Genomic DNA, 69,170 nt, shown 5'->3' with positions numbered 1-69,170 from the left:
CGGGACTTCTGGACTTAAATCGGCAAGCGATGTTTTACCAGCCGCATTCGGAGAGTCCGCGGGCCTGTACAAGATCTTACATGGATTCCATGGCTATCCGTGAGGTACGGGAAAAGCCGGACATCTTCTAGTTACTATGACGTGCAACCCTACGTGGGAGGATCAGAAAAGATACGAAGCCAAACCAAAGCGCTAGCCGCCGACATCGTAGCCCGGTTTGGCAGCAGAACTCGCGGCGATGCTGATCTAAAGTGGGTAGCAATACCCATTTTAAGATGATGGAAAAGACTGCAGCTGGCACCCGCCGCCGACGTAGGAATTCGCGTGCCCTTGCCGCAGCGACCGCTCTTGGGAGCCGCGACCACAGTGCCCACGTCCGCCCGCCAGCGGCGTGGGAAATCTCATACCAATCCGGGGTAAATGGGGCAGATCTCGGCGAAGCCGGGGTGACCTGCCTCATCTCCGGGCCAGTGGTCGTGTATGGGACCGGCGCTTTAGGTGGACGCACCTATTTGCGCTTCTGTGTCCGCGGCAGGGGCGCGTGTATAGGACCCAGGAAATGGCGACGGTAGTTTTGTGACTTTATACAACGTCATGTGACTCTGTTGCGTGTACGCAGGCCAAAATGGCTCGAACGAAAAGGAAATGGACGCGCGAGGAGATCAGGCAGGCCATGCGGGATAATGAGCGTATCAACGCAACGGCTGCCCAGAGAAGCCTGCCGCTAAAAGCGCCACCAAGCGCGTCGGAGGGCTAAACGATTACAACTTGAACAAGGAATTGTGCGCGGCGTAACGTGGCGGGCCTGGCGGCAGCAGTGCGGCAGTCGAGAGTCGCACCACGCTGATGCTGGGCTGAGCCTGCTGCGCCTCACGAGTCCTCCAACAACAGCCTGTTGTCCCGGAAGTGGCCACATTGTTCCTACAGTTGCAGCAGCGGTTGCCACCACAAGGAGAACAGGATTCCCACCCTTACCTCAGCGGAGGCAGCGTTCCAGGAGGCGCGCGGCAATGTCGGCTTCTCAAAAGGAACGCACTCGAGCACGCAACAGAGAGAGCTCGAATTAGAAGAACTAACATGACGGGATCCCAGCGCGAGCGTCAACGACGCAGAGATGCAGAACGCCAACAGGCACGTCGAGCGTCAGTCCCCGAAGCTGAACGGAGCACAGCACGCGAACAAAATCGTTTACTACAGGCCGATGAAGAGCTAATCAAACCGAGCAACAACGAGATCGTGCAGGAGACCAACCGTATTCAACATACTGGCGCCCGTCAACGAAGCTCTGATGAACGTCGAGGAACGGCAGAACGCGAACGTGTTCGCCAAGAAGAACGTCGAGCTGCGCTAAGTCAGGAAGTGGTCGAAGTGGAGCGGGTCGCCCGTCAGAAGCATCAAACGCACGGTTCGCGACGCTCGAAGACGAAGATGAGGAGAAACGAAGCGGCAACAAGAGCGTATACGACGCAGCACGCTTCGCAGAGGTCATGCACTCGCGAACCAGGAGGATTTCAGAGTCTCCATGCTTAGCGGCGACCAACATCGTCAATGGGCGCCACGGGCTACCTCATTACGGTTGTCCTCATTGCAACGCGTGGAAATGGCCTGCAGAATCCAAGAAGAGCTGTTGTTTGGAGGGAGCGGTGCAACTACCCCCACTACCTGCTGCGCCACCGCGACTGCACCAGTTGTATACGGATGCCGATTTTCGTCGCCGCATTCGTGCCTACAACCAAGTGTTTGCCTTCACATCGATTGGGGCTTCCTGTAGCAACCGGTACAACTTCAGGGACGTGAGCCAAGACGAGAGCGTTGCTGGACAACGAGGCGTATACACGTATCGCATTCAAGGAGCCATGGGGCACTACCTGGGCTCTCTACTTCCGCGTATCGATACGTTCACAAACGAACCCATGCCTCCCAAGTTTGCCCAGATCTACATCGTCGATCCAGACATGCAACAGCGAGCGGAGCGTCGCCGAGGTATCTTCGCTGACCTCGATTCTGGAACGCTGCTGGAGATCGAGCAAATGATGGAGGAGTGCAATCCGTTCGCGCAACAATTTCTCAACTTCGCGGAGAAGCTGCGCGCCGACCAGGCGGCGGGAAAGGAGGTGGTTGATATGGTGTTCCGGCTACATGAAAAGAGGTCGAACCCGCGAACCCACAACCTACCAACGGTCTCGGAAGTTGGGGCGACTCTTATCGAGGATGGCAACTTGGACAGCCCGCGCGACATCCTTCTGTGTGCAAAGAGTCATACTCTGCGCGCCTTTTCGAGACACACTCTGTGTATGACCCGTTGCAGTATCCCCTACTTCTTCCGCATGGAGAACTGGGTTGGACCTACACAGACGTGTATGCGAACAACGTGGTGCGCAGAAAGAAGCGTGAAATGTCCCTCCGCGAGCATGTATCCTACCGGTTATTCCAGAAAGTCGGTGACGAGTCGGTACTGCACCAAGGTGAACGATTATTTCAGCAGTACTGCGTAGATCAACGAGCCAAGTGCGAGAAAGAACAACTGCGTTGGGTGGCATCCCATCAAGCGAACTACGGGCCGATCAGTACAGCGGGGTTCGAGACGCGCTTCTAAGTGAAAACACGGCGGTTCTGCGCGAGGGCGAAGCTCTGCTGACGGAGTACAACCGCGAAACGGGGGCGTTACAGCACCCAGACGAACCGCAACGCCGCTCGGGACACTTCCTGGACCAAATCGGCAAGCGCATCGTTTTACCAGCTACGCATTCGGAGAGTCCGCGGGCCATGCACAAGTCTTACCAAGATTCCATGGCTATCGTGCGGAGAGTACGGAAACCGGACATCTTCGTTACTATGACGTGCAACCCTACGTGGGAGGAGATCCAAGAAAAGATACAGGAGCCAAACCAAAGCGCTCAAGACCGCCCCGACATCGTAGCCCGCGTTTGGCAGCAGAAACTCGCGGCGATGCTGAAAGACTTGGATGAAGGCGTACTGGGACGTGTTCTGGCGAGGATCTACGTGGTGGAGTTCAGGGGCGGGGCCTCCCACACGCACATTCTGATTATTCTTGCGGGCCAGACCGACCGCGTACGAGACCGTCATCGACAAGTTGTGCTCTTCGGAGCTCCCGGACGCCGCGATCAAACCCCAGCTGTACGAGACCATCCTCACGTGCATGATGCATGGTCCACGTGGCGCAGCTAACCCCTCCAGCCCCTGCATGAAGGACGGAAAGTGCACGAAGGGATACCCGAAGCCGTTGGTAGAGGTTACCCAAGGAAACGTGAACGGATTTCCTGTCTGCGGGCGACGTCGCCGCCGGCCTCCAGGAGTACTCAAGTTCAAGGGAAGGGGAGGTACGACAACGCCGCAACCAACCGGTGGTGGTCCCATTTAGCCTACCTTTCACAGAAGTTACAACTGCCATATCAATGTGGAGGTCTGTACAGCCTCACAGCAGTCAAATACCTGTACAAGTACGTCTACAAGGGGTCCGACAAGGCTGTAACTGTAGAGCTGTGGGCGGGGAGTCAGACGGTGCAAGGATGGAGCCCAGCGAGATTCTCCGGTACCTGAACGCAAGGTATATACCTCCGATAGAGGCATGCATGCGGCTTCTCGACTTCTCCGTTCAAGGCAAGACGCACTCCATCGTACAGCTGACTATCCACCTGGAGAACGAGCAATTTGTGACCTTCCGTTCGAGCGACAACCCGGATCGAGTTCTCACGCGCGGTCGCCACTCGATGTTGACCCGCTTCTTCGAATTAATATGCGAGGGCGAGGCCCCGGAGAACCAAGTGGCAAAGACCATGGTGTACCAAGACATTCCGAAGCTATTCCGCTGGGATGACAAGGCAAAGAGATGGGTTCGTCGCAAACAATACCAAGCGGCGCTTGGGCGGATGGTTCATGTGACCCCTCGGGACATGGAGCGATTCTACATGCGTGTACTGCTGTGCGCCGCAAGGGACCTCAGTCCTTTGCCAAGCTTCGGACAGTGGATGGTGTTACGTATGCGTCGTACCGCCAGGCCGCACTCAAACTGGGCTACCTTGAAGACGACGCAGAATGGATTGCGTGTATGGAAGAAGCCGCTGCCTTCAAGATGCCGTACCAACTCCGCCAGCTCTTCGCGACGATCATTGTTTATTCTCAAGTTTCGGAGGTTCGCGTACTGTGGAATCGATTCTACGACGTTCTTTCACAGAAGACTTCGCGTACACATACCGGGGCTTGGAAGGACAGGAGAAGGAAGACATGTTATGTTTCCACGCAAAGGACCTTAACTGACCTGATCCAGATCAATGGCTACGTAGTGGCGGACATTGACCTCCTCAGCTGGATGTATACCCGCGGCTGGTGCTGGATTCGCTGTTGCGGAACAACCTCATTCGACGCGAACTGGAGGGGTACCAGCACTCTACCCTTCAAGCCGTTGTGGACCAAGAAAGCCAGCTGAACGACGGCCAACGAGCTATTTGCGACGAAATCATCCAGGCGGCCGAAGCGCCAGTTCAAGGCAAGAAGCTGTTCTTTATTGACGGCCCGGGAGGTACAGGAAAGTCAACTCTGCTGCGGCATATCCTGGCGAAGGTGCGACTGTCCGGGAAGATCGCGATTGCTGTGGCTTCGAGTGGAATTGCTTCGCTGTTGCTCATGGGTGGGCGCACAGCGCATTCAACGTTCAAGATACCTCTCAAGCTGAACGACAAGTCGACGTGTGCGATTTACAAACAATCGCGCCTCAAGATGTTGATCGAGCGGGCCAGTTTGGTTATTTGGGACGAAGCTCCGATGACTCACAGGCACGCCTTCGAAGCAGTCGACAGGTCTTTGCGTGACATCATGGGTAACGACCAGGAGCCTTTTGGAGGAAAAGTATTTGTACTTTCGGGTGACTTCCGACAGATTTTGCCGGTGGTAGTACGCGGCACACCAGCGGAGACCATCGACGCGTGTCTGAAGTCATCTACGCTATGGCGACACTTCAAGCAGCTGCATCTCACGGAAAACATGCGTGTACAATCGGCAAGTAACGACAGCAGCGCCGCAGAGCTCGCGGCTTTCTCGGAGTTTCTCCTACAAGTGGGAGAGGGTAGGCACGAGGTCAACAGGTCCCTGGGCAGGGACTTTGTGAAGATTCCGCGCGATATGCTGATCGACAACATCTACGAAGAGGGTGACGACATTGAAGACGAAGAAATCACACCTGGAGCTGCCCCGAGGGGTTTGAAGAACATTATCGATAAGATGTACGCCGCCATCAACGATCCCGAGGTTGCTACGGACGAGTACTTCGCCAACAGGACCATCTTGACGACTACCAACGCCGTGGTGCACCGCATCAACCAAGCCGTCTCTGAACGACTCTCCGGGGAGGCCCGCGAGTATCTATCGGTGGATTCAGTGGATGATGACAACGAAGGCAACTTCTTTGAGCCGGAGGTGTTGCATTCGGTTACTATCAACGGTATTCCTCCACACAAGCTTACCTTGAAGGAAGGTGCCCCAATTATGATGATGAGAAACCTGAACCCCGACTTGGGCCTCTGCAACGGAACGCGACTACGGGTTGTCCAGCTCAAGCCTCACGTTATTCATGCTACCATCATGACTGGCGAGCGCCTAGGCCAAAACGTTCTAATTCCAAGGATCGTCTTCGTCAGCGATGGAGACGCGCGCGAGTTCCCCTTCCGCTTGCGACGCAAGCAGTTTCCAGTTGTACCAGCGTTCGCCATGACCATCAACAAAGCCCAAGGCCAAACTGTCCAGAACCTGGGTTTGTATCTGGCGACGCCCTGCTTCTCCCACGGACAGCTCTATGTGGCGCTGTCGCGGGTTACATCCAGGTCCAAGTTCAAGGCTTTGATCGAGTATCCGGAGCTGGAGGAAGACGACGGTGCATACACTGACAACGTCGTGTACAGGCAGATATTCGAAGATGCTTAGGCGGAGTAGGCATTCAGCAGTACACACTTCATAATTACGTAAATCTATGTCCTTTTTCAAGTGCGTTTCTGTTTAGCAGTATATCCCTTTGACGAAACCATCGTCCGCCGGAGCGAAGCGGAGGCGGGCATACCCATACCCCAACGTCAAAGCCGTGCTTAAGCGAACCAACCAGCCCGCCGGAGCGAAGCGGAGGCGGGCGGCCCACACTACTGTGGCCAAACCCACACCCACCGCCGCGAAGCGGCGGCGCTCGGCTAGTCTACTACAACTAACAGAGTATCCTGTAAGTTTGTCCACTGTTCGTTTGTCCCCGCCCTTGGGGCATCAGCCTACCGTCGAGCATCGTCGGGGGAGCGCCCTTCCCGCCTGGCGACAGTGTATTAGTAACCTACCCTATGGCATCCCACCATCCTTTTGACTTGCTAATCTATGCCCGATATTACAAAAATAGCCTTGCGTTATATTTATTCGTGCGGTGATAGGCTGAAATTGCCTCCCCGGTAAAATTTCCGTTTTTGAATTCGAATTCGGGCGCGGCGGAGCGACGCAGCGCGCGGACGGCGGGCGCCGCTGCGAGCCCCACAGGACGCGAGCGCCGCACAGCGACGACGGTGCGCTGCGTGTCCGACATAGCAACCTGCATATGTGCTCTACAGTTAATAGACGACGACCTTCTGGGCCTGAGCGTTGACTTGATAAATACATAATATATTATTACTGCTCTGTGATTGGCCGAAACCCTCTCTGTTAGAATACATTGTTATTCGGGGGTGCCACACACATTTCGCGATACAGCGCGCGAAATACAAGACGTGCGCTGGACAGGGGTGAGTCCGGACCTTCAAACGCGACTTGCAGGACCTTCAAGCACATCCCGCCCGACGTTCAAGCATACTGGACATTCAAGCACCGAACGCGATCGCGTAGTAGTGGAGCGAGCTGGCACAGCGAGCGTAACGGGTTGTGACGAACGGTAGGCCGAGTAGTGGAGTGAGCTGGCACAGCGAGCGGAACGGGTTGGGACGAACGGTATGTTCAGTAGTGGAGCGAGCTGGCACAGCGAGCGTAACGGGTTATGATGAATGGTCCTACACGCGCGGCCTGCCGGACCTTCAAGCACGGTGGGCCTTCAAGCACACCGGACCTTCAAGCACCGTGCGCGATCGCGTAGTAGTGGAGCGAGCAGGCACAGTGAGCGTAACGGGGTAAGCCGAACTGTACACCCTCCGGAGCGAAGCGGAGGGGGGCTATGGCAAATAGTGGAGCGAGCTGGAACAGCGAGCGTAACCGCCTATGACTAACCACAAACACACCGCCGCGAAGCGGCGGCGATCGGCTAGTCTACTACAACTAACAGAGTATCCTGTAAGTTTGTCCACTGTTCGTTTGTTCCCGCCCTTGGGGCATCAGCCTACCGTCGAGCATCGTCGGGGGAGCGCCCTTCCCGCCTGGCGACAGTGTATTAGTAACCTACCCTATGGCATCCCACCATCCTTTTGACTGGCTAATCTATGCCCGATATTACAAGAATAGCTTTGCGTTATATTTATAACGCCCTGTGATTGGCTGAAATTGCCTCCGCGCTAAATTTTACGTTTTTGAATTCGAATTCGGGCGCGGCGGAGCGAGGAAGCGCTCGGACGTCGGGCGCTACAGCGGACCCCACCGTCCGCGAGCGCCGCACAGCGACGACGGTGCGCTGCGTGCGCGACATAGCAACCTGTACATGTGCGCGATAGCGCTATAAAGTAAATAGAGGACGACCTTCTGGGCGTGAGCTAAATACATAATATATTATTACTGCTCTGTGATTGGCCGAAACCCTCTCTGTTAGAATACATTGTTATTCGGGGGTGCCACACACATTTCGCGATACAGCGCGCGAAATACAAGACGTGCGGTGGCCAGGGGTGAATCCGGAACTTTAAGCACCTCCCACAGGACATTCAAGCACGGTGGACCTTCATACACGGCGGACCCTCACGCAGGGCGGACCTTCAAGCACCGTGCGCGATCGCGCAGTAGTGGAGCGAGCTGGAACAGCGAGCGGAACGGGTTGCGATGCACTGTAGGCCAAATAGGGGAGCGAGCTGGAACAGCGACCGTAACGGATTGCAACGAACGGTATATTCAGTGGTGGAGCGAGCTGACACAGCGAGCGTGACGGGGTAGGACGAACGGTAGGTCAAGAAGTGGAGCGAGCTGGCACAGCGAGCGTAACGGGTCACGATGAATGGTCCTTCAAGCGCGACCTGCAGGACCTTCAAGCAAGCCGGAACTTCAAGAACGCTGGACCTACAAGCCTCCACGACCTTCAAGCACCGAACGCGATCGCGTAGTAGTGGAGCGAGCTGGCATTGCGAGCGTAACGGGTTGGGTCGAACGGTACGTCGAGTAGTGGAGCGAGCTGACACAGCGAGCGGAACGGGTTGCAACGAACGGTATATTCAGTAGTGGAGCGAGCTGGCACAGCGAGCGTAACGGGTTGCGACGAAAGGTATGTATAGTAGTGGAGCGAGTCGGCACAGCGAGTGTAACGGGTTGAGACGAACAGTAGGCCAAGTAGTGGAGTGAGCTGGAACAGCGAGCGTAACGGGTTAGGACGAGCGGTATGGCAAGTAGTAAAGTGAGCTGGAAAGCGAGCGGTACGGGTTGCAACGAACGGTATACTAAATAGTTGAGCGAGCTGACCCAAGCGAGCGTAATACGTTGCGAGAGGAAGTTAAGTAGTGGAGCGAGCTGGAACAGCGAGTGTAACGGGCTGGGATGAACGGTATGGCAAGTAGTGGATCTAGGTGGTACAGCGAGTGGAACGGGTTGCAACGAATGGTATGTCAAGTAGTGGAGCGAGCTGGAACAGCAAGCGGAACGGGTTGCGACCAACAGTAGGCTAAGTAGTAAAGCGAGCTGGCACAGCGAGCGTAACGGGTTTCAACGAACGGTATGGCAAGTAGTGGAGCGAGCTGGCACAGCGAGCGGAACGGGTTGAACGAACGGTAGGCCAAGTAGTGACGAGAGCTGGAACAGCGAGCGGAACGGGTAGAGACGAACGGTATGTTCAGTAGTAGAGGAAGTTGTCTTAGCGAGCGGAACGGGTTGCGCGGAACGGTAGACCCGCTGGAACGATGCGGAGGGGGCTATGACAAATAGTGGAGCGAGCTGGAACAGCGAGCGTAACCGCCTATGACTAACCACACACACACCGCCGCGAAGCGGCGGCGATCGGCTAGTCTACTACAACTAACAGAGTATCCTGTAAGTTTGTCCACTGTTCGTTTGTTCCCGCCCTTGGGGCATCAGCCTACCGTCGAGCATCGTCGGGGGAGCGCCCTTCCCGCCTGGCGACAGTGTATTAGTAACCTACCCTATGGCATCCCACCATCCTTTTGACTTGCTAATCTATGCCCGATATTACAAAAATAGCTGTGCGTTATATTTATAACGCCCTGTGATTGGCTGAAATTGCCTCCGCGCTAAATTTTACGTTTTTGAATTCGAATTCGGGCGCGGCGGAGCGAGGAAGCGCTCGGACGTCGGGCGCCGCTGCGAGCCCCACCGTCCGCGAGCGCCGCACAGCGACGACGGTGCGCTGCGTGCGCGACATAGCAACCTGTACATGTGCGCGATAGCGCTATAAAGTAAATAGAGGACGACCTTCTGGGCGTGAGCTAAATACATAACTGCTCTGTGATTGGCCGAAACCCTCTCTGTTAGAATATATTGCTATTCGTGGTGCCACACACATGTCGTGATACAGCGCGCGAAATACAAGACGTGTGCTGGACAACGGTAAACCCAGACTTTCAACCACGTCGGACCTTCAAGCCCGACCTTCAAGCACCGAGCGCGATCGCGTAGTAGTGGAGCGAGCTGGAACAGCGAGCGGAACGGGTTGGGACGAACGGTATGGCAAGTAGTGAAGCGAGCTGGCACAGCGAGCGCAACGGGTTGTGCCAAATGGTAGGCAAAGTAGAGGAGCGAGCTGGCACAGCGAGCGTAACGGGTTGTGACAAACGGTATGTCGAGTAGTGGAGCGAGCTGGCACAGCGAGCGTAACGGGGTAGGACGAACAGTAGGTCAAGTAGTGGAGCGAGCTGGCACAGCGAGTGTAACAGGTTGTGACGAACAGTAGGCCAAGTAGTGGAGCGAGCAGGCACAGCGAGTGTAACGGGTTGTGAGCAACGGTATGGCAAGCAGTGGAGCGAGCTGGCACACCGAGCGTAACGGGTTGCGAGCAACGGTATGGCAAGTAGTGGAGCGAACTGGAACAGCGAGCGTAACGGGTTGGGACGAAAGGCATGTAACGTGTTGCAACGAACTGTACACCCGCCGGAGCGAAGCGGAGGGGGGATATGGCAAGTAGTGGAGCGAGCTGGAACAGCGAGCGTAACCGGCTATGACTAACCACACATCCACCGCCGCGAAGCGGCGGCGATCGGCTAGTCTACTACAACTAACCGAGTCTCCGGTGTGTTTGCATGTCCGAAGGTCCGTTCTCTGTCTTCGGGCCTTAGCCTACCATAGAGCATCGTCCTACCGCCCTGCATTAACGCATTAGTAACCTGCCCTATGGCATCCCACCATCTTCCGGACTGGCTTATTTTTGCGTGATTTCTATTCGTGCTGTGATTGGCCGGTTGATTTGCCTCAGCTTTCACATTTCCTTTTTTGAATTCCGCGCGCGGCGGAGCGAGGAAGCGCTCGAACGTCGGGCGCTACAGCGAGCCCCACAGGACGCGAGCGCCGCACAGGGACTGAGGTACGCTTAGCTACATAGTTTCCTAACTGTAATAGAAGTGTCGGTTTCGGGAGTTCCGCCTGTTGGGATAACTGGTACCTTCAGGGCAGTCGAGGTATTATAGTGTGGGATTAAGGGCGGCCTGGTGCCTACTCCGGTGGGGCCACGGGGGAGTTGCAGTGGGTTCCACGTCACGGCCATGTAGTCGAGACTCCCCCGTTGGTGCACAGATGCCAGGCAGGCCGTCCCGAATCTGCAACATTGCTCACTTACCTGCACCCCGGGTTTAATTACCTTGGGGAATGGCATTTGGGTACTGCAGCTCTCCACTATACTGACCGTTAATATCTCTAAAGTGGGTAGCAATACCCATTTTAAGATGATAAGAAAGACTGCAGCTGGCACCCGCCGCCGACGTAGGAATTCGCGTGCCCTTGCCGCAGCGACCGCTCTTGGGAGCCGCGACCCTGAGGTGCCCACGTCCGCCCGCCAGCGGCGTGGGAAATCTCATACCAATCCGGGGTAAATGGGGCAGATCTCGGCGAAGCCGGGTGACCTGCCTCATCTCCGGGCCAGTGGTCGTGTATGGGACCGGCGCTTTAGGTGGACGCACCTATTTGCGCTTCTGTGTCCGCGGCGGGGCGCGTGTATAGGACCCAGGAAATGGCGACGGTGTTCTTAGACTTTATGTCTAACGCGTCATGTGACTCTGTTGCGTGTACGCAGGCCAAAATGGCTCGAACGAAAAGGAAAAGGACGCGCGAGGAGATCGAGCAGGCCATGCGGGACAATGAGCGTATCAACGCAACCCCGGCTGCCCCAGAGGAGCCTGCCGCTAAAAAGCGCCGCCAAGCGCGTCGGAGGGCTAAACGATACAACTTGAACAAGGAATTGCAAGCGCTTAACGTGGCAGACACAGCGGCAACGGTCACGGCAGTCGAGAGTCGCACCACGGTCGCGAACAGGCCTGCTGCGCCTCCACGAGTCCTCCAACAACAGCCTGTTGTCCCGGAAGTGGCGCCTGTTGTTCCTACAGTTGCAGCAGCGGTTGCCACCACAAGGGAGCAAGTTCCCACCCTTACCTCGGCGGAGGCAGCACGTAGGAGGCGCGCAGCAATGTCGGCTTCTCAAAAGGAACGCACTCGAGCACGCAACAGAGAGAGAGCCCGAGTTAGAAGGGCTAACATGACGGGATCCCAGCGCGAGCGTCAGAGACGTAGAGCTGCAGAACTCCAGCGTGCACGTCGAGCGTCAGTCCCCGAGGCCGAACGGAGCTCAGTGCGCGAACAAAACCGTTTAGGACGGGCCAATAGAAGATCTAACCAAACCGAGCAACAACGGGAGATCGTGCAGGAGACCGACCGTCTCCAACATGCAGAACAGCGACAGCAAGAAGGCCCTGGTGAACGTCAAGAACGGCAGGAACGCGAGCGCGTTCGCCAGGAAGAACGTCGACTTGCGCTCAGCCAGGAAGTCGTCGAAGCGGAGCGAGCCGCCCGCCGGGAGCATCAAGCAATGGTTCGCGATGCTCAGGAGGAGGAGGAGAGAGAGGAGCGGCGACAACAGGAGCGTATACGGCGCAGTACGCTTCGCAGAGGTCATGCACTCGCAAACCAAGAGGATTTCAGAGTCTCTATGCTCAGCGGTTCCAATATCGTCGATGGGCGCCACAGATTGCCTCCGACTACGGTCTGCCCTCATTGCAACGCGTGGAAATGGCCTGCAGAATCCAAGAAAGGCTGTTGTTTGGAGGGAGCGGTGCAACTACCCCCACTACCTGCTGCGCCTCCGCGATTGCACCAGTTGTATACGGATGCCGATTTTCGTCGCCGCATTCGTGCCTACAACCAAGTGTTTGCCTTCACATCGATTGGGGCTTCCTGTAGCAACCGGTACAACTTCAGGGACGTGAACCAAGACGAGTGCGTTGCTGGACAACGTGGTGTATACACGTATCGTATTCAAGGAGCCATGGGGCACTACCTGGGATCTCTACTTCCGCGTATCGATACGTTCACAAACGAGCCCATGCCTCCCAAGTTTGCCCAGATCTACATCGTCGATCCAGACATGCAACAGCGAGCGGAGCGTCGCCGAGGTATCTTCGCTGACCTCGATTCTGGAACGCTGCTGGAGATCGAGCAGATGATGGAGGAGTGCAATCCGTTCGCGCAACAATTTCTCAATTTCGCGGAGAAGCTGCGCGCCGACCAGGCTGCGGGAAAGGAGGTGGTTGATATGGTGTTCCGGCTACACGAGAAGAGGTCGAACCCGCGAACCCACAACCTACCAACGGTCTCGGAAATTGGGGCGACTCTTATCGAGGATGGCAACTTGGACAGCCCGCGCGACATCCTTCTGTGTGCAAAAGATCACTCTCTGTTGCGCCTTTTCGAGACACACTCTGTGTATGACCCGTTGCAGTATCCCCTACTTCTTCCGCATGGAGAACTGGGTTGGACCTACACAGACGTGTATGCGAACAACGTGGTGCGCAGAAAGAAGCGTGAAATGTCCCTCCGCGAGCATGTAGCCTACCGGTTATTCCAGAAAGTCGGTGACGAGTCGGTACTGCACCAAGGTGAACGATTATTTCAGCAGTACTGCGTAGATCAACGGGCCAAGTGCGAGCAAGAGCAACTGCGTTGGGTAGCATCTCATCAAGCCGAACTACGGGCCGATCAGTACAGCGGGGTTCGAGACGCGCTTCTAAGTGAATACACAGCGGTTCTGCGCGAGGGAGAAGCCCTTTTGACGGAGTACAACCGCGAAACGGGGGCGCTCCAGCACCCCGATGAACCGCAGCGTCGCTCGGGACACTTCCTGGACCAAATCGGCAAGCGCATCGTTTTACCAGCTACGCATTCGGGGAGTCCGCGGGCCATGTACAAGTCTTACCAAGATTCCATGGCTATCGTGCGCGAGTACGGGAAACCGGACGTCTTCGTCACTATGACGTGCAATCCTACGTGGGAGGAGATCCAGGAGAAGATACGGGAGCCAAACCAAAGCGCACAAGACCGCCCGGACATCGTAGCCCGCGTTTGGCAGCAGAAACTCGCGGCGATGCTGAAAGACTTGGATGAAGGCGTACTGGGACGTGTTCTGGCGAGGATCTACGTGGTGGAGTTCCAGGAGCGGGGCCTCCCACACGCACACATTCTTATCATTCTCGCAGACGAAGACAAGCCGCGTACAAGACAAATCATCGACAAGTTGTGCTCTTCGGAGCTCCCGGACGCCGCGATCAAACCCCAGCTGTACGAGACTATCCTCACTTGCATGATGCATGGTCCATGTGGCGCAGCTAACCCCTCCAGCCCCTGCATGAAGGACGGAAAGTGCACGAAGGGATACCCGAAGCCGTTGGTAGAGGTTACCCAAGGAAACGTGAACGGATTTCCTGTCTGCAGACGTCGCCGCCGGCCTCCAGGAGTACTCAAGTTCAAGGGAAGGGAGTACGACAACGCCACCATTAACCAGTGGGTGGTCCCGTACAACCCCTACCTTTCACAGAAGTACAACTGCCATATCAATGTGGAGGTCTGTACAGCCCTCACAGCAGTCAAATACCTGTACAAGTACGTCTACAAGGGGTCCGACAAGGCTGTAATAACTGTGGAAACGGTGGGCGGGGAGTCGAACGGTGCAAGGATGGAGCCCAGCGAGATTCTCCGGTACCTGAACGCAAGGTATATACCTCCGATAGAGGCATGCATGCGGCTTCTCGACTTCTCCGTTCAAGGCAAGACGCACTCCATCGTACAGCTGACTATCCACCTGGAGAACGAGCAATTTGTGACCTTCCGTTCGAGCGACAACCCGGATCGAGTTCTCACGCGCGGTCGCCACTCGATGTTGACCCGCTTCTTCGAATTATGTGCGAGCGAGGCCCCGGAGAACCAAGTGGCAAAGACCATGGTGTACCAAGACATTCCGAAGCTATTCCGCTGGGATGACAAGGCAAAGAAATGGGTTCGTCGCAAACAATACCAAGCGGCGCTTGGGCGGATGGTTCATGTGACCCCTCGGGACATGGAGCGATTCTACATGCGTGTAATGCTGTGTCACCGCAAGGGACCTCAGTCCTTTGCCAAGCTTCGGACAGTGGATGGTGTTACGTATGCGTCGTACCGCCAGGCCGCACTCAAACTGGGCTACCTTGAAGACGACGCAGAATGGATTGCGTGTATGGAAGAAGCCGCTGCCTTCAAGATGCCGTACCAACTCCGCCAGCTCTTGGCGACGATCATTGTTTATTCTCAAGTTTCGGAGGTTCGCGTACTGTGGAATCGATTCTACGACGTTCTTTCACAAGACTTCGCGCACACATACCGGGGCTTGGAAGGACAGGAGAAGGAAGACATGATCAGGTTCCACACACTCAAGGACCTTAACGACCTGTTCCAGATCAATGGCTACGTAGTGGCGGACTTTGACCTCCCTCAGCTGGATGAATACCCGCGGCTGGTGCTGGATTCGCTGCTGCGGAACAACCTCATTCGACGCGAACTGGAGGGGTACCAGCACTCTACCCTTCAAGCCATTGTGGACCAAGAAAGCCAGCTGAACGACGGCCAACGAGCTATTTACGACGAAATCATCCAGGCGGCCGAAGTACCAGTTCAAGGCAACAAGCTGTTATTTATTGACGGCCCGGGAGGTACAGGAAAATCAACTCTGCTGCGGCATATCCTGGCGAAGGTGCGACTGTCCGGGAAGATCGCGATTGCTGTGGCTTCGAGTGGAATTGCTTCGCTGTTGCTCATGGGTGGGCGCACAGCGCATTCAACGTTCAAGATACCTCTCAAGCTGAACGACAAGTCGACGTGTGCGATTTATAAACAATCGCGCCTCAAGATGTTGATCGAGCGGGCCAGTTTGGTTATCTGGGACGAAGCTCCAATGACTCACAGGCACGCCTTCGAAGCGGTTGACCGGTCTTTGCGTGACATCATGGGTAACGACCAGGAACCTTTTGGAGGGAAAGTATTTGTACTTTCCGGTGACTTCCGCCAGATTTTGCCGGTGGTAGTGCGCGGTACACCTGCAGAGACCATCGACGCGTGTCTGAAGTCATCTACGCTATGGCGACACTTCAAGCAGCTGCATCTCACGGAAAACATGCGTGTACAATCGGCAAGTAACGACAGCAGCGCCGCAGAGCTCGCGGCTTTCTCGGAGTTTCTCCTACAAGTGGGAGAGGGTAGGCACGAGGTCAACAGGTCCCTGGGCAGGGACTTTGTGAAGATTCCGCGCGATATGCTGATCGACAACATCTACGAAGAGGGTGACGACATTGAAGACGAAGAAATCACACCTGGAGCTGCCCCGAGGGGTTTGAAGAACATTATCGATAAGATGTACGCCGCCATCAACGATCCCGAGGTTGCTACGGACGAGTACTTCGCCAACAGGACCATCTTGACGACTACCAACGCCGTGGTGCACCGCATCAACCAAGCCGTCTCTGAACGACTCTCCGGGGAGGCCCGCGAGTATCTATCGGTGGATTCAGTGGATGACGACAACGAAGGAAACTTCTTCGAGCCGGAGGTGTTGCATTCGGTTACTATCAACGGTATTCCTCCACACAAGCTTACATTGAAGGAAGGCGCCCCAATTATGATGGTGAGAAACCTGAACCCCGACTTGGGCCTCTGCAACGGAACACGACTACGAGTTGTCCAGCTCAAGCCTCACGTTATTCATGCTACCATCATGACTGGCGAGCGCATAGACCAAAACGTTCTAATTCCAAGGATCGTCTTCGTCAGCGATGGGGACGCGCGCGAGTTCCCCTTCCGCTTGCGACGCAAGCAGTTTCCAGTTGTACCAGCGTTCGCCATGACCATCAACAAAGTCCAAGGCCAAACCGTCCAGAACCTAGGTTTGTATCTGGCGACACCCTGCTTCTCCCACGGACAGCTCTACGTGGCGCTGTCGAGAGTTACATCCAGGTCCAAGTTCAAGGCTTTGATCGAGTATCCGGAGCTGGAGGAAGACGACGGTGCATACACTGACAACATTGTGTACAGGCAGATATTCGAAGATGCTTAGGCGGAGTAGGCGATCAGCATTACACACTTCATAAGTACATAAATACATGTCTTTTTTGGAAGTGCGTTTCACATTAGCAATGCATCCCTTTGACGAAACCATCGCCCGCCGGAGCGAAGCGGAGGCGGGCATACCCATCCCCCAACGACAAAGCGGTGCTTAAGCGAACCAACCAGCCCGCCGGAGCGAAGCGGAGGCGGGCGGTCCACACTACTGTGACCAAACCCATAACCACCGCCGCGAAGCGGCGGCGCTCGGCTAGTCTACTACAACTAACAGAGTATCCTGTGTGTTTGTCTGTCCGTAAGTCCGTTCTCTGTCTTCGGGCCTTAGCCTACCGTAGAGCATCGTCCTACCGCCCTGCATTAACGCATTAGTAACCTGCCCTATGGCATCCCACCATCTTCCGGACTGGCTTATTTTTTGCGTGATATCTATTCGTCCTTTGATTGGCTGATATTGCGTCTCCTTCACATTGGCGTTTTCAACTTCGAATTCGGGTGCGGCGGAGCGAGGAAGCGGTCGGACGTCGGGCGCTGCAGCGAGCCCCACCGGACGCAAGCGCCGCACAGCGACGACGGTGCGCTGCGTGCGCGACATAGCAACCCGTATATGCGCCCTAAAATCAATAAAGTGAATAGACGACGACCTTCTGGGCCTGAGCGTTGACTGGATAAATACATAATATATTATTACTGCTCTGTGATTGGCCGAAACCCTCTCCGTTAGAATATATTGCTATTCGGGGCGGCACACACATTTCGCGATAAAGCGCGCGAAATACAAGACGTGCGCTGGACAGGGGTGAACCCGGATCTTCAAACGCGACTAGCAGGAACTTTAAGCACACAGGACCTTCATACACGGCGGACCTTCATGCAGGGCGGACCTTCAAGCACCGTGCGCGATCGCGCAGTACTGGAGCGAGCTGGAACAGCGAGCGTAACGGGTTGGGACGAACGGTATATCCAATGGTGAAGCGAGCTGGCACAGCGAGCGTAACGGGTTGCGACCAACAGGAAGTCAAATGGTGGAGCGAGCTGGCACAGCGAGCGTAACAGGTTGGGACGAACGGTATATTCACTAGTGGAGCAAGCTGGCACAGCGAGCGGAACGGGTTGGGACGAATAGTAGGCAACGGGTTGCAACGAACGGTATGTTCAGTAGTAGAGCGAGCTGGTACAGCGAGCGTAACGGGTTGTGACTAACGGTATGGCAAGTAGTGGAGCTTGCTGGCACAGCGAGCGTAACGGGTTGAGACGAACAGTAGGCAACGCGTTGCAAGGAACGGTATGTTCAGTAGTAGAGCGAGCTGGCACAGCGAGCGTAACGGGTTGTGACTAACGGTATGGCAAGTAGTGGAGCTTGCTGGCACATCGAGCGTAACGGGTTGAGACGAACAGTAGGCAACGCGTTGCAACGAACGGTAAGACGAGTAGTGGATCGAGCTAGCACAGCGAGCGTAACGGGTTGGGACGAACGGTATATTCAGTAGTGGAGCGAGCTGGCACAGCGAGCGTAACGGGTTATGACGAACAGTAGGCCAAATAGTGGAGTGAGCTGGCACAGGGAGCGTAACGGGTTGGGACGAACAGTAGACCAAGTCGTGAATCGAGCTGGAACAGCGAGCGGAACGGGTTGCGACCATCAGGAAGTCCATTAGTGGAGCGAGGTGGCACAGCGAGCGTAACGGGTTGGGACGAACAGGAAGTGAAGTAGTGAAGCGAGCTGGAACAGCGAGCGGAACGGGTTGGGACATACGGTAGACCAAGTAGTAGAGCGAGATAGCACAGCGAGCGTAACGGGTTGGGACGAAAGGTATGTATAGTGGTGGAGCGAGCTGGCACAGCGAGCGGAACGGGTTGAGACGAAAGGTTTGCCAAGTAGCGTAACGGGTTGCGCCGAACTGTAGACCCGCCGGAGCGATGCGGAGGGGGCTATGACAAATAGTGGAGCGAGCTGGAACAGCGAGCGTAACCGCCTATGACTAACCACACACACACCGCCGCGAAGCGGCGGCGATCGGCTAGTCTACTACAACTAACCGAGTCTCCGGTGTGTTTGTCCGTCAGTCCGTCCGTTCTCTGCCTTTGGGCCTTAGCCTACCGTAGAGCATCGTCCTACCGCCCTGCATTAACGCATCAGTAACCTGCCCTATGGCATCCCACCATCTTCCGGACTGGCTTATTTTTGCGTGATTTCTATTCGTGCTGTGATTGGCCGGTTGATTTGCCTCAGCTTTCACATTTCCTTTTTTGAATTCCGCGCGCGGCGGAGCGAGGAAGCGCTCGAACGTCGGGCGCTACAGCGAGCCCCACAGGACGCGAGCGCCGCACAGGGACTGAGGTACGCTTAGCTACATAGTTTCCTAACTGTAATAGAAGTGTCGGTTTCGGGAGTTCCGCCTGTTGGGATAACTGGTACCTTCAGGGCAGTCGAGGTATTATAGTGTGGGATTAAGGGCGGCCTGGTGCCTACTCCGGTGGGGCCACGGGGGAGTTGCAGTGGGTTCCACGTCACCGCCATGTAGTCGAGACTCCCCCGTTGGTGCACAGATGCCAGGCAGGCCGTCCCGAATCTGCAACATTGCTCACTTACCTGCACCCCGGGTTTAATTACCTTGGGGAATGGCATTTGGGTACTGCAGCTCTCCACTATACTGACCGTTACTTTCTCTAAAGTGGGTAGCAATACCCATTTTAAGATGATAAGAAAGACTGCAGCTGGCACCCGCCGCCGACGTAGGAATTCGCGTGCCCTTGCCGCAGCGACCGCTCTTGGGAGCCGCGACCCTGAGGTGCCCACGTCCGCCCGCCAGCGGCGTGGGAAATCTCATACCAATCCGGGGTAAATGGGGCAGATCTCGGCGAAGCCGGGTGACCTGCCTCATCTCCGGGCCAGTGGTCGTGTATGGGACCGGCGCTCTAGGTGGACACACCTATTTGCGCTTCTGTGTCCGCGGCGGGGCGCGTGTATAGGACCCAGGAAATGTCGACGGTGTTCTTAGACTTTATGTCTAACGCGTCATGTGACTCTGTTGCGTGTACGCAGGCCAAAATGGCTCGAACGAAAAGGAAATGGACGCGCGAGGAGATCGAGCAGGCCATGCGGGACAATGAGCGTATCAACGCAACCCCGGCTGCCCCAGAGGAGCCTGCCACTAAAAAGCGCCGCCAAGCGCGTCGGAGGGCTAAACGATACAACTTGAACAAGGAATTTCAAGCGCTTAACGTGACAGTCACAGCCACTACTGTCACGGCGGGCGAGAGTTACGTTGCGGCCGGGAATACGTCTGTTGAGCCTCCACCAGCCCGCAGAGAACAGCCTTCGGTCCCGGCGGCGGCATCTGTTGCTTCAACAGTCGTAGCGGCGGATACGAGCACAACGGAGCAAGTTCGTGGCCCGACCCCGGCGGAGGCAGCACGTAGGAGGCGCGCAGCAATGTCGGCTTCTCAAAAGGAACGCACTCGAGCACGCAACAGAGAGAGAGCTCGAATTAGAAGGGCTAACATGACGGGATCCCAGCGCGAGCGTCAACGACGCAGAGATGCAGAACGCCAACAGGCACGTCGAGCGTCAGTCCCCGAAGCTGAACGGAGCACAGCACGCGAACAAAATCGTTTACTACAGGCCGATAGAAGAGCTAATCAAACCGAGCAACAACGAGAGATCGTGCAGGAGACCAACCGTATTCAACATGCACAACGCCGTCAGCAAGAAGCTCCTGATGAACACGAGGAACGGCAGGAACGTGAACGTGTTCGCCAAGAAGAACGTCGAGCTGCGCTAAGTCAGGAAGTGGTCGAAGTGGAGCGGGTCGCCCGTCGGGAGCATCAAGCCACGGTTCGCGACGCTCAAGACGAAGATGAGAGAGAGAAACGGCGGCAACAAGAGCGTATACGACGCAGCACGCTTCGCAGAGGTCATGCACTCGCGAACCAGGAGGATTTCAGAGTCTCCATGCTTAGCGGCGACAACATCGTCGATGGGCGCCACAGACTGCCTCCGACTACGGTTGTCCTCATTGCAACGCGTGGAAATGGCCTGCAGAATCCAAGAAAGGCTGTTGTTTGGAGGGAGCGGTGCAACTACCCCCACTACCTGCTGCGCCTCCGCGACTGCACCAGTTGTATACGGATGCCGATTTTCGTCGCCGCATTCGTGCCTACAACCAAGTGTTTGCCTTCACATCGATTGGGGCTTCCTGTAGCAACCGGTACAACTTCAGGGACGTGAACCAAGACGAGAGCGTTGCTGGACAACGAGGCGTATACACGTATCGCATTCAAGGAGCCATGGGGCACTACCTGGGATCTCTACTTCCGCGTATCGATACGTTCACAAACGAGCCCATGCCTCCCAAGTTTGCCCAGATCTACATCGTCGATCCAGACATGCAACAGCGAGCGGAGCGTCGCCGAGGTATCTTCGCTGACCTCGATTCTGGAACGCTGCTGGAGATCGAGCAGATGATGGAGGAGTGCAATCCGTTCGCGCAACAATTTCTCAACTTCGCGGAGAAGCTGCGCGCCGACCAGGCTGCGGGAAAGGAGGTGGTTGATATGGTGTTCCGGCTACATGAAAAGAGGTCGAACCCGCGAACCCTCAACCTACCAACGGTCTCGGAAATTGGGGCGACTCTTATCGAGGATGGCAACTTGGACAGCCCGCGCGACATCCTTCTGTGTGCAAAAGATCACTCTCTGTTGCGCCTTTTCGAGACACACTCTGTGTATGACCCGTTGCAGTATCCCCTACTTCTTCCGCATGGAGAACTGGGTTGGACCTACACAGACGTGTATGCGAACAACGTGGTGCGCAGAAAGAAGCGTGAAATGTCCCTCCGCGAGCATGTAGCCTACCGGTTATTCCAGAAAGTCGGTGACGAGTCGGTACTGCACCAAGGTGAACGATTATTTCAGCAGTACTGCGTAGATCAACGAGCCAAGTGCGAGAAAGAACAACTGCGTTGGGTGGCATCCCATCAAGCTGAACTACGGGCCGATCAGTACAGCGGGGTTCGAGACGCGCTTCTAAGTGAAAACACGGCGGTTCTGCGCGAGGGCGAAGCTCTGCTGACGGAGTACAACCGCGAAACGGGGGCGTTACAGCACTCAGACGAACCGCAACGCCGCTCGGGACACTTCCTGGACCAAATCGGCAAGCGCATCGTTTTACCAGCTACGCATTCGGAGAGTCCGCGGGCCATGTACAAGTCTTACCAAGATTCCATGGCTATCGTGAGAGAGTACGGAAAACCGGACATCTTCGTTACTATGACGTGCAACCCTACGTGGGAGGAGATCCAAGAAAAGATACAGGAGCCAAACCAAAGCGCTCAAGACCGCCCCGACATCGTAGCCCGCGTTTGGCAGCAGAAACTCGCGGCGATGCTGAAAGACTTGGATGAAGGCGTACTGGGACGTGTTCTGGCGAGGATCTACGTGGTGGAGTTCCAGAAGCGGGGCCTCCCACACGCACACATTCTGATTATTCTTGCAGACGAAGACAAACCGCGTGCAAGACAAATCATCGACAAGTTGTGCTCTTCGGAGCTCCCGGACGCCGCGATCAACCCCCAGCTGTACGAGACCATCCTCACGTGCATGATGCATGGTCCATGTGGCGCAGCTAACCCCTCCAGCCCCTGCATGAAGGACGGAAAGTGCACGAAGGGATACCCGAAGCCGTTGGTAGAGGTTACCCAAGGAAACGTGAACGGATTTCCTGTCTGCAGACGTCGCCGCCGGCCTCCAGGAGTACTCAAGTTCAAGGGAAGGGAGTACGACAACGCCACCATTAACCAGTGGGTGGTCCCGTACAACCCCTACCTTTCACAGAAGTACAACTGCCATATCAATGTGGAGGTCTGTACAGCCCTCACAGCAGTCAAATACCTGTACAAGTACGTCTACAAGGGGTCCGACAAGGCTGTAATAACTGTGGAAACGGTGGGCGGGGAGTCGAACGGTGCAAGGATGGAGCCCAGCGAGATTCTCCGGTACCTGAACGCAAGGTATATACCTCCGATAGAGGCATGCATGCGGCTTCTCGACTTCTCCGTTCAAGGCAAGACGCACTCCATCGTACAGCTGACTATCCACCTGGAGAACGAGCAATTTGTGACCTTCCGTTCGAGCGACAACCCGGATCGAGTTCTCACGCGCGGTCGCCACTCGATGTTGACCCGCTTCTTCGAATTATGTGCGAGCGAGGCCCCGGAGAACCAAGTGGCAAAGACCATGGTGTACCAAGACATTCCGAAGCTATTCCGATGGGATGACAAGGCAAAGAGATGGGTTCGTCGCAAACAATACCAAGCGGCGCTTGGGCGGATGGTTCATGTGACCCCTCGGGACATGGAGCGATTCTACATGCGTGTACTGCTGTGCGCCGCAAGGGACCACAGCCCTTTGCCAAGCTTCGGACAGTGGATGGTGTTACGTATGCGTCGTACCGCCAGGCCGCACTCAAACAGGGCTACCTTGAAGACGACGCAGATTGGATTGCGTGTATGGAAGAAGCCGCAGCCTTCAAGATGCCGTACCAACTCCGCCAGCTCTTGGCGACGATCATTGTTTATTCTCAAGTTTCGGAGGTTCGCGTACTGTGGAATCGATTCTACGACGTTCTTTCTGAAGACTTCGCGTACACATACCGGGGCTTGGAAGGACAGGAGAAGGAAGACATGATTATGTTCCACACACACGCAAGGACCTTAACGACCTGATCCAGATCAATGGCTACGTAGTGGCGGACATTGACCTCCCTCAGCTGGATGTATACCCGCGGCTGGTGCTGGATTCGCTGTTGCGGAACAACCTCATTCGACGCGAACTGGAGGGGTACCAGCACTCTACCCTTCAAGCCGTTGTGGACCAAGAAAGCCAGCTGAACGACGGCCAACGAGCTATTTGCGACGAAATCATCCAGGCGGCCGAAGCGCCAGTTCAAGGCAAGAAGCTGTTCTTTATTGACGGCCCGGGAGGTACAGGAAAGTCAACTCTGCTGCGGCATATCCTGGCGAAGGTGCGACTGTCCGGGAAGATCGCGATTGCTGTGGCTTCGAGTGGAATTGCTTCGCTGTTGCTCATGGGTGGGCGCACAGCGCATTCAACGTTCAAGATACCTCTCAAGCTGAACGACAAGTCGACGTGTGCGATTTACAAACAATCGCGCCTCAAGATGTTGATCGAGCGGGCCAGTTTGGTTATCTGGGACGAAGCTCCGATGACTCACAGGCACGCCTTCGAAGCGGTCGACAGGTCTTTGCGTGACATCATGGGTAACGACCAGGAGCCTTTTGGAGGAAAAGTATTTGTACTTTCCGGTGACTTCCGCCAGATTTTGCCGGTGGTAGTGCGCGGTACACCTGCAGAGACCATCGACGCGTGTCTGAAGTCATCTACGCTATGGCGACACTTCAAGCAGCTGCATCTCACGGAAAACATGCGTGTACAATCGGCAAGTAACGACAGCAGCGCCGCAGAGCTCGCGGCTTTCTCGGAGTTTCTCCTACAAGTGGGAGAGGGTAGGCACGAGGTCAACAGGTCCCTGGGCAGGGACTTTGTGAAGATTCCGCGCGATATGCTGATCGACAACATCTACGAAGAGGGTGACGACATTGAAGACGAAGAAATCACACCTGGAGCTGCCCCGAGGGGTTTGAAGAACATTATCGATAAGATGTACGCCGCCATCAACGATCCCGAGGTTGCTACGGACGAGTACTTCGCCAACAGGACCATCTTGACGACTACCAACGCCGTGGTGCACCGCATCAACCAAGCCGTCTCTGAACGACTCTCCGGGGAGGCCCGCGAGTATCTATCGGTGGATTCAGTGGATGATGACAACGAAGGCAACTTCTTTGAGCCGGAGGTGTTGCATTCGGTTACTATCAACGGTATTCCTCCACACAAGCTTACCTTGAAGGAAGGTGCCCCAATTATGATGATGAGAAACCTGAACCCCGACTTGGGCCTCTGCAACGGAACGCGACTACGGGTTGTCCAGCTCAAGCCTCACGTTATTCATGCTACCATCATGACTGGCGAGCGCCTAGGCCAAAACGTTCTAATTCCAAGGATCGTCTTCGTCAGCGATGGAGACGCGCGCGAGTTCCCCTTCCGCTTGCGACGCAAGCAGTTTCCAGTTGTACCAGCGTTCGCCATGACCATCAACAAAGCCCAAGGCCAAACTGTCCAGAACCTGGGTTTGTATCTGGCGACGCCCTGCTTCTCCCACGGACAGCTCTATGTGGCGCTGTCGCGGGTTACATCCAGGTCCAAGTTCAAGGCTTTGATCGAGTATCCGGAGCTGGAGGAAGACGACGGTGCATACACTGACAACGTCGTGTACAGGCAGATATTCGAAGATGCTTAGGCGGAGTAGGCATTCAGCAGTACACACTTCATAATTACGTAAATCTATGTCCTTTTTCAAGTGCGTTTCTGTTTAGCAGTATATCCCTTTGACGAAACCATCGTCCGCCGGAGCGAAGCGGAGGCGGGCATACCCATACCCCAACGTCAAACGTTGTCTAAGCGAACCAACCAGCCCGCCGGAGCGAAGCGGAGGCGGGCGGCCCACACTACTGTGATCAGACCCACACCCACCGCCGCGAAGCGGCGGCGCTCGGCTAGTCCCCTACAACTAACAGAGTCTTCGGTGTGTTTGTCCGTCAGTCCGTCCGTTCTCTGTCTTCGGGCCTTAGCCTACCGTAGAGCATCGTCCTACCGCCCTGCATTAACGCATTAGTAACCTGCCCTATGGCATCCCACCATCTTCCGGACTGGCTTATTTTTTTGCGTTATATTTATAACGCCCTGTGATTGGCTGAAATTGCCTCCGCGCTAAAATTTCCGTTTTCGAATTCGAATTTGGGCGCGGCGGAGCGAGGAAGCGCTCGGACGTCGGGCGCTACAGCAAGCCCCACAGGACGCGAGCGCCGCACAGCGACGACGGTGCGCTGTATGTGCGGCATAGCAACCAGTACATGCGCCCTTAAGTGAATAGTGGACGACCTTCTGGGCGTAAGCGTTGACTGGATAAATACATAATATATTATTACTGCTCTGTGATTGGCCGAAACCCTCTCTGTTAGAATACATTGTTATTCGGGGGTGTCACACACATTTCGCGATACAGCGCGCGAAATACAAGACGTGCGCTGGACAGGGGTGAGTCAGGACCTTCAAGCACCCCCCACAGGACCTTCAAGCACGACCAACCTTCAAGTACACCGGACCTTCAAGCACCGAGCGCGATCGTGTAGTAGTGGAGCGAGCTGGAACAGCGAGCGTAACGGGTTGGGACAAACGGTATATTCAGTAGTGGAGCGAGCTGGCACAGCGAGCGTAACGGGGTAGGACGAACGGTATATTCAGTAGTGTAGCGAGCTGGAACAGCGAGCGTAACGGGTTAAGACGAATGGTATGGCAAGTAGAGAAGTGAGCTGGAGAGCGAGGGGTACGGGTTGCAACGAACGGTATACTAAATAGTCGTGTGAGCTGATCCAGCGAGCGTAATACGTTGCGAGAGGAAGTTAAGTAGTGGAGCGAGCTGGAACAGCGAGCGTAACGGGTTGGGACAAACGGTATATTCAGTAGTGAAGCGAGCTGGAACAGCGAGCGTAACGGGTTGCAACGAACGGTGTGCTCAGTAGTGGAGCGAGCTGGCACAGCGAGCGTAACGGGTTGAGACGAACTGTAGCCCAAGTCGTGAAGCGAGCTGACACAGCAAACGTAACGGGTCGAGACGAACGGTATGTTCAGTAGCGTAACGGTTTGAGACGAACTGTAGACCAAGTTGTGGAGCGATCTGTAACGGCGAGCGTAACGGGTTGCAAGGAACGGTATATCGAGTAGTGAAGCGAGCTGGAACAGCGAGCGTAACGGGTTGTGGCCAACAGGAAGTCAAGTAGTGGAGCGAGCTGGCACAGCGAGCGGTACGGTTTGGGACGAGCAGTAGGCAACGTAGTGAAGCGAGCTGTCACAGCGAAAGGTACGGGTTGTAACAAACGGTAGGTAACGGGTTGAGACGAACGGTATGTTCAGTAGTGGAGCGAGCTGGCACAGCGAGCGTAACGGGTTGGGACGAACGGTATATTCAGTAGTGGAGCGAGCTGGCACAGCGAGCGTAACGGGGTAGGACGAACGGTATATTCAGTAGTGGAGCGAGCTGGAACAGCGAGCGGAACGGGTTGAGACGAACGGTATGGCAAGTAGTAAAGTGAACTGGAAAGCGAGCGTATCGGGTTGCAACGAACGGTATGGCAAGTAGTGAAGAAAGCTGGCACAGTGAGCGGAACGGGTTGGGACGAACGCTATGGTAAGTAGTGGAGCGAGCTGGCACAGCGAGCGTAACGGGTTAAGACGAACTGTACACCCGCCGGAGCGTAGCGGAGGGGGCTATGACAAATAGTGGAGCGAGCTGGAACAGCGAGCGTAACCGCCTATGACTAACCACACACACACCGCCGCGAAGCGGCGGCGATCGGCTAGTCTACTACAACTAACAGAGTATCCGGTGTGTCTGTCTGTAAGTCCGTCCGTCCATTCTCTATCTTGGGGCCTTAGCCTGCCCTAGAGCATCGTCGGGGGAGCGCCCTTCCCGCCTGGCGACAGTGTATTAGTAACCTACCCTATGGCATCCCACCATCCTTTTGACTTGCTAATCTATGCCCGATATTACAAAAATAGCCTTGCGTTATATTTATTCGTGCTGTGATTGGCCGATTTTGCCTCTGCGCTCACATTTCCTTTTTTGGATTTCGCGGGCCGCGGAGCGAGGAAGCGCTCGGACGTCGGGCGCCGCTGCGAGCCCCACCGTCCGCGAGCGCCGCACAGCGACGACGGTGCGCTGCGTGCGTGACATAGCAACCCGTACATGTGCACGATAGCGCTATAAAGTAAATAGACGACGATCTTCTGGGCGTGAGCTAAATACATAATATATTATTACTGCTCTGTGATTGGCCGAAACCCTCTCTGTTAGAATATATTGCTATTCGGGGCGCCACACACATTTCACGATACAGCGCGCGAAATACAAGACGTGCGCTGGACAGGGGTGAACCCGGACCTTCAAGCACCTCCCACAGGACCTTCAAGCACCTCTTCATACTATACCTCCAAGCACGTCATACAGGAACTTCAAGCAACTCCCCTCGACCGTCAAATCCATCCGACCTTCAAGCGCGACCTGCCGGACCTCCAAGAACGCTGGGCCTTCAAGCATTTCGGACCTTCAAGCACGTCGGACCTTCAAGCCCGCAGGACCTTCAAGCACCTCGCGCGATCGCATAGTAGTGGAGCGAGCTGGAACAGCGAGCGGAACGGGTTGGGACATACGGTAGACCAAGTAGTGAAGCGAGCTGGAACAGCGAGCGTAACGGGTTGCGACCAACAGGAAGTCAAGTAGTGGAGCGAGCTGGCACAGCGAGCGTAACGGGTTGGGACGAACGGTATATTCAGTAGTGGAGCGAGCTGGCACAGCGAGCGGAACGGGTTGGGACGAATAGTAGGCAACGGGTTGCAACGAATGGTATGTTCAGTAGTGGAGCGAGCCAGAACAGCGAGCGTAACGGGTTGAGACAAACGGTATGTTCAGTAGTGAAGCGAGCTGGCACAGCGAGCGTAACGGGTTGCGACCAACAGTAGGCCAAGTAGTGGAGCGAGCTGGAACAGCGAGCGTAACGGGCTGCGACGAACGGTATCGCAAGTAGAGGAGCGAGCTGGGACAGCGAGCGTAACGGGTTGTGACGAACGGTATGTCGAGTAGTGGAGCGAGCTGGCACAGCGAGCGTAACGGGTTGCGACCAACAGGAAGTGAAGTAGTGGAGCGAGCTGGCACAGCGAGTGTAACAGGTTGGGACGAACAGTATATTCAGTAGTGAAGTAAGCTGGAACAGCGAGCGGAACGGGTTACAACGAACGGTGTGCCAAGTAGCGTAACGGGTTGCGCCGAACTGTAGACCCGCCGGAACGATGCGGAGGGGGTTATGACAAATAGTGGAGCGAGCTGGAACAGCGAGCGTAACCGCCTATGACTAACCACACACACACCGCCGCGAAGCGGCGGCGATCGGCTAGTCTACTACAACTAACCGAGTCTCCGGTGTGTTTGTCCGTCAGTCCGTCCGTTCTCTGCCTTTGGGCCTTAGCCTACCGTAGAGCATCGTCCTACCGCCCTGCATTAACGCATCAGTAACCTGCCCTATGGCATCCCACCATCTTCCGGACTGGCTTATTTTTGCGTGATTTCTATTCGTGCTGTGATTGGCCGGTTGATTTGCCTCAGCTTTCACATTTCCTTTTTTGAATTCCGCGCGCGGCGGAGCGAGGAAGCGCTCGAACGTCGGGCGCTACAGCGAGCCCCACAGGACGCGAGCGCCGCACAGGGACTGAGGTACGCTTAGCTACATAGTTTCCTAACTGTAATAGAAGTGTCGGTTTCGGGAGTTCCGCCTGTTGGGATAACTGGTACCTTCAGGGCAGTCGAGGTATTATAGTGTGGGATTAAGGGCGGCCTGGTGCCTACTCCGGTGGGGCCACGGGGGAGTTGCAGTGGGTTCCACGTCACGGCCATGTAGTCGAGACTCCCCGTTGGTGCACAGATGCCAGGCAGGCCGTCCCGAATCTGCAACATTGCTCACTTACCTGCACCCCGGGTTTAATTACCTTGGGGAATGGCATTTGGGTACTGCAGCTCTCCACTATACTGACCGTTACTTTCTCTAAAGTGGGTAGCAATACCCATTTTAAGATGATAAGAAAGACTGCAGCTGGCACCCGCCGCCGACGTAGGAATTCGCGTGCCCTTGCCGCAGCGACCGCTCTTGGGAGCCGCGACCCTGAGGTGCCCACGTCCGCCCGCCAGCGGCGTGGGAAATCTCATACCAATCCGGGGTAAATGGGGCAGATCTCGGCGAAGCCGGGTGACCTGCCTCATCTCCGGGCCAGTGGTCGTGTATGGGACCGGCGCTCTAGGTGGACACACCTATTTGCGCTTCTGTGTCCGCGGCGGGGCGCGTGTATAGGACCCAGGAAATGTCGACGGTGTTCTTAGACTTTATGTCTAACCCGCCATGTGACTCTGTTGCGTGTGCGTAGGCAACAATGGCTCGAACGAAAAGGAAATGGACGCGCGAGGAGATCGAGCAGGCCATGCGGGACAATGAGCGTATCAACGCAACCCCGGCTGCCCCAGAGGAGCCTGCCACTAAAAAGCGCCGCCAAGCGCGTCGGAGGGCTAAACGATACAACTTAAACAAGGAATTTCAAGCGCTTAACGTGACAGTCACAGCCACTACTGTCACGGCGGGCGAGAGTTACGTTGCGGCCGGGAATACGTCTGTTGAGCCTCCACCAGCCCGCAGAGAACAGCCTTCGGTCCCGGCGGCGGCATCTGTTGCTTCAACAGTCGTAGCGGCGGATACGAGCACAACGGAGCAAGTTCGTGGCCCGACCCCGGCGGAGGCAGCACGTAGGAGGCGCGCAGCAATGTCGGCTTCTCAAAAGGAACGCACTCGAGCACGCAACAGAGAGAGAGCTCGAATTAGAAGGGCTAACATGACGGGATCCCAGCGCGAGCGTCAACGACGCAGAGATGCAGAACGCCAACAGGCACGTCGAGCGTCAGTCCCCGAAGCTGAACGGAGCACAGCACGCGAACAAAATCGTTTACTACAGGCCGATAGAAGAGCTAATCAAACCGAGCAACAACGAGAGATCGTGCAGGAGACCAACCGTATTCAACATGCACAACGCCGTCAGCAAGAAGCTCCTGATGAACACGAGGAACGGCAGGAACGTGAACGTGTTCGCCAAGAAGAACGTCGAGCTGCGCTAAGTCAGGAAGTGGTCGAAGCGGAGCGGGTCGCCCGTCGGGAGCATCAAGCCACGGTTCGCGACGCTCAAGACGAAGATGAGAGAGAGAAACGGCGGCAACAAGAGCGTATACGACGCAGCACGCTTCGCAGAGGTCATGCACTCGCGAACCAGGAGGATTTCAGAGTCTCCATGCTTAGCGGCGACAACATCGTCAATGGGCGCCACAGACTGCCTCCGACTACGGTTGTCCTCATTGCAACGCGTGGAAATGGCCTGCGGAGTCCAAGAAAGGCTGCTGTTTAGAGGGAGCGGTGCAGCTACCTTCACTACCTGCTGCGCCTCCGCGACTGCACCAGTTGTATACGGATGCCGAGTTTCGTCGCCGCATCCGTGCCTACAACCAAGTGTTTGCCTTCACGTCGATTGGGGCTTCCTGTAGCAACCGGTACAACTTCAGGGACGTGAACCAAGACGAGAGCGTTGCTGGACAACGAGGCGTATACACGTATCGCATTCAAGGAGCCATGGGGCACTACCTGGGCTCTCTACTTCCGCGTATCGATACGTTCACAAACGAACCCATGCCTCCCAAGTTTGCCCAGATCTACATCGTCGATCCAGACATGCAACAGCGAGCGGAGCGTCGCCGAGGTATCTTCGCTGACCTCGATTCTGGAACGCTGCTGGAGATCGAGCAAATGATGGAGGAGTGCAATCCGTTCGCGCAACAATTTCTCAACTTCGCGGAGAAGCTGCGCGCCGACCAGGCTGCGGGAAAGGAGGTGGTTGATATGGTGTTCCGGCTACATGAAAAGAGGTCGAACCCGCGAACCCACAACCTACCAACGGTCTCGGAAGTTGGGGCGACTCTTATCGAGGATGGCAACTTGGACAGCCCGCGCGACATCCTTCTGTGTGCAAAAGATCACTCTCTGTTGCGCCTTTTCGAGACACACTCTGTGTATGACCCGTGGCAGTATCCCCTACTTCTTCCGCATGGAGAACTGGGTTGGACCTACACAGACGTGTATGCGAACAACGTGGTGCGCAGAAAGAAGCGTGAAATGTCCCTCCGCGAGCATGTAGCCTACCGGTTATTCCAGAAAGTCGGTGACGAGTCGGTACTGCACCAAGGTGAACGATTATTCCAGCAGTACTGCGTAGATCAACGAGCCAAGTGCGAGAAAGAACAACTGCGTTGGGTGGCATCCCATCAAGCTGAACTACGGGCCGATCAGTACAGCGGGGTTCGAGACGCGCTTCTAAGTGAAAACACGGCGGTTCTGCGCGAGGGCGAAGCTCTGCTGACGGAGTACAACCGCGAAACGGGGGCGTTACAGCACCCAGACGAACCGCAACGCCGCTCGGGACACTTCCTGGACCAAATCGGCAAGCGCATCGTTTTACCAGCTACGCATTCGGAGAGTCCGCGGGCCATGTACAAGTCTTACCAAGATTCCATGGCTATCGTGAGAGAGTACGGAAAACCGGACATCTTCGTTACTATGACGTGCAACCCTACGTGGGAGGAGATCCAAGAAAAGATACAGGAGCCAAACCAAAGCGCTCAAGACCGCCCCGACATCGTAGCCCGCGTTTGGCAGCAGAAACTCGCGGCGATGCTGAAAGACTTGGATGAAGGCGTACTGGGACGTGTTCTGGCGAGGATCTACGTGGTGGAGTTCCAGAAGCGGGGCCTCCCACACGCACACATTCTGATTATTCTTGCAGACGAAGACAAACCGCGTGCAAGACAAATCATCGACAAGTTGTGCTCTTCGGAGCTCCCGGACGCCGAGATCAACCCCCAGCTGTACGAGACCATCCTCACGTGCATGATGCATGGTCCATGTGGCGCAGCTAACCCCTCCAGCCCCTGCATGAAGGACGGAAAGTGCACGAAGGGATACCCGAAGCCGTTGGTAGAGGTTACCCAAGGAAACGTGAACGGATTTCCTGTCTGCAGACGTCGCCGCCGGCCTCCAGGAGTACTCAAGTTCAAGGGAAGGGAGTACGACAACGCCACCATTAACCAGTGGGTGGTTCCATACAACCCCTACCTTTCACAGAAGTACAACTGCCATATCAATGTGGAGGTCTGTACAGCCCTCACAGCAGTCAAATACCTGTACAAGTACGTCTACAAGGGGTCCGACAAGGCTGTAATAACTGTGGAAACGGTGGGCGGGGAGTCGAACGGTGCAAGGATGGAGCCCAACGAGATTCTCCGGTTTCTGAACGCAAGGTATATATTTCCGATAGAGGCATGTATGCGGCTTCTCGACTTATCCGTTCAAGGCAAGACGCACTCCATCGTACAGCTGACTATCCACCTGGAGAACGAGCAATTTGTGACCTTCCGTTCGAGCGACAACCCGGATCGAGTTCTCACGCGCGGTCGCCACTCGATGTTGACCCGCTTCTTCGAATTATGTGCGAGCGAGGCCCCGGAGAACCAAGTGGCAAAGACCATGGTGTACCAAGACATTCCGAAGCTATTCCGATGGGATGACAAGGCAAAGAGATGGGTTCGTCGCAAACAATACCAAGCGGCGCTTGGGCGGATGGTTCATGTGACCCCTCGGGACATGGAGCGATTCTACATGCGTGTACTGCTGTGCGCCGCAAGGGACCACAGTCCTTTGCCAAGCTTCGGACAGTGGATGGTGTTACGTATGCGTCGTACCGCCAGGCCGCACTCAAACTGGGCTACCTTGAAGACGACGCAGATTGGATTGCGTGTATGGAAGAAGCCGCAGCCTTCAAGATGCCGTACCAACTCCGCCAGCTCTTGGCGACGATCATTGTTTATTCTCAAGTTTCGGAGGTTCGCGTACTGTGGAATCGATTCTACGACGTTCTTTCTGAAGACTTCGCGTACACATACCGGGGCTTGGAAGGACAGGAGAAGGAAGACATGATTATGTTCCACACACACGCAAGGACCTTAACGACCTGATCCAGATCAATGGCTACGTAGTGGCGGACATTGACCTCCCTCAGCTGGATGTATACCCGCGGCTGGTGCTGGATTCGCTGTTGCGGAACAACCTCATTCGACGCGAACTGGAGGGGTACCAGCACTCTACCCTTCAAGCCGTTGTGGACCAAGAAAGCCAGCTGAACGACGGCCAACGAGCTATTTGCGACGAAATCATCCAGGCGGCCGAAGCGCCAGTTCAAGGCAAGAAGCTGTTCTTTATTGACGGCCCGGGAGGTACAGGAAAGTCAACTCTGCTGCGGCATATCCTGGCGAAGGTGCGACTGTCCGGGAAGATCGCGATTGCTGTGGCTTCGAGTGGAATTGCTTCGCTGTTGCTCATGGGTGGGCGCACAGCGCATTCAACGTTCAAGATACCTCTCAAGCTGAACGACAAGTCGACGTGTGCGATTTACAAACAATCGCGCCTCAAGATGTTGATCGAGCGGGCCAGTTTGGTTATCTGGGACGAAGCTCCGATGACTCACAGGCACGCCTTCGAAGCGGTCGACAGGTCTTTGCGTGACATCATGGGTAACGACCAGGAGCCTTTTGGAGGAAAAGTATTTGTACTTTCGGGTGACTTCCGCCAGATTTTGCCGGTGGTAGTGCGCGGTACACCTGCAGAGACCATCGACGCGTGTCTGAAGTCATCTACGCTATGGCGACACTTCAAGCAGCTGCATCTCACGGAAAACATGCGTGTACAATCGGCAAGTAACGACAGCAGCGCCGCAGAGCTCGCGGCTTTCTCGGAGTTTCTCCTACAAGTGGGAGAGGGTAGGCACGAGGTCAACAGGTCACTGGGCAGGGACTTTGTGAAGATTCCGCGCGATATGCTGATCGACAACATCTGCGAAGAAGGGGACGACATGGAAGACGAAGAAATCACACCTGGAGCTGCCCCGAGGGGTTTGAAGAACATTATCGATAAGATGTACGCCGCCATCAACGATCCCGAGGTTGCTACGGACGAGTACTTCGCCAACAGGACCATCTTGACGACTACCAACGCCGTGGTGCACCGCATCAACCAAGCCGTCTCTGAACGACTCTCCGGGGAGGCCCGCGAGTATCTATCGGTGGATTCAGTGGATGACGACAACGAAGGAAACTTCTTCGAGCCGGAGGTGTTGCATTCGGTTACTATCAACGGTATTCCTCCACACAAGCTTACATTGAAGGAAGGCGCCCCAATTATGATGGTGAGAAACCTGAACCCCGACTTGGGCCTCTGCAACGGAACACGACTGCGGGTTGTCCAGCTCAAGCCTCACGTTATTCATGCTACCATCATGACTGGCGAGCGCCTAGGCCAAAACGTTCTAATTCCAAGGATCGTCTTCGTCAGCGATGGAGACGCGCGCGAGTTCCCCTTCCGCTTGCGACGCAAGCAGTTTCCAGTTGTACCAGCGTTCGCCATGACCATCAACAAAGCCCAAGACCAAACTGTCCAGAACCTGGGTTTGTATCTGGCGACGCCCTGCTTCTCCCACGGACAGCTCTATGTGGCGCTGTCGCGGGTTACATCCAGGTCCAAGTTCAAGGCTTTGATCGAGTATCCGGAGCTGGAGGAAGACGACGGTGCATACACTGACAACATTGTGTACAGGCAGATATTCGAAGATGCTTAGGCGGAGTAGGCATTCAGCAGTACACACTTCATAATTACGTAAATCTATGTCCTTTTTCAAGTGCGTTTCTGTTTAGCAGTATATCCCTTTGACGAAACCATCGTCCGCCGGAGCGAAGCGGAGGCGGGCATACCCATACCCCAACGTCAAACGTTGTCTAAGCAAACCAATCAGCCCGCCGGAGCGAAGCGGAGGCGGGCGGTCCACACTACTGTGATCAAACCCACACCCACCGCCGCGAAGCGGCGGCGCTCGGCTAGTGACTCATATAAAATGGACTCTGTAAAAAATATTATGTGGTGCACGTAAAGAAATCGAGCATAATTCGCTGCCGCTTTGCCTTCACCGTAGTCTCCCGAACCAAAGCGGTCACGGTCTGTAAAGCTCTTCGTTCTCTATCAGTTTGCTCTCCGCATTGAAGCAGAAATGCAGACAGCTCCATGTAGTGTCTCAGAGCGATGGCAGGTTGAATTGTGGGTTCCTGGTCCTCCTCCTCCTCCTGCTCGTCCTGCGAAACCGCATCACTTCCTGCTGCTTCGTCCACTATCACATCTGGCTCGTGCGCAGGCACGTCCTCGTCCACTGCCAGATACTCACTAGCGCTCACAGCGCCCTCCCACTTCGATAAAATTGCTGTCAACTCCTCCATCTCATTGCCGGATACCGCCTCAATGTAATTCGTGTCAGCGCGGACCCTTCCTAGCATCGTTCCTCCCAAAATGCGAGTTTTAACCCAGCAATTTGTAATCGTCGTTGGCGTCACACCAGCCCAAGCATCTATAGAGAATTGGACAGCTTCAAGTATGTTGAGCTTGCGTGTAATGTTAGCTTCAAGCGCATCCAAACACCACCGGAAGGAAGAAGGAAGGTTGCGCAGTCGGGCAAGTGTGGCACGGCTGACCCGGGCCTTGAACGTCGCATAGATCCACTCAGCGAGCATGGGGTTGTTCATGCCAGGATTCTGCTCGAGCTTTAGTTGCACTTGGAGCTTTTGTTCTAGTGTCAGACAGGTGCGAGGAGACATTGCGAGGGAAGGGGGCTTGCGTTGGGCGTTGGGCGTTGAGCAGTGGGGACTTTGAAGAGTGTGTGGTCGTGAACAGTGTGAATCAAAAGAGACCCCGCCAAACAAATTGACGCTTATTTACATTTTGACGTTTTCGAGATATCGGCGTTTAACCCCCCCCCGCACTCACGGGGTTTTTGACCTCCTATCGGGTCCTGTCTGTGTATCGCCATGTAGTATATACAACTTGTTATAGATAGGGCTACACTATACGTTTGTATTGGCTGTAAAAAGTACGCTGCAAATTTATGTCATGCGGGAAGATTGTTTGATATCAATGCAAATCGCGCGCACTGCTACAACCAAGCATGTAGTCAAAGCCACCATGGCTGAGCAGCTTGTTTATTGCATGCTGTATATAGTGCACGTCAAATTGTCCCTTTTATCGGGAAGTTGGGGCTATGAACCAGGGTGGCTCCTCTATTAGCAAAGGCGTACGACGAAGCAAACACACATCATTGAATGCAAACCAAACTACCTTCCGTTCCATTGAATTCACTGGCTTAGATCTCCTCCTCCTCAGACTCACTTTCCTCCACGTGGTCGTCATCCTCCGCGTCCTCCTCCGCGGCCTCTTCCGCGGCCTCCCCCTCTGCGTCCTCCTCCGCAGTCGCAGCTTCCTCGGCCGCCCCGTCTTCTTTCTCTTCCTCTGCGTCCCCGGAGCTGCGGCGGCGGCGTTTCTTGCCCAGGCCGCGCATCTGGATGTCGCGGCCGACGCGGGGGCGCGGGCGCTCGTCGCCGTTCTTCCACTTGATGTGCCAGATCTGGTGGCACGTCATGGTGTTGCCGGGGTAGTGGGAGGGGCGTACACGATCGCACAGGTAGACACTGCATGTACATAGAGAGTTAGTGGAAGTAGTACACGTCACTCGACCGCATTCACATCTTACCGTTTCTTGCCGTCACTGCACGCCTCGCAATAGAACCTGGTAGCACTGCGCTGGCCCACCTTCTCCTTTCGGATCGAGCACACCTTGCACTGTTGCTGGGGCCGCTTGCGGATGCCCACGCGGACTTGCGTCCACTCCGGGAACTCGGTGAGCTTGTGCTCACCAGAAACAGCAACCGAGCTTGGTGTCGAAGGACTAGGCGAAAATATCTGCATACAACACAGCAAAATCGACAAGTACCACAAGTTAGATATACAGCATGTACCAGAGAAGACATGTAAGATATACCTCGTCGAGGAAATCATCGCTGGAGACTTGGAGCAGCTGCATTTGCAACTGCTCCAAGAACTTGGTGTGGTCTGCTGGCGCATCTCCACGTCGTTGCCGAGCCCAGCGGTACAAGATGAAGGCGTTGACGATGCCCATGTCAATCAGCCCGAGGAAGATCGTCTTGTAGTGCTTGCGGCACCGCACTGAGAGCTGCAGCGAGTAGCGCTGCAGTCTCAGCTGGTCGTGGATATCCACCCCGCCCATCCAACGATGGTAGTCACGCATAGCGGACGGGCAGGGAATCGTAGACCGCCGGCCACCAGGAATACGGCGCCCTTTATAGCAACAGACACAGCATAGATACACTAAAGTTAGTACATTGAATAAAATTACACCGCCGTCTAGTACGTACCGCAGGTCTCCACCGCGGAGCTGCTTCCTGTAGACAGCAGATAGACTGGCAGGCGGTCCCACCACAGCAAGGCCTGGAGCTGCGGGCATGCCTTCGCTAAAGCTACTACAGCTGTTCCCCGCGGAGTGTCGGCAGGGCGCTTGACCTCGTCGGCGATGAGGGCGGGCGGGAAGCCCTTTTTGTTCGTCTGGATGGTGCCGATGAGGTACACATTGCGGTTCAGCAGCTGCAGTGCTAGCTGTATCGACGTGTAGAACCTGTCGGTTACCACCACGTGATACACGCCGTCTTGGCGGGGAGGGATCACAGCGTCCAGGTTGCGGATGACCGCAGTCGGGCCCGAATTTGGGTCGGCCGAGTACTTCGTGGGATCGTCACCTCCCAGTTCATCTGCCTGCTGCTCCGTGCCGCAAAAGACTTCAAGTCTACATGTTGTATAGAAAGCATGTGTACACGCAACAAGTGTAAATTTTCAACATGTGCTACTTGCAAAAAAAAAGCCCGCGAACTCCACGATGGAGAACGCGGGCCAAAAAAAATACAAAATACAGCATGCAGGTCACGTACCGAACACAGTAGGCAGTATCCGCGCAGCAAGTCATGAACAGCTTGGTCCCCCACTTGTGGGGTTTGTCCTTCATGAACTGCCTTGTGATGTTGAATCTGCTCTGTGAGGGGATCATGGCTTCATCAAATGCCAGCACTGGTGGCACTTTGTAGCCAGCAGCAAAAGTAGACTGGGGTTGATCGACTACCGACCGAACTTTCCACGCTCGATCAGTGGCCGCCTTCGGGTCGGTGTTATCCGTAAAGTGTAGGTTCTGCATGACTCGACCGAATCGCGCTTTGGACATGTAGCGCCCGAAGGTGCCTTTGGGCACCGCACCGACAGATGACCTCTGCCAATGATCAGCAAAACGTCGTTTGTGTGGACACAGCGTGCGGGCGATCAGCAGCCCGATGATGTGTAGGATCTCCTCTGGCTGGATCCTCTTGTGCTTTTTGGCCTCTGCCAGCATCACGGCCTCTCTAGTCGTCGTGTCGTCGCGAGCGACCTGCTTCTCGAACATTCGGTCTACACGATCATTGACGTGCTGGTTGTAGTACTTGTTGCTCCCTGCTGCAATCCGCCGCCACATCCTAGGAGGCATAAAAAAGAAAAACAGCTCCAAGGGTGATTCCGCTTTCTCCAGGACCTCGTCAGTTGGTCCATACTCCCCAGCATACAGTCCAGGATATGCCTCCGTTCTCTGCGGCTGCGTATCGGGATCTATACATAATATACAACATGTTAGCGATCAACACTAGTAGTACATACAACATGTACACAGATTGCGCTTACCAAAGTTCCAGCCAGTCTTCCGCATCTTCTTCAACGCGTCCGGGTCCTGGGCCAGAACGGCCAGCTCTTCAGGTGTGAATCCGTCCCAAGTATCGGTTATCGTATCCCAGTCGCGCGTCAGCTTGGCCCGTGCAGCCCTCATGCGCTCCCGATCCATGGCCTGTCTCGCGCGTAGCCTTCTACCTGCAAGAAGATCCTGGCCGAGAGCAACCTCCTCGGCCTCTGCGTCAAGTTCGGCCTCGGTCCGACGATCCGGCGCGGGGACCTCCTCGGTGTACCAGTCCTCAGACCCAGCACCTTCGCCGTCCAAGTCTGAGTTGAGCTCGTTGTCATTAGGAGGCGGCTCGTTGTTGTCAGGCGTCGGCTCAGACTCCGCGTCACTAGTTACAGGGATAGCCATCGACGAAGCAGCAGGCGGCGTCTCTGCAGCGGCACACTCGATCTCTTCAAAACTCAGCGACCTGTTCAGTAGCATTCAAAACCAACAAAGCACAATACACACAGCACATACAACATGTCAGAATCACATCATGGCGTATATACTACATCGCCAATATGCGTACCTCGAAGCGTTACGGGACTCGTACGAGCCTCCGTCTTCGTCGTCAGCATCTTCGTCCTCCTCCGACACGTCGCCCGCCCTCCGTTGCCTCTTCTTCTCATGAGCGGCATTTGACTTCGCCTTCCGCTTCCCACGAGAACTTGACGCAGCCTCACGCGTATTGCTGTCACGGTGCACCATGTTAGACAATACAACATCGTTAGTACACAGCATGTAGTATATTCACCATGAGCTCCACGCACCTAGAACGCGTCCGCGCCGGAGGACTGTTCTGCTTGCTCGCTCGCAGAAGGATAAGTGCGGCTTCTCGTGCGGCCTCACCTCGCTGCTCCTCTGCCTGGACTGCCAAGCGCCTCTGCTCCTTGGCAGCAGCACTGCGAGAGATGGCCTCCTCTGCACGCGCTACTGCCCTTGCGTTCTTCTCCTTCCTAGTGACGCGGACCTTGGCAGCCGCGGCCTTCTTCTCGGCATTGGCCTTCTTGGCCTCGGCCTTCTTTGGGTCCACCTTCGCCTTCTGCTTCGTCTTCGCCGCGGCGCGGGCCGCCTTTTGCTTCAACGCGAGGTACGCCGCATGCTTGTCCATGGGCGGCCGGCGCGGTGGCCCACTCGCAGAGCGAAGCGTTGCCCGCGACACACGAGATGCAACGGCTGGCGGCCTGGTGTCCACCGCGGCCGTCGCGGCCGTCCCCGGGCCCGTCGCCGCCTCGTCCGGCCTCGTGCCCGCCTCGCTCGTCCCCACTCCCTCCTTGTCCTCGCCGAAGTCCGCGTCCTCCTCGCGCCGTCCATCCAGGTATGCGGCGTGCTCGGTCATGAGGCGCTGCCGCTCAGCGGGCGCCCGGCCGGCCAACTTGGCCCGGAATGCAATGCAGTCCGCGCGCGTCTCCCGGCGGGCCGGCATTTGCTTGCTCTCCAGCGCTGCATTTTCACGAATGAGATATTTTAGTGTGTGGCGGGCGACACGTGGCCACCCGTCGGGTCGCCCTGACGTGCAATCATTGATGTGTGGTGACATCGACTTTCTTTGAAATTGTACGACCTTCTATGCAAAATTATGGTCGGTCTTTGCAAAATTTCTGTGCATTTCACTGTCTTTAACATGTTGTATATACAACATGTTAAGAAAAAGGCAAAATTTCGCATGTTGTCATATACAACACGTGAGTGCGGGGGGTTAAAGATGTGCCATTCATTTTCGCACTTAAATGAATATCGGAGAAATGGGCTTTTTAGTTTTTATGACCGATAAATACTTGACTGGAGCTCACGCAGTCCAAGATTAGCAAAGATGGAGGGAAGGCAGGAGAAACCAGCTTCCAGCGTGGGCGCCCGTGCACCGTCAGTCGAAGATGCGGACTCTGCAGTCGCCTCCTCTAGCTCGCACGACGTGTTGAGCGCGGATGAAGGCAGTGACTGGTCGGGGAGTTCGCCTATTGCTTCTGTGGTTGACGACGGTGACTACGAGACACATGAAAGCTGTGAGGAGGTTGATGCTGAGGAGGAAGACCTTGCCTCGTACCTGTGTGATGGAAGTATCGCTGATCAGGTGCATTCTCTCGTTGCCAAAGACCCCTGTGAAGCTAAATGCTTGAAAGATAAAGAGAAGTTGCTGGAGAGATTTTTGCTGTCGCTGCAGGGAATGGACAAGACGGAAATTCAGACCAGCGTTTTGACAGCTATTTCCATCCTTCTATGTTCTGACAACACGGCGGTGCGTCGTGGACGCGGGGAACGAGATAAGTTCCATTACGTTTTACCTATGGTGGGGCGGGTGTGTGTACAGAGCTTTTGTGCTTGCTACGGCGTATCACGCTCAACGGTGCAGCGCTACAAGACACAAATCCGCGACGACTCCTTCTCTGCTAAGCGTCATGGCAATCAGAAGAACAAAAATGCAGCGGTCATTGATCTAAAGTGGCTCACTACCTGGTTCAAAGAATTCGCGGAAGAAGTTGGTGAGGAGGTTCCTGTTCGTGTTCGAGTTAAAAAGACAGACAACGGCCAACTTCGGAAGTTCTACAGCACTGAAAAGTATACCTTCCTTCCGGCGTATTTTACGTGGGATCGCTTGTTTGAAGAGATGCAAGAGTTCGTTGAGCTGTCACGCATTCGGCGACGTGAGCCGGTCCGTTCTACAATGAGACAGTTGCTAGCGCTTCATTGCCCGGAGATCCTCATCAGGTCGCCCCGCGATAACGTATGCGATGTTTGCTCAATCTACGTGATGAAAATGCGTCATGGTGGATCTAGCGACACGACAGAACCACTCGGTCGGCACACGGAATCAGCCAGACGAATGCTGTACGACATAAGATCCATTTTGTCTTCGCTGTAAGCTAAGAGCAGTGGTAGCTGATCCTTTACCCTTCTGAACAATGACCTCAAGCCATCGGAATTGCTGTTCAATGGCAGTAAGGCAGTAGAAATTCTGCGGAAATGGACCCACCAGGTCGACATGGACAACATCGAACGGCCGGTCCGTGCTTGAGGCTGGAGTTGGTGGCAGATGTCCGTATTGCTGTTTGCCACCGTGGAGCTTTGCCTTCTTGCAGTCAACGCACTTCTTCACGAAATTGGTCACATCTCCTTCCATTCCAGACCACCAAAATGTCGCCATGGATCGGAACTGCTTCTCAGCGCCAGGGTGGAGTAAATACTCGTGATAGAGCTCCACTAAGTTGTTACGCAGTGACTCAGGAACAACCACACGCTTTCGGTAGTGCAAAAGCACGATACCTAGAGCAGGGCGGAGTGTGTATTCTGGATCACCTTCGTTTCGCTCCAGTTGGCTGACGATGTCCTTGCACGTCGAGTCATTCAGCTGGTGCTTTTTCATCACTGACCCATCCAATGCGACTTCTTCTTCTTCCACAGCGAAACGCTCTTCTTCGGTCGCTTGTTGCACAAAATCGTAGCGCAAGCGGGAAAAGGTGTCCGCTCCAATGTTCAATGGCCCCGGGACATATTGGACTGAGAGACGATATTCTTCAAGGAGTAACTTCCAGCGCTTGACTCGGAGTGAGTTTTCTTGGGGGAAGAGCAGGTTCTTATGGTCTGTATGAATGACCACAGGGAATCCGAGCAACATGGTGCGGTACTCCTTCAGAATCTCCACTACTGACAACAATTTCCATTCCATCGTCGAGTACTTTTGCTGCGTTGCTGTAAGAGACCGGGAAAAGCAAGCAATGATGCGTTTTCCTTGAACAATGAGACCGCCAATTTGACGTCCACTGGCATCAGCAAAGACATGAAATGTCCGACTGTAGTCCGGGAAAGCAAGCCAGACATTGCGAGCCAGAGCAGCTTTGATCTCCTGAAATGCAGCCGCGTCCTCTGGGGTCCACACAAACGTGACTTTCTTCGAAGTTAGTCGGTTCAATCGAGCTGTCAGCGCAGACTTGTTGGGAACCATCTCTCGGCAGTAGGTGATCATACCGAGAAATCTTCTGAGCTCTTTTTTGTTTCGAGACTCTGCAATCTGCTGGATTGCCTCGAACTTCTTCTTCTGGGGCTGAATCCCATTAGCTGTCAGGGTAAACCCCAAGTAGTCAACACTCTCGCGTAAAATCTTGCACTTGCTAGCGTTGAGGGTTACGTCGTACTGCCGCAGTCTCTCGAAGACGATCCACAAATGCTCGAGATGCTCCGTCTCGTTCTCCGAGAAAATCAACACGTCGTCGAGGTACACGATGACAAATGGCAAGTCCCCTAGGATTCGTTCCATACAGGACTGATACTCGTCAGGAGCGGTAGAAATTCCCATCGGGAGTCTCTTAAACTGAAACTTTCCGAATGGCAGACAGAAGGCAGTCACTGACCGACTCTGTGGAGCGAGCCGTCTGGCAAAGTATCCCATGTTTGCATCCAAAGTGCTCATACACTTCGCTTTGCCAAGTCGTAGCAAAATCTCCCGAATCTTCGGCACGAAGTATGGCGATCGAGACAGGAATTTGTTTAGGCGGCGGAAGTCAACCAACAATCGCAGCGAACCACTGACTTTCCGTAAGAAGAAGGCTGGAGCTGCTGACTCAGAGCCGTAGATCTGTTCAATGACGTCGAGCTCGATAAGGCGTTGTATCTCGCGTCTTGCTCCATCTTCCAGGCTGCGTGCAATTGAGTACGGACGGGCGTGCGAAGGCACGTAATCAGCGCGAAGTGGCAAAATGTAGTCACCCAGATGAATACGTCCAAGGCGCCCGTTGTACAAATCGACATATTCCTCCAAACGTTTCAGGTAGCAATGAGAATGCGCCGCATCCAAATGTTAAGGAAGGAGGTCGACTGGTGTCACGTCCGTTGAGTCACTGGCAAGGACTTCGTCGATTTCGTCGTTAACTTCTACTAGCCCTGGATGAGGACGAGGAAGTGATTCCTCAGTGCCGGATGTCGTGCGAACCGCTAGCTCACTGCCATCCCATTGGACTCGACGATTCTTGAAGTCAATCACTAGACCCAGAGCAGTCATTAAATCGCGTCCAATAGTCATGTCGTCAGGGAGAGAAGGAAGCACTTCAAACTGGTGGACAATAACCGCATCTCGCTTTAGTTGAGGGATCCGGAATCGAACAAGCATTGATCCGTCGCTCCTCGTGTCTCCATTGACCAGTTGAAAGGAAACTCGTGATTCTTTAATCTGCTGTCCCTGTTGCTGCTGCAACGATCTCATGAACGCAGCTCTGATGATGCTCTTCGAGCAACCACTATCCAGCAAGGCTTGAAGACGATCTCGTCCACTCTCCAACTTAATCATCACGCGCATTGGTAGAGACGGATTGTCAGACTGAGTGTGGAGACCAACAAGCAAGTATTCTTCGTCACTTGAATTTCCATTTCCGTGCTGGCGTTGCTCGACACGGGTCTGCTGGCTGCGCGACTGATTGTACAGGCCACGCTGCTGGTCAACTTGCTGGTGTTCCTCCTGTTGATTGTCGTGATGAAGTGCTCGACAGTCTTGACTGTTGTGCGTATTCGTGCGATGGAAGGAGCAGTACTTGTTGTTGTTCGAGCTGTTGGAGCTGTTGCTGTTGCCGTTGCGACCACCACGGCCGCCTCGGCCGCTACGACCACCACGTCCACGACTGCTACCACGCTGTTGTTGATAACCATTGCCTCGGTTGTTGCCTCGGAAGCTGGGGTTCCTGCTGTTGGGTTGGTTACCCCGGCGATCTTGAGGTTCATGTCGATGGAGGCGTCTTTCACCCTGCTCAATGCGCTCAAAGAAGGGTACTAGAGCCGCCACGGTCGTGAATACTTGGCCGCTGGCGTCGTACTTGTTCTGCCAGTCGTACGGAAGCCCACGCTTGTACAAGCGACAGAGGGTGTCTTCACACATCGATGAAGCTTCGTGCAGTCGAGCCAGAGTATGTTCCTGTCGAACTAACGCACGGAAACGTTTACTGTAGTCTGCAAGCGTCTCGGAGCGGGACTTGCGCATCTCCCAGAGCTCCTCTTGGATCGTCTCGCTATAGTCGACGGGTAAGACCACAATTGAAGCCTTGCGGAGCGCACGCGTGAATTCTTCGTCCATGCGCGTATCATCGTCGGTGAAGGCTGCATCCTCGAAGGCTTCAAGAAGATCTCCCTCGAGGAGAATGTTAGCATTCAGGAACTTGTCTTCTGTGTTCCAGTGCTTGAGCTTCGCTAGCTGTGAGAAGTGGTAGGCCCAGTCAAGAAAGTCATTGGGGCCGCCTTCGTTGAACTTGGGCATCTTCTTCGTCACCACTTCTTCTTTGATTTCCTTCGCCTTGTCCGCTGCGCGTACTGTGATCGAGTACGTCAGGTAGCGTTCCTTGTCGTCCTTCTCCGTGGAGCGACTCATGGTTGGCGGGGTTCGGTTGGCCGACGGGTGTACCAGGTCTGCTTGTTTGGATCGATCCAAAATGCCAAGCCGTCTTGAGCTCTACGAGGTAGATTGAGAACTGATTGAATGTGAGATTACCTGGCTTTGGCTAACTGGCCCTAGACTACTCATGCAGTGCCCTGGGGACTCGTGGAGTGTACCCAGAGTGTAACGGGGTTACACGCACAAGTGGCTGCAAGCCACTTGTGAATTTAACAGATAGGTTATCTGTTAAAAGTTTTGGATACTTCCTCACCTTGGTGTAAGACACACCAATGAATACATTGAAGTGGACCACCACAATGAGTGGTCCACACATACCCAAAGATCCTATTGGTAGAAAGCAGCATATTTCTACCAATCAGAGTCATGCATATTAGCGGGGCTCTGACAGCCAGCCGCTGTCAACCCTCTCATAGATGATAAACAGTTTTAGCAGATTTTAGAGGAAGATCAATTTACAAGCAATACAGTTCTCATTTTACCTTAAACTAGCTACTTGGAGTCTTGTCTAAGTTAACTTGTATTTGTGTACTCAAATATAATTAACCTAAGTAATTACTAAGTACTTACGCTTCCTCATACACGTTGCGCAACGTGTAAGCTAAAGTAGTGAGTCAAGTTAGACCCACTACACAGAGCAAGGGTTCAACGGAACCCAGACAACTAAGATTGAAATCATCACCCATTCGTCAGGGGACAGGCCCACACGACAGGAGAGGCGCCAGGGTACAAGAGAGGTTGTCATGGTGACAATTTTTTAATTGACTGTTGGTTTTGTGAATAGGTTGGAGTACAAAGCAGACCTAAAAAAAGCCGGTGACGACTGTGCTGTTGTTGTCATGGACTTTAGCCAAAATTAAACGTGCCCAAGTGTCTCTGAGACGCCCTCGATGTGGTATTTCTTGTCGTTGCTATCTATTAGTGTATTTGGGATATACTTTGCGAACGAAAGTAAACAACAGAACTACGTTTACGACGAGCGTGTCAGCGGTAAAGGAACCGATCAAGTGAATTCGATGCTGCACGACTTTCTCAAGACCAACGTGATATCGCGCAACATCCGCCGACTGATTGTCTACGCCGACAACTGCGGTGGACAGAACAAGTCAAACTACGTGATCCACTTTCTACTAGCTCTCGTCCACCAAGGATTGTTTGAAAAAGTGGATTATAAGGTTTTTGTTCGGGGCCATACAAAAAACGCATGCGACCGCGGCTTCGGCCACATCCGCAAGAGGATCGCCCGGGTAGACTGCTGGACTGTGGATTCCGTCGTGGAGAATGTTACTGCAGCAGCAAAAACATCCTCGGTCAAACACCTCACGAGCGAAGACACCGTTTTTAAAAGCTTCAAGACGATACTTTCCGAGTTATACAAGTCGTTGTCCGCAGTGCAGAAGTATCACATTTTTTCGATGAGCTTGGAAACACCAGGCAGCGTCACGTGCAAAATTGATCCGGATGACGCCGGCATCGTGGAGGACGTGCGACGAAAGATTGACGGTTCTCTCACTACCAAAACAAAGGTAATGCAGATGTTTACAAGCTTCTTAGAACCGATTGCCCTTCCAAAGCCGAATGCAGAAAAATGGAGCAGATGTACCGAAAAGTGCGTCCTTTCGTGACTGAAGAATACCGTGACAATCCCCTGTACGCAGTTCCAGCCGCTGACGTAGTAGCACAATCGAAAAACACAAAGGGAGCTCGTCTATAACTGCGTACTGACATGACCCTTGAGGCAAAGAGATACCAGGTTGAACGAGAGATCGCGCCTTCGTTTGTCGAGCAACTGGAGGGGGCAATGACAGATATCGCAGAGTCACGAGCGCATCGAAATGCCGATGATGCACAGTCCAAGTCTACAACTACTCAACCAACCCAAAGAAAAAGAGCCAAGAAGGATAAGTAGGTCAGCAAAACGAATTGACACTTATGTCACACATAAAAAATCAGTGAATCAAAATGACACTTAGTGCAAAAATCAAATTTTGCGGGGCTTATAAAATGTGTTGGAGGCCAAAAGTTCGTCCATTGAAGCAGCACAGTCGTCCAAGTATAAAAAAAAAAAAACATATTTTGCACTTTTTATTTTCTCTGGAGATACGTTTTTCGACTGGCCATTACAAATACTTCCACTACGTATTTTTGGGCAACCGATAGCTCAAAATGACCACAAAACATCGGGTTCTAACGTGATATGGCTGGTTACAAAATGAACCAAATGTAGATAAGCGTCATTTTGTTTGGCGGGGTCTCAAATAAACAGGTTAGACCTAATTTGGTCCTCCAAAATGTGACTCATATACCTTGTATACATATAAACAGCGGTTATACAAAAACTAAGTAAAATATTTGGTAGCAACAAAGTTTGCATCAAATAAATGGCAAGGCTCAAATAGGGAGGATCATATAAACAGGTTTGACTGTACTAGAAGTACTGTAATTTGCAGATTAGCTTGCTGTTTGTGCTGGTGCAGTCGAAAAAAGTTCCCTTAGAAAAAAAAATTACAGCAAGAATCCTGCTGTAGGATAACTTACTCTTGGTGGCTTTCGAGGTGACTCGAGTTCACAGTCAACAAATAATTAAATACATGTACAGGAAGACCATCGATCAGGAATTAAAATAAAAGGGAACGTTGCTCTTTTTCACCTGCTAAATTATCATGGAGTCGGGTAGCCTGCTGACAATATCAAAAGAAAACAAAACCTTCGGATCTTGTGTGTGTCCTGACTCCGCAAGCAGTTTCTTAAATGCTGGTGACAACGGTATTACGAAGACTTCCGTTCGAACTTCAAAATTGACAGCCGTTCATTTTTCGCCTTGGTAGAGCGAACAACCTGGTATAAAAACGAAACCGAGACAATTAGATCATCATACGGTATGATAGCAACAATAGAATAACGCACCGTCATTTCAAAACCGTCCTTTGCTAGGATCGCAGCAATCTCATTGGGCTTGTTCTCCACAACCACCACCATATAGAAAACTCCACAAGGTGACAGCAAACCGCTAATCTTCGGCAGCAGCCGATTGATCACTTCACGCCCATGCAGGCCGCCAGCCCACGCAGCTTCAATCCCTCTGCAGAGCCGTCTCAAGGTTAGTACTAGTGTACTCCTGGTTCATTTGGTAGACAAAGCAACACTCACGTGGATCCGACTTCCTCCGATGGAGTCGGCACGTACGGCGGATTGAACAGCAGCACATCAACGTGACCCTACAGCTCCTTCCACTCGGTTAGCGAAAAGCCGAACATCTTTTGCACCGCAAACCTTCTTCGCACCTGTATCCGTGGCTCGTAGCATTGCACCAAGTCGGTGCGCACGATGTCGAACGTCTCCACTTCGTTGTTCCTGGCAGTTTGTTGCGCAACACACGCCGCCAGCGGATTGATATCCGTGGCCAGAAACATCGCTCTCGTGCCCAACTTCTGCAACTGCGTCGCCAAATACACGAGCACCGCGCCACTGCCACACCTGTATACAACCATCAGTGCATCTGGGCTCCTCTAGCCAACCGATCGACCATTGCACGCACCCGATCTCCACGCAGATGGCCGGGTCCAGCGCCACCAACTTGGGCAGCTCATCCTGAAGCGCGTCCAGGAACAGGAACGTGTCCTCCGCCGGCTCGTACACGTCGCAGTCGTACGCCATGTCAATCTCCGGTAGCTCCGCCATGGTCTCAGCTAACTGTCAAAGCACGGCCAGTTATCTCCAGCCACACGGATGTGTGCGCCACATGAGACTAGTGATCATGAAGAGACGCATAGTTGTTCATTCCTAGAGGTGTCGGTTGTTACACACACGTACGCTACGATGGACTTGTCCGAGGACGAAGATGGCTACAATAGCAGCTCCGGTAGCGTGGACGAAGATGCCGAGCTGGAATTGTCCTGCGCGCTGCACGACTTGGCGCTGAGGGTGAAAACCTTCGAGGCCAACATGCAGGGCCGGTTCCGACAGGACTTGGGCGACGAGGAGGACGAGGAGGAAATCACGGAGGACATCGATCATTTTGAGGAGGAAGGAGTGCCGTCCAGCTACTACGGCAGGCATCGGATGGACTCGGGCTCGGCGTCGCCCAAGCGTAGAGCGAGTAGAAGGAGGAGATCAATTGGGTTCAAACCGTCGGCCAAGCACCAACAAGACGATGAGGAGGACGAGGGGTATGAAGACCTCGACAGCGACGACGAGGTTCGACCGGAGGCCAAGAGTGGGCGCGACGACTCGGAGTTGAGTGCAGACGAGGAGGAATGGGATTCACAGGAGGAGAAAGAGGAGCTGTGCGAGCTCAAACTAAACATCGCCAAGTTGCTGCAGAGCATGCAGGAGGAGGCCAAAGCGCTCGAGGACAACCAGGCAGACTGCAAACTCGTACAGTAGGTGGCGCAACGATGAACACAGACACTGAGAATGTCGTTGGTTGATTACAATGAAAAAATGCCTGCAACCTGCCTATCCGTCCTTCAACGTATCACTTTCAATGCACAAAAAGCGGCTTTGTCACTGCTTGTGCGCTCTGCACACTTGATTGGTGACTTGCAACCTCAGCGCTCGCTGCAGCGAAAGTCTGCCTTCCTAATGTCCGCCACCCTACTTCGACTGTAAATACTCCAAGAACCGCTTCTGCAGCTCGAACTCCTGTTCGCGCAGCTCGGTCTCCTTCTGCCGCTGATCCATGTCAAACTGAATCTTGCTCTCGATGAGTTCCAGGATCCGTGCGCGGAAGTTCTCGCTGTTGATTGTGTCCGATGCTGTGGGCACTTTCCCCGCCATCGCGCCCATAGGTGACTCCAATTTTCTCCGCTTCTGTGGCAGCGTCGTGGACGCAGGTGCAGCTACAAGAGAGCTGCCGAAGGTGGCGCCGTCACTCTTGGTCGAAATGACCCTCTCCTTGCCGTTGCCGTCCACCACCGTCTGCCCTGCCATCTTGTGGTTCTTCCGGATGAGCGTATCGTTGATCTCGCGCAGAATCGCCTCCTTGCGCGCGTTCTCCTCCATCGTGCCGTGCTTAAATAACTTGTCGTGCTTGCCGTCTGTGTACATCTTCATCAGCGCCGTTACCCGATCACTGCTCAAAACAACACCATTAAAAAAAAAAAGATAAAATAAGTGAGACCGTGAAGAAAAAAAAATCCCTCTCGCTTGTGATATTCTAAACTCACCGGCATGTGTGCCACGAGTAAGCTGCCGGATTCTTGTAAAGCGACATGCCCACGGACTCAGCCACATTGTGCCACATCTGCAGCCGCGTGCCGTGCTTGGCCGTGAACGGGTTGTTGATCTGCAACGCCTCCAGCAGCGTCACGTCCATCGTGCCGTTGAACTTGGCGTACCTGCCACGCACCGTGGGTTTCTGCGCTCCCTGCGCTCTACCTAAAAGTAATAATAAGTTATAACAAGTTAGAGGGTACATTATAGCATCTCCACGACCGCTCTGTAACTAGAACAGCAGCAAAAAAATACATGGCGAACGAAAAAGCTTCTGGCCAGCCAGCTCAGCTACCTACACACACGTACGCACGCACGCAGCACACGCAGCCTACCTAGCTCGTTGCCCCGATCTACTAGCAAGGTATACAAGGTCGTACCGGTGCTGGCCGGTGCGATCTCTTCGTCCGCCATGACGTCTCGACGCTAAGCCTTAGCGCTGCTGTTCCTCCGCCGCCGAATTTCTCAAAACTGGGGAGGAAAAATCGAGCGCGAACGGTTTTGAGAGGGAGGTATATCATGTTCAAGAGGTTTGAAAATGGCTTGGACTGAATATACCGAGGTCACTTCAACGTCTGCACTAGGAGGACACTGCTTCTCCATTTAACGTTAACGTTAGCGTCTGCTGCACGGCTGTCAGTTTACTTGGCCTCCTCGTCGGGGGCCTCGAGCGACTTGGCGGCCATCTCGAGCGCGCCTTCGTACGTGCGGTTGCCGCCGATGAAACCGGCGCTGTGCACGAAGGTGCAGCCGTCGATGCCGGACACGCGCGAGAGCTCGTCGTCGCGCAGGCCGCGCCAAGAGGACAGCAGGCCCTTGCGCAGCGCGAAGGAGCCCGGCTCCACGTTGAGCGCCTGCACGCGCGTCATGCTGCCGGTGGCGTCGTTGTAGAGCACGAACTTGATCTGGCCGGGGATCAGCAGCTTCTCCTCCAGGTCATGCAGGTGCGACTTCCACGGGCAGTACTCGGGGAAGTGCACGATCTCGCCCGACTGGTGCGTCTGGAAGCGCTTGGCCACGGCCTTCTCCACGATCTCGCGCGCGGGCAGCCACGAGTGCACCAGGTCGTGGATGGCGTCCGTGAACTCGGTGATAGTCATGTACATGGCCTGCTGGAACTGCGCGTTCACGCGCGCCTCGCTCTGGTCCTCATTCCAGCGCGGGTTCAGGTACCCCACGCGACTGCTGAGGCTCGTGGACACCTGGTAGTTGTACGTGAGCTTGGCGTCGCCGGCGGCGCTGGCCACCTCGACGCCGTTGTCGATGCCGTCGATGTGCTCGACGAAGTTCTTGTACGCCTTGTGGTGCAGGATGTCAAGCGTGGCGTCGTCCAGCGTGACGGGGGCGGCCAGCGCCTGGATGATCTCGCGGCCGAAGTGCTTGTACACGAGGCCGGCGCTCGACAGCTTCGTGTCGCGCTGGTCGAAGGTGCCCGCGAAGGTGCGCTGGTGGTGGTCGAAGCGCAGCGTCTGCGGGTCGTACAGGCCGCCCACGTCCACGACGGCCTCGCACTGGGCCAGCTTGGCCTCGTCGCGCGTGCGCAGCACGTCGTGGGCCGCGAACTTGGGCAGCAGCTTGAGCATCGACACGGCCAGCGCCTCGTCGCAGTGGAACGTGCCGTTGTGCGTGCCGATGTACTTCTTGGCAGCGCCCTCGGCCAGCGAGGACGTCACCTGCGCGCTGCGGAAGGCGGCGAAGCACGGGGACGAGGCCGCGAAGGCGGCAGCTTTGGTCGGGACGGCCATGGTCTGCGCTGGTTGGATGGCACCACTGGAACGGAAGTGACTTGGGCTGACTAGGATGAATTGGGGGGACTATTTCGAAGATCAAATATTTGATGCTGGTCAATTCGAGGACCATTTTTGACTGGGGTGGAGTATGGGGCAAGTTGAAGTGAGAGCAGAGGAATGCCGCGGTGAATTTTCTCTACTCCGATCTACAGGCGCACACGCCACGAGTAAGGTTATCTATATCAACGTCTATGAAGGCGCTGCTCAAATTGATGGCGCGGTCTCAGCTTGTTCCTGCCGAATGGGACCCGTCTTGATGAACTTGGCGCAAAAGAAGCCCATTGTGTCAAGCTCCGTATTGGCAGGGTCGAATCGCTGTACGAGCGACGCCTCGTGTTCGTTCAGACCTTGGCCAGCCAGCCCGCGGTCGCCGAGGTGGGCCTCGCCTTGCGAGACAAGTTCCAGCGGGTAGTTTTGCAGTGCGTGGTGCACCATCTGCTCGTTCTCCTTGGGGTTAATCGTGCACGTGGAATACACGAGGGTACCTCCAGGCTTCAGCAGAAACGCTGCAACCCACAGGAAGTTGCGCTGCATGTTGGTGTACTCGGCCAAATTGTCAGCATCTCCCGCGTGGAGCAACCGAGGACGCAAGCCGAGCGCCGAGCAAGGAGGGTCCAGCAGGATGCGGTCGAAAGTTTCGGGAAAGAACCCCTCCACCTGTAACAGACGTGCTTGGCTCGGGGAGTTTGCCTTTGCGCGTGCGAGAACCTGCGCCACGCTGGTGAAGTCGCTATTTCCCTGTGCAGCAGCCAACCCCGCATCCACCTTGTCCTTCGGGAGCACTGCGTGGGTGGAGTCCATCTTGAGCGGAACGACACACTCAAGCTGTAGATCGTCACAGAGGGTCCGCAGCTCCAACGCCTTCCTTTTCGAGCGATCGCACGCCACCAGCGTGCCCCTGTTCCGCATCAGCGTCGCCACATGCGACGTCTTGCCTCCGGGTGCGGCACACATGTCCAGAATCACATCGCCCTCCTGCGGGTCCAGAGCATGGGCCACCACCGAGCACGGCAAATTCTGCACGTAGATCTGTCCGCGCAGCACGCCGTTCATCGGCGGGGCATCAGGGCACACCCGCACCAACTGAGTCACCGCCAGCCCCCTCACAGCACGGAAAATCTCCGTGCGCGCCATTTTGGTCACGCCGCGAGCGATCAGCAGTTTGCGTCCGTTGTGCGCGGCGAAGTCGCTTCCCCGCGTGTGGTTATGGTCCAGGTCAACGAACACGTTGACCTCGTCCTCGGCGTTGATGCCGCTGCTGGCACTCATGACTCCTCGCGCGAAGATGTCGCTGCCACGCAGCACCGCCTCGCCGCAAAGTCGGTCCACCACGATGCTCTTGAGCTCCGGACTGAACTCAACGGTAGTGTCGCCGCTAGCCGCCGACGGGATCATCAGCACGTCTGGCAGCGAGGCGTGGGCGAAGGCCTTGATGGGTTGGCGACTGGCGTCCAGAGCTGCCAATTGGGCGTTGAACCCGTCCAGGTGCGGCTTCAGAGCCTGCAGAGCCTCGTCTCGAGACAGTTTGAGGGTATTCACTCGGACGGCGGTGAAGGCGGGCCTAGAGTTGGTCAAATAAGTGCAGAATTAGTGTTTTGGACTTTATGACACTTTTTTATTTCTTATTTGAGACTTTAGGGCGTACGGACGAGCGAGCGCATGCTTGATATTGGTCCAGTGAGGTTCGCCGTAGGCCGCGTCGAGCTCCTGCTCCACCTGGTCGGGGAACGTCACGGAGAACGCGTCCAGTGTGGTGGCGCCCTGCACGGCGGTCGAGTCTTCCAGCGGCGCCATTGTTGAGCGGATAATGACTGGTGGAGTCTATGCAGTGCGTGATTGGCTGAAATTTGTGGTTACAGAACTGGGCGATGAGTGATGGTGTTGAAGTTGGCCAGAGTGATGGTCTGTATCAGGTAGCTATTCGAGCTCACTCACTTGCGAACTGACCAGCTACTAAGCACTTCAACTTGCTATCCTACACCAGCCATGGCCTCACGCGCCCGCACGTCGTCGTTCTCCACGCAGCGCAGCGCTGCGCTGTACGCCGGGCGAGGTAGACGGACCAAGACCGTCGCGAACGCATCCCCGAGCAAGAAGCAAATGACTGTCGTCAATTGGGAGAACGTCCTCGCGCCGATGGACTGGATGGCGGTGTATCTGGGCTTGGGCACGACGAACGCAGCCATTGAGGCGGCGGTTGTGCGGTGCAGGAGCTCGTCGGACTTGCTCCAGTCCTTTGCGACGATCGAAGAGCGCATTATGGAGCTGCTTACGGAGACCATGCGGGTCGTAGGCGGACCGGTGTTCATCGTAAGCGAGTACACCACCGCCTACGTGGAGCTGGTGAGCAGCTTGTTCTTCCCGCGGCTGACGGCGGCGCTGAGGAGTGCTACGAGCGGGGTTTACGTCGTGGGTACCCCCAACACGCAGTTGACGGCTCTCGAGATGAAGCAGTGGAAGGTCAACTTGCTGCACACCGCCGTTCTCGAGCACTTATTTGCTGGGGTCGACGAAGCTGTCGCGACAAACCTGCTTGCGCGCTCAGCGCACGGAAGAATCAAGGTCGTAGCCCTGTGCGCCAACGAGTCAGACACCGCTGCCGCGTCCGCGATCCGCTTGATCGCGCCAAATGCCATTGTTAAACACATCAGGGTTGCAGGTCCAAAGATCGGTTTCACGCATTCGCCTCAAGCGCCGCTGTCGTTAGATGAATTTTATGCTCAGCTACAGCGATTGATACAGTTCGTCAGGCAGAACGCAAACTAATATGCGGGTGTACAAGTTTTCTACCACTAAGTACAGTAAGTAGTAGAATCAATTTCGTTTCAACACATTATGGGCGCAGTTCGTAAGAACATGTTTTGCTTTGCCGTGCTAAATTTTAATCCCGAGTTGTTGCTTGGATCCCAGAACAGTACTTCAGGTGCAAGTAGCCGAACACGAAAAGTGGCTAGTTGATAATCCTCTTTCATACTCCATTTGTACAGTACTTCTCACTACCGTAGCCACTTTAGGCGTGCAAGTAGTGACTACAGTAGTAAGTGGTTACCGTTCCTCACAAAAGGAATGCTTTGGCTCATGCTCAATTGGCTCTCATATTACCGTTTAGAAGCGTGCTGGTAGTACAAACATGTTTTTTTTTTTTCGTGTCAGGCCTTCTAGGTCTGGAAGCGGCACAGCACAACAACAAGGCAGCGTTACAGCCAGCGTCCATAACTCGATCCAAGCAGCACTTATACTCTAGCCGTGGGTCGTCATGACGATCGGGATGACGCCCACGCCCACCACTGCCACAAGGCCCACCTGGTTCATCAGTGGAGACCAGGACTAAAGGGTTGGACTGGTAGCGAGTTGGAGGCCAGGATAATTGGAGTCCAACAGCGGCGATGAAAAATGCTGTGGCCCGAGCTGGCAATATAACTTCAACCTCGAGGCCAATAAATTAACACCGGTAAACGTAAAATACAGAAATGTGCCCTGTTGATTCCACAAAACAATCCCCCTGACAGAACCCCCCCTCCCTTCTTCCACGCAAGTATGAGCTCGGACGAGTACGAGCCTTGGTACTACGCGGTGGCCAACGGCTACAAGCTGGGCGTCTTCACCGACCTGGACGATGCGCTGAACAGCACGTACGGCTACTCCTACTCCAACTGGCAGAAGTTCTCGACTTTCGAGGACGCCGAGGAGTTCCTCCACGCCAATGGAGTAATCGTCAAACGTCTCGCCCAACGCCACAATGGAGAACTGACGTGGACTGCCTACGACGTCTTGGACCCGAACGTGAAAGCATTCGTGGCCTTCTGCGACGGCAGCGCTCTCCGCAACGGAAGCGAGGACTGTACCGCCGCCTACGCCGCCCTGTTCCCTCACAACCAGGCGTGGAACGAGGTGAAAGTTCTGCAAGACACCTACGCCACCTCCAACCGCGCAGAGTACTCGGCCGCTCTGGCGGTCATGAAGCGAGCCGCTAGAGTGGACCCGGACAGAAGTCGACCCGTGATCATCTTCACGGACAGCGAGCTGCTGGTCAACACCATGGAGAAGTTCCTTAACAAGTGGCTGCGTAATGGCTGGACCAATGCCAAAGGAGACCCCGTCAAGAACAGTGACCTCATCCAGGGGATCCTGCGCGTGGCTAATGGCCGCGTCATGATGTTCCGCCACGTGCGCGCGCACACGGGGCGAACGGAGTGGGAGTACTCCTGGAACGACAAGGCGGACAACTCGGCGCGTGAGGCTGCACGCAACTGGGACAACGGATACTATTAAGGTGCGACAGGATGTGTCTGCCCGAACGTGCTTCAGGGACAAGCTCCGTATGCTCGCGCTACTTTGAGACAAACAGGTGCAATCCGCCAAAGCTGAGCCTGCTGTTCCTTCACTTTTGCGCATCGACTTGCGTGGATGGACTGGCACAAATTCATATCAAAACGCAGTTCGGCTTGATACTGTATTCAGCTTTCAAAAACCAGTACATGTACTGTACTTGGAGTAGAACAGTTGATGTTGAAGCACTCTACGCCCGATCTGCTGGTGGATTGGCAGTCAAGAGGATCAACACGTTCGCTGCGTTGCAGGTTGCTCGCCGTCCGGCGACGATCACCGAGTGTCCGTGTCACACCTGCGACCGCCGTGGTGGCCAAACCCCATCGCATGATTTTCCATTCTGCCTCGCTGCGCCGCACATATCCTCCGACTCTTGTGTCCCCAAAGCGTGCATTTCACTACCGCCGGCGCGTTGGACATCGACCGAATCGCACATGTACAAGTTCGAAGGCCAGCGTTGTTTTGTTTATTCTGACTCAGAGCAAGGCGCTCAGCGAGGCATCGCGCCTAATACACAGTGTACTGTAATCACCAGAGCCAGTGTTTCTGCCGTTCGACGTCCATTTTATTAATACAGCTGCAGCACGGCTGTGCCTGCAGGCCCTCCACCAACACAGCACATACTCGATGGAAGTCAACACATCCCGTCGCCGCACCATTAGCTTCCCACTCACCGGCTGTGCATCACGGACAGGCCGGACTTTCAGACATTGCAGGGCCAAAGTCTCCGTTTGTGCCCTCCATCGGGCACATCAAAGGATCTGCCTGTCCGTATAAACGACACCTCTCGACAGTTCGTTCCGGAGCATCAACGATGGACGAAGGTTCTTGCCATCGACGTCCTGCTCCTCACTGTGAAGAATTCTAGATAGACAGCACTTTGACAGCGCAGCATGAAAGTACCAGCAAGCTTCGTCGTGGCTGCATTGGCCGCGCTGAGCGTCAACGCCCAGTCCAAGGGCTCATACAGCTTAACCTCCGGGTCCGCAGACTCCACCGAACAAACGCTTCAGGAGACGTCGAGCTCCGATTACTCGACCGAGTCTTCGAGCACGTCTTCGCTCGAAGGATGGGATGTGACTTCCACGGAGGGGTCTACTACTACCGAGTCTTCCTCGGACCAGACGACCTCGTCATCCCTCGGGGGCTGGGATGTCTCCTCCACCGAGGGCTCCACGACCGACTCATCGACCGAAACCAGCTCGTCTTCTCTCGGCGGCTCAGCCACGACCGAGAGTTCCTCGAGCTACACAACCCAGTCGTCCGCCGAGACTAGCTCGACTGGTTCGACGCTCGAGACCAGCTCGACCGAGTCCAGTACCACGGGTTCGTCTACAGAGACTGAGACGAGCACGACGGGCTCGAGCACCGAGGAGAGCACGTCCGATGGCACGTTCACGGACGAGCAGAAGTCGATCTGGGTCGAGCGCCATAACTTCTTCCGCATGACGGCCTTGCCATGGGCAGCAGGAAACATGCAGCGCATGAACTGGGACGACAACCTCGCGAAGGACGCCGCCTCGGCGGCTGCCAGTTGCTCGGCGACTACGTCGACCGGCCTCAACGTGTACCAGTCTACATCCACGGACCCATCGACTGTACTGGAGGAGGCGATCAACAACTGGATTGTGGAGCCGGCGCTCTCGAAGATCGGCATGGTGGTTCCCCCCGCCGAGGACGGCGACTCCGTTGGCGCTGGACTCTACAACTCGTACACGCAGGTCGTATGGGCCTCGACGACTAGCGTCGGCTGTGCCATGGCCAGTTGCTCCGGCGGATCCATGGTGGCCTGCGAGTACTCGCCGGCAGGAAACGACGGCAAGTCCGCGTGGTACGTCCACGCCGCTCAAGCTACGCAGTGTCCGACCGGTACCAAGGCCAGCCATGGCCTGTGTATTGTCGAGGGAGACGCGGCCAACGACCTTATTGCGCCGATCCCGGACGGCAAGTGGTCGCACCAGGTCTACTCGACGTTCGTGGCCGACATCATGTCGACCATCCTGGAGGCAGCCAAGAAGCGTGACGCCGCGGGCACCGCGCCCACCATTTCCGGCGGATCTGCGACCTCGGCCGGATCAACGGCGTACCAGTCCTCGTCGCCTTACAGTTCGGAGGAATCTAGCTTGGACACCGAGCAGACCACGAGCTCGTCCGAGACGGATGCTTCTTCGGGATACACGACGGACTCCTCTGCTGAAACGAGCTACTCGAGTCTGGGCAGCGGTTGGGATGTGACCTCCACGGAGGGCTCTGCCACGCAGTCGTCGACCGAGTCCTCGCTTGGCGGCTACGACGTTAGCTCTAGTTCCGAGTCGTACGCCTCGACGGAGTCGTCGTCGAGCTCGCTGACCGAGTCCTCTGGCGAAACCAGCTCAGACCTTGGTGGCGGCTGGGATGTCACGTCGACTTCAGGGTCAGCTCCCACGACGCAGTCGTCCTCCATCTCGTCGACTGAATCGTCGGCTGACACCAGCTCCTCTTCGCTTGGCGGCTACGCCTCAACCGAAAGCCCGTCGTCCACCACTTCCGAATCGTCGACGGAGACGAGCGCTGCTTCGACGACTTCTTCCGGAGCCAGCGAGCTGCCCGGCAAGGTGAAGCCCAGCTCTGCGACCGGCTCGTCCTTCAAGAACCAGGCCGAATCTCCTTCGACGACGACGGGATCGGCGAAGTCCAGCGGCGACTCGACCAAGCAGGAGTCCACCACGCAGCAGTCGGCCGAGCAGGAGTCGGCCAAGCAGGAGAGCACCACCCCAGCCTCGGTCGAATCGGGCTCGACCACCAAGGTGTCGGCCAAGAACGCGTCGGACGGCGCCGCCAAGCCCGGCGCCCCGGTCTCCGCTGTCGGCGTGGCCGGTATCATCGTGCTCGGTGTGGTGGCCGTGGCCGCCGCCTTGGTGTTCGTGAGCTACCGCAGGAACCAGCAGCGCCAGCGCGACATCATGCGCGACGGCGGCATCCATGTCATTTAAATACATCGACACAGTTGAGTCCATGAAGCAAGAGAGAGCCCAAACCTTACGCGATTGAAAGCGTACGCAGTGCCTCGCCGCCGGCGAAAGATAGAGTGAGTGTGAACGATACAACGTAGGAGACCACCTAGCGGCGAGGCCCCGCCACAACATAAATTGAATCCGAATCCGGTTTCGAGCTATCTGATCCTTTGGCGTCGCAGAGCGCAGAGCCCCCGTTATGATTGAGTGCAGGATGCACCGCATCTGTCGCCGTTGAAGCCTACCAGCCCAAGACACTCGACCTGCTGCTGTCCACCTCGGTGCAGCCCTGCAGCCACTTGGCGGTTCGGTGAGATGCCAACTGTGTGCAGTGCAATGAGTTTAGAGTTAACGCCGTCAGTCGCCGTTGTCATGCGATCGTGACATGAGACGGGAGTCGACGCTGAACACGACGATGGAATCGCCATCGGACTCGCCGTTCCGCGCCGAGATATCCAGTCGCTCCCGAATTGTTCACGCCGTTCCTGCATGATATCGGTTCCAAGTCTGTCGTCGCGCGGTCGGAGCTCACGGCCGTCATAATAGCGGTGGTGGCGATTGTGGCGGGGCGTGGCTCTTTGCATTCCTTGACGTGGCCCGTCGATATGAACGTCGGTAAAAGCTCCGGCCAGCTGGGGGCCCGGACGCACTGTCGCGACAGATGTCGAGTCGAGACCAGGTCTCCGTTACGGGAGTCAGCGGGCGTGCGCCGAGCTTCTCCACCGCTGCGCTTCAGAGTCCATTTCGACCGCGTCGGACTAGCAGAGTTCAGAGACTAACAGGTAACAGACCATGAAGGTGGCCGTGATGCTGGCCGTCCTGGCCGCGGGGGCCAAGGCCGACAGCTTCAGCGCCGAGGACCAGGCCATCTGGATCGACCGCCACAACTACTTCCGCACCACGGGCCTGCCCTGGGCCGCGGGCGACATGCGCCGCATCGGCTGGAGCGCCGACCTGGCCACGAGCGCCGCGTCCACGGCCGCGACCTGCTCGGCCGCCACCAGCACGGGCGTGAACGTGTTCCAGGCGTCGGCCAGCAACTCGTCGTCCTGCATCGACGAGGCCATCCAGCAGTGGGTGGTGGAGACGTCCATGACGACGCTCAAGACGCTCCCGCAGCCAGGCGCCGTGGGCGTCGCCGTCGGAACGGGCGTGTACAATGCCTACTCGCAGGTGCTTTGGGCCTCCACCACCAGCGTCGGGTGCGCCACGGCCAGCTGCTCCGGAGGGGACATGGTGGTCTGCGAGTACTCGCCCGCGGGCAACACCGCCAACTCGCCCTGGTACGTGCACGGCGAGACGGCGTCCGACTGTCCGTCGGGCACTACTGCCAAGCAGGGCCTGTGCATCGTCGAGGGCGACGCGGCCAACGACCAGATCGCCGCCATCCCGGCCGGCCAGCTCACGTACGAGGTGTACCCGGCCTACGTGGCCAACATGCAAACGCTGCTGATCGAGGCCGCGCGCGCCATTGCCAGCGGATCGACGACCACGACCGGGTCGGCGACTCAGTCGGCACCGGCCGCCACGACGGCCACGCCGACGGCCACTACTGCTGCGCCGACCTCGTCGTATTCGGAGACCAGCTCGAAGGAGGACTCCTCTGCCACTAAGACGGGAAAGACGACCACGACCTCTTCCTATTCGACGTCGGAATCGGGATCGAACTCGGAGGCTTCTGCGGCCACCAAGAGCGGCAAGGCGACGACGGCGCCTTCCACCACGGACTCGTCTTCGGAGACTTCCAAGACTGGCAAGACGACGACGGACTCGCCCACGACGGACTCTTCCTCAGTGAACTCCAAGGCTACGAAGAGCGGCAAGACGGCGTCTTCTAACACGGAATCGTCTGGGGACGACCCCACCAAGCAGACTTCACAGACCTCACACACGTCGACGTCGGCTTCGGACGAGTCGGCGCCCGGCACGGTCAAGGCGAGCTCGGACACGGGATCGACTTTCACGAACCAGGCCTCCTCGACGACGTCGGAATCGTCGACGAAGCAGAGCAATCCGACATCTGCGGCGCAGACCTCGAACAGCGCCACGACTGCCCCCAGCACGGCCAGCGCGGAGAGCGCGAGCACCATCTCCAACTCCAACAAGTCTAGCGCTGCCGAGGCCGGCGGCATCTCTGCTGCCGGCATGGCTGGCATGATCGTGCTGGCCGTTGTCGGCATCGCCGCGTTCGGCGTGGTCATGAGCTACAAGAGGAACCAGAAGCGGCAGCGAGAGATTATGCGCGACGGCGGTATTCGGATCATTTAAGCTAGAGCTGTGGCGTGCCCACGATGGAGACAAACGTAATGAGTCCGAGTTAGCACTGGAGTGGGCCTCGATGGCAATGGCAGCGTGGAGAAGGAAGAAGAAAGACGAAAGCTGTAGTCGAGCCGTTGCTTTAGTGCAGTGCAGTGCAGTGCAGTCAATCCAGTTTTGTTCGTATTTGCTACAAGTAGAAGCAAGTGTTTTACCAAGCTGGTAAACTGCAGCTGTAATGGCAAGCTCTTCACGTTCGTACGTCGAACACCTACATGCTTTGCATCGTGTTCTACACTACATTGCACGAAATGGCATTCGAGAGCTTTGCCCCTCAGGTTTGGCTTCAATTAAATAACACGCCACCCACTCCAGCGAGAAAAAAGAAGGAAACCTTTGCAGATCCTGCAACGAAGACGTTGAAGCTCGCAAGTTTGACGGCCCGATGGCCCCATTGCTGTGTACTAAGTACAGGATAAAATGGTATTTGAACAAAACAATTCTAAGTAAAGGCTCCAACTCAATTGGATCTCTCCGCACGTGCCGAACCTCTGCGGTTCTCTAGCAGCGTGGTGTCTTATCGAAGTGATCCTGTAGAAGGCCAACTTGAAGCCGTTTCAGTGTAGACACGCTCACGCCTGTATGTAAATCAATGACGATATCCAAACCTCAATGCGAAGGTGCAACACGAACAGTAACAGAGACTTTCCTGTGGTTTCAATGCTCACTGAGAGCACGGCGCTCAAGGGAGAAATGCCCGCTCAGTAAAGACGTTGCCCAATTTCGCGTTAACGTTGACGGTACATGTACGGTGTAGTTCCCCAGTCGCACCTGTCGACTTACCATAATACAACCCCGTACGACATACCCTGCGGGACACAAGACACAAGGTGGCATGGCTCTCGCCAACTCGAACTTAAGTAAGCATCACCGCATCCATCGCGATTTTCGCAGGAAAACTCATTGCACCAAGAACACATGCGTCGAGCCAACGGGAAAAATACAGTTTGAACTTCGATGTCTGCTGCCTCCCGTGATGAGATCGTCGCGACGAGTGGATCTCTTTGGGTCGCAAGGCGCGGTCTCAGTTTGTAAAGCGTCGGACTGAAGCTGTATTAAAACCGAGCTGTGCTTCACGTCCAGACACTTCGACTTCGTTTCGTTGATTCGGTTCGAGCCCGGGCAAAGGCGCAGGATTTGAGGTGCTTTAGAACGGACAGGAAAACAAACAAGGAAGTGCTGCACCGCCATGTGGACAGACTAATGCATAAAGCGCGGTATCCCGAGACGACCACAACCAGTTTTATCTTGCTCAGCACAACGCGTGCTGCAGCTCTCGATCACTAGCGCGCTTGATATTTTTCACAACCCATGAAGTTGTCGAACGTGATCGCATTCTCGACTGCGGCTGTGGCGGTGGTTAGCGCCGAGAGCTACAGCGAACCGGACCAAGCCATTTGGATCGACCGCCACAACTTCTTCCGCACGACTGGACTGCCATGGTCGGCCGGCAACATGCGTCGCATTGGTTGGGACGCCGACTTGGCGACGAAGGCCGCCTCCGCTGCTCAGAAGTGCTCAGCCACGACGTCAACAGGTGTGAACGCGTTCCAGTCGACTGCCACCAATGCGTCCGACGCTATCGACCAGGCAATTCAACAGTGGGTCGTGGAGACGGCGGTGTCCACGATCAAGACGATGGCTCAGCCCGGTTCGAGCGGCCTGGATGTGGGAGTCGGTGTGTACAACTCGTACTCGCAGGTGGTGTGGGCGTCGACGACCAGCGTTGGGTGTGCGACAGCTACCTGCTCGGGAGGTGAACTCGTGGTGTGCGAGTACTCGCCGGCCGGAAATGACGGCGAGTCTGCTTGGTACAAGCACGCCTCTCAAGCGTCCGAATGTCCCGATAATACGGTTGCAGCAGGAAGCCTCTGCGTTGACGAGGGCGACGACGCCAACAACCAGATCGCGCCAATTGCTTCGGGTGACTACACATACCAGGTATACCCGTCGTTCGTCTCCGATATTCAGTCCATTCTCCTGAACTCCGCTCGCGACATCGCCAACGGATCAATTCCCCCGTCGACGGCCTCACCTTCGACTAAGGAGTCTTCCGGGACTCCAACGAAGCAGGAGAGCGAATCACCATCTTCCTCATCCGCGTCAACGGCAACGCAAGATGACAGCTACCTGAGTCCTGGCAAAGTAAAGCCGAGCTCAGAAACCGGTTCAACCTTCCAGAACGAGGCGAAGACCCCGGCAGCACAGGAGTCGACCAAGACGGCGCTGAAATCATCCACTACGTCGAGTGAAGAGTCCACCAAGCAACAGACAGAGTCCCTGACGTCCAGCACCGCAGAAAAAGGTGCGGCTTCACACGGCATGTCTACCCTCGGCATGGTCAGCATGTTCATCCTGGGTGTTGCAGCCGTGGCTGGCATCGTCATGTTTGTCCACTACCGCGTGTCCACCCAGCGCCAGAACGACATCCTGCTCGACGGCGGCATCCAGCGTTAAAACTTGAGCTTCGTCCTCTCCTATGCGACTATGAATTGTCTCCCACTACCTGACGCCACCCTCGAGACGAAAGTTTACAGTTCGTTCCGTTTAGTAATTTCAACTGTCGTTGGCCTTTTAATTCGTTGAGATTAATCGTGTGTGGCATCGAGCAAGTTGAAGTTATTCGTACTTAGCTGCGAGAATTCAGGCGAGGAGCTGATTTAGCATTTTAGGAGTCGCTTCGGGCAATCTAGGTTTCTTATTTGTGGCATCATGTCCTGCGGCTTCACGCCAGACCTGGCGCGCATGCTGGAGCAGATGGCGGTGGAGAAGGAGCGCCACGCAGCCGAGGCGCAGCAGAATCTGGCGGAGACGGAGCAGAATGTGGCGCGGGTCAAGTCGAAAATGGACGACGTGGCGAGCAAGCAAGAGACCCAAAATGGGTATGACTGGACCCGCACATACGAGAAATGGGACGCGTGGGAGGACCCCGAGGAGCTCGCGAGGCAGGAGAAGGAGGCTCGAGAGCGCAGTGAGCGTGCAGCCAAGGCGCAGATGGGCTGCAACCACGACCACTCCGCCGTAAGATTTAGATGTGGCGAATTGGGTTTCTTATTTATGATACTATATTATTTGTGGTATTTGGTTTGTGGTAGGAGCAAAGGCTGATGGACATGACGACGCAGGAGAAACTGGGAGCTTGCGACGAGTTCCGCGTGCTGGGCAATCTCTTCTTCAAGCACGGACAGTACCAGAGGGCTGCATTCCACTACCACAAGGCGCTCGTGTACTTCGAGTATGTTTTCACAGATACCGACGAAGAAGAGACCCAGGCGGACGCGTTGAAGTTGAAGCTGCTACTGAACTTTGCAGCGTGCCGCCTCAAGACTATGCACCTGGACGACGCAGTGCACCACGCCAGCCAGGCGCTGGAGATCGACGCAGACAATGTGAAGGCACTGTATCGTCGGGCACAGGCGTACAGACTCAAGGACGAGTTCGACCTGGCGCAGCAGGACATTACCCGAGCCATTGAGCTCTCAAGGACAACGGGCGATACAAAGTCGGCAGATACGCAGTTGATGCAGGAGAAGACGCTGCTGCAGGCCAAAATGCTCGCGTACAAGCTGCGAACGAAGCAGGTTTCGGCTGCGATGTTCGGCAATGCGGGCAAGACCAAGCCGCCTCCCGGGCAATACATTCCGGGATTGCGAGCACCCGACGCCAGTTCGATGTCGCTCAACTTGTTGAAGAGCTCCAAGGCAGCTTTAACGTCGTCAAGTGATGACTTCCCAAGCCTGGAGACTTGGCAGCCGTCCACTCGTGGCTTGAAGGAGCTCCAGACGTTGATAACTCAACTGGACGGATAGCGACGATGCGCTGAGGACGGTTTGGAAACGTAAAGCGAATTATATTCTATAGGTTGTACTATCGCAAGTAGGAGAAGGCTGTCTCTGCGTTCACACGTCGAAGCGGTTGGTTGATCTAGTCCTCGAACTTGAACGAGTTGGAAGCCATGCTGATGGCACCGCACATGTACGTCGAGCGCTTGAGCTTGTTCTTGCCCTTGGTGAAGTCCTTGCCGCGCGTCTTGAGCAGCTTATTGTTGGCCTTGATGCCGACGCCGTCACCACCGAATGTGCCTTCGTAGCTGTTGTCTCGCAGCGAGTCGTCCACGATCTTCTGCGACCAGTACTCGTCGTCCACGCGCTGGAACGGCGTGCCCGCGGCCTTGGTCTTGACGGCGGCCTTCTCGATCTTCTTGGGCTGCCACTCGAGTGCGGCCTTCGCCGCCTGCTCGCGCCGAGCCGCCTCCTTCTTCTGGGCCTCCTCGTCCTCCGATGAGTCCGAATCGGAGTCCGAGTCGGAGGAATCCGACGAGTCCGATGACGACGACGAGTCGTCGTCCGACGAGCTGTCCGAGCTGGGCTCGGCCTCCTTCTTAGCCTTCTTGCTGCTCTTGTCGGCAGTAGGCGCCTCGGCCTTACGCTTGTTGCTCTTGGGCTCGTTCTTCTCGTCGTCCGAAGAGTCCGACGAGTCCTCCGAGCTGGACTCCTCCTTGGCCTTCTTCTTGTCGGCAGGAGTCGTCTTCTTCTCCGGCTTCTTCTCCTCCTCGTCCGACGAATCGTCAGAGGAGTCCGACGAGTCCTCCGAGCTGCTCTCCTCCTTCTTAGCAGCCTGCTGCTTCTTCTCCTTCTTCTTCTCCTCCTCCTCGTCGGAGGACGAGTCCGAGCTGGAGCTGTCCGACTCCTCCTTCTTCTTGGGCGCCGCCTTCTTCTTGGGCTTCTCCTCCTCCGACTCGTCGTCCGAGTCCGAGTCGGAGCTGGACTCCTCCTCCTTCTTGGCAGTCTTCTCCTTCTTCTTCTCCTCCTTCTCCTCCTCAGAAGAGGACGAGGACGAGGTGTCCTCCACCTTGACGGGCTTGCTCTTCTTCTTCTCCTGTTCCTTCTCCTCCTCACTGCTGGAAGAAGAAGAAGACGAGGAAGAAGAAGACGAGGCCGTGACCTTCTTGGCCTTCTTCTTCGCCTTGGCCGCGTCCACCACCGAGGCGGCCGGCACCTTGGCCTTCTTCATGCTCTGCTGCGTCAGGTAGAAGCCGTAGACCTCCAGCAGGTCGTGCTCGGCCTTGAAGGCCTGCGGCTGCAGCTTGGCCTCCTTGGCCAGCGCGGCCGCCGACTTCTTCAGCCCCGCGCCCGTCAGCAGCGCGTGCACCAGCGGGAGGACGTCGCTCGCCACCACCATGTTGGAACAGATAATGCGCTGCCGTCCAGCAGCTCCAGTCGGCCACGCACCAGGGGCCAATCATGAAAACCTCCGGAAAGCTATAACAACAGATGGAAATTCATTCTCGCAGGATCAGCTTCAAGTTGGCCTATTTGCTTCTTCTTCTTTTCTTCTTCTTGTAGTTCGAAGTGCTGCGGGCGCGTGGGCTTCTACTGCGTTCACGGAAATGTTTTTTGGGGAGGGCGTGCATGGACGAACGACTTACTGTTGGCGAACGGGATATGGACAGCATTGGTATTTTGCGCTAGAAAAAGAGTACTTACTTCTCTGAGTGCGGTGGGATTCCTAAGTGGAAAGCCACATAACGTCGACATACTTCTGAACGGGGGGGGGGGTCATGAGCGGGGCCAGGGGAGTGGTTGTAAGTAGAGGTTGGCTGCTCAAAAAACGAAAAAAGTATAATACATGAAAAAAACGGGTGCGCAATGCGCCATCCTGGGCGTCCACACCCTCCTGCTACACGAACTTGGATAATCCTGATAAACGGAAAGAATACCACGAAATCTTCAGGATTGGCTTGGCCTTGGTCGAGACTTATTTCCGTGCTCGGAAGGCTGCTGTGGTGATGTGGGATACTCAACACTAATTCTTGCTGTATGTGGCAATGCTGGCCTCTATGCAGAATACATTTCTATCGGCTGCGATTCTGTTCTTTTGTGGCAGTCACCTTCGGCAGCAACAATACATGTATAGCACCATCTCAACTGAATTTGATTCAAGCTGAAGAAAACTAACATAGTGTGCAGCGCAATCCCTGTACTTGCTGCCTCTCGAATATACCCGCAAGTGGTAAAGATGCTCTTCAAAGGTGCTAGAACGACCATGATAATATCATGATATTATCATCCAAGGTACATGTAGTTTCGTCCACGTATCTCATGATTTCATTCATGTTCTGGAGAAATTCGTTTGACGCCGTGTCGTGCGGAAGTGAAGCAAGTTGGTTGTTTTTCATATCTAGACATTTATCTGATTCAATCTCCTCATAATTAAGGCTGTCCAAATGGTGACAAATCCCCGAGGGGCATCGAACAATAATGGGGTATACCCTCAAAACACCGCGGAAGCGGCAGCGGATGACAAAGTTTGACTCTCAAGAACTGCGTTTAAGTTCGCTGCGGAAGGACCTTATACCTCTCTTCTGTGGCATCATGTCGGCCGTCGTTTCTGTAGATCTACGAACAGATGAGTCACGAAACGAGCTCATCGTTGCCAACTCTGTGTGGGGGATCGTTCTTTTCTGCATGGTTGAGTTTGCTTCGTTCCTAGTCATGATAATGCCATTTCGGCTCATCGATGTAAAGCCAACTGCGTGGAATTTATTCAAGCGGCTCGTACGCACAAGTTTTCCTTACTTCGTCGCTGCCATTGGTATCATGTTCGGTTTAGCTACTTGATTGCACGTTTAACTTCAATCAGGTCAGCTCCATTCAAGTACAAGACCGATGGTTACGTGAACACCCTGCCCGGAATAGGGTATTTTGCTGACATTTCCCGAGTGGTCAATACAGTCTACCAGCAAGAAACCCAGCAAGATCGCAAAAGACTTCGAGCAAAGCAGCAAAAACGTGGGTTCCCAAAATTCAGCCCACCTCTGTCATCCATGAGGCCACTTCGCTTATAACTCCCTCCGTACTGGAAAGCATACGTCAAAGCCTTCCCGGCAGCTTATTCATCGCATTTTGCGTGCATGTTTATCCAAGTATTGAGTCAGCAGCGACGCGTTGATAGTTGCCA

At 55.3% G+C, this 69,170-nt stretch overlaps 13 protein-coding genes across 13 annotated transcripts; 7 read left to right on the top strand and 6 right to left on the bottom strand.

Annotated features, from left to right (window-relative positions):
* Window positions 1-43,990: 43,990 nt before the first annotated feature.
* IUM83_15018 (Pol protein) lies at window positions 43,991-45,544 on the bottom strand (the record flags this gene model as incomplete). The annotated part of the gene is made up of 1 exon (XM_067939801.1): window positions 43,991-45,544. One exon carries the CDS (start codon window positions 45,542-45,544, stop codon window positions 43,991-43,993), a length of 1,554 nt encoding a protein of 517 aa, XP_067791364.1.
* A 2,793-nt stretch (window positions 45,545-48,337) lies between these two features.
* On the bottom strand, window positions 48,338-49,249 carry IUM83_15017 (hemk methyltransferase family member 2-like; the record flags this gene model as incomplete). The annotated part of the gene is made up of 5 exons (XM_067939800.1): window positions 48,338-48,406; window positions 48,476-48,650; window positions 48,719-48,786; window positions 48,853-49,045; window positions 49,107-49,249. 5 exons carry the CDS (start codon window positions 49,247-49,249, stop codon window positions 48,338-48,340), a joined length of 648 nt encoding a protein of 215 aa, XP_067791247.1.
* A 138-nt stretch (window positions 49,250-49,387) lies between these two features.
* IUM83_15016 (uncharacterized protein) lies at window positions 49,388-49,954 on the top strand (the record flags this gene model as incomplete). Its single annotated transcript, XM_067939799.1, has 1 exon — window positions 49,388-49,954. The coding sequence occupies one exon, from the start codon at window positions 49,388-49,390 to the stop codon at window positions 49,952-49,954; it is 567 nt and encodes a 188-aa protein (XP_067791263.1).
* Window positions 49,955-50,164: 210 nt separating this feature from the next.
* Window positions 50,165-51,196, bottom strand: IUM83_15015 (Ribosomal N-lysine methyltransferase set10; the record flags this gene model as incomplete). The annotated part of the gene is made up of 4 exons (XM_067939798.1): window positions 50,165-50,642; window positions 50,737-50,947; window positions 51,038-51,073; window positions 51,163-51,196. 4 exons carry the CDS (start codon window positions 51,194-51,196, stop codon window positions 50,165-50,167), a joined length of 759 nt encoding a protein of 252 aa, XP_067791362.1.
* Window positions 51,197-51,423: 227 nt separating this feature from the next.
* On the bottom strand, window positions 51,424-52,527 carry IUM83_15014 (Protein MYG1; the record flags this gene model as incomplete). The annotated part of the gene is made up of 1 exon (XM_067939797.1): window positions 51,424-52,527. One exon carries the CDS (start codon window positions 52,525-52,527, stop codon window positions 51,424-51,426), a length of 1,104 nt encoding a protein of 367 aa, XP_067791264.1.
* Window positions 52,528-52,776: 249 nt separating this feature from the next.
* On the bottom strand, window positions 52,777-54,366 carry IUM83_15013 (methyltransferase nsun6; the record flags this gene model as incomplete). The annotated part of the gene is made up of 2 exons (XM_067939796.1): window positions 52,777-54,133; window positions 54,218-54,366. The coding sequence occupies 2 exons, from the start codon at window positions 54,364-54,366 to the stop codon at window positions 52,777-52,779; spliced, it is 1,506 nt and encodes a 501-aa protein (XP_067791248.1).
* Window positions 54,367-54,440: 74 nt separating this feature from the next.
* On the top strand, window positions 54,441-55,338 carry IUM83_15012 (uncharacterized protein; the record flags this gene model as incomplete). Its single annotated transcript, XM_067939795.1, has 2 exons — window positions 54,441-54,474; window positions 54,557-55,338. 2 exons carry the CDS (start codon window positions 54,441-54,443, stop codon window positions 55,336-55,338), a joined length of 816 nt encoding a protein of 271 aa, XP_067791249.1.
* Window positions 55,339-56,109: 771 nt separating this feature from the next.
* On the top strand, window positions 56,110-56,714 carry IUM83_15011 (Ribonuclease H; the record flags this gene model as incomplete). The annotated part of the gene is made up of 2 exons (XM_067939794.1): window positions 56,110-56,638; window positions 56,695-56,714. The coding sequence occupies 2 exons, from the start codon at window positions 56,110-56,112 to the stop codon at window positions 56,712-56,714; spliced, it is 549 nt and encodes a 182-aa protein (XP_067791250.1).
* Window positions 56,715-57,794: 1,080 nt separating this feature from the next.
* On the top strand, window positions 57,795-59,873 carry IUM83_15010 (Adhesin-like protein; the record flags this gene model as incomplete). Its single annotated transcript, XM_067939793.1, has 1 exon — window positions 57,795-59,873. The coding sequence occupies one exon, from the start codon at window positions 57,795-57,797 to the stop codon at window positions 59,871-59,873; it is 2,079 nt and encodes a 692-aa protein (XP_067791363.1).
* Window positions 59,874-60,686: 813 nt separating this feature from the next.
* On the top strand, window positions 60,687-62,162 carry IUM83_15009 (putative SCP-like extracellular protein; the record flags this gene model as incomplete). The annotated part of the gene is made up of 1 exon (XM_067939792.1): window positions 60,687-62,162. One exon carries the CDS (start codon window positions 60,687-60,689, stop codon window positions 62,160-62,162), a length of 1,476 nt encoding a protein of 491 aa, XP_067791292.1.
* A 1,359-nt stretch (window positions 62,163-63,521) lies between these two features.
* On the top strand, window positions 63,522-64,667 carry IUM83_15008 (putative SCP-like extracellular protein; the record flags this gene model as incomplete). Its single annotated transcript, XM_067939791.1, has 1 exon — window positions 63,522-64,667. One exon carries the CDS (start codon window positions 63,522-63,524, stop codon window positions 64,665-64,667), a length of 1,146 nt encoding a protein of 381 aa, XP_067791341.1.
* Window positions 64,668-64,955: 288 nt separating this feature from the next.
* On the top strand, window positions 64,956-66,019 carry IUM83_15007 (tpr domain-containing protein; the record flags this gene model as incomplete). The annotated part of the gene is made up of 2 exons (XM_067939790.1): window positions 64,956-65,231; window positions 65,306-66,019. 2 exons carry the CDS (start codon window positions 64,956-64,958, stop codon window positions 66,017-66,019), a joined length of 990 nt encoding a protein of 329 aa, XP_067791275.1.
* Window positions 66,020-66,134: 115 nt separating this feature from the next.
* On the bottom strand, window positions 66,135-67,391 carry IUM83_15006 (Nucleolar and coiled-body phosphoprotein 1; the record flags this gene model as incomplete). The annotated part of the gene is made up of 1 exon (XM_067939789.1): window positions 66,135-67,391. One exon carries the CDS (start codon window positions 67,389-67,391, stop codon window positions 66,135-66,137), a length of 1,257 nt encoding a protein of 418 aa, XP_067791289.1.
* Window positions 67,392-69,170: the final 1,779 nt, after the last annotated feature.

Source organism: Phytophthora cinnamomi (assembly GCF_018691715.1).
Source record: "Phytophthora cinnamomi strain GKB4 chromosome Unknown Contig40, whole genome shotgun sequence".
In the NCBI taxonomy this organism is placed as follows: domain Eukaryota; phylum Oomycota; class Peronosporomycetes; order Peronosporales; family Peronosporaceae; genus Phytophthora; species Phytophthora cinnamomi.
Note: the sequence above shows the minus strand (reverse complement) of the source record. Positions and strands in the feature narration are given on the sequence as shown.